This window comes from Dendrobates tinctorius, unplaced genomic scaffold, assembly GCF_039654945.1.
Source record: "Dendrobates tinctorius isolate UK_male_01 unplaced genomic scaffold, ASM3965494v1 ptg000249l, whole genome shotgun sequence".
NCBI classification, from domain to species: domain Eukaryota; kingdom Metazoa; phylum Chordata; class Amphibia; order Anura; family Dendrobatidae; genus Dendrobates; species Dendrobates tinctorius.
In genome coordinates this window covers 4,751,407-4,823,495 of record NW_027361916.1, presented here as the reverse complement: position 1 = coordinate 4,823,495, position 72,089 = coordinate 4,751,407, and the positions used below count along the sequence as shown (strand labels likewise).

The 72,089-nt window shown below is 44.4% G+C and overlaps 1 protein-coding gene and 1 pseudogene across 1 annotated transcript; one reads left to right on the top strand and one right to left on the bottom strand.

Moving 5' to 3' along the window:
- LOC141063341 (uncharacterized) overlaps nucleotides 1–2,002 on the top strand; it is a 14,103-nt pseudogene extending 12,101 nt beyond the window's left edge.
- Nucleotides 2,003–43,246: 41,244 nt separating this feature from the next.
- On the bottom strand, nucleotides 43,247–70,431 carry LOC141063340 (uncharacterized). Its single transcript, XM_073557387.1, has 2 exons — nucleotides 69,792–70,431; nucleotides 43,247–46,571 (listed from the first exon to the last, which is right to left on the bottom strand). Exons 1-2 carry the CDS (start codon nucleotides 70,429–70,431, stop codon nucleotides 45,043–45,045), a joined length of 2,169 nt encoding a protein of 722 aa, XP_073413488.1. The 3' UTR covers nucleotides 43,247–45,042.
- Between the last annotated feature and the right edge of the window lie 1,658 nt (nucleotides 70,432–72,089).

Here is a 72,089-nt window from a genome sequence, read left to right as displayed (position 1 = left end):
AAAATGAGAAATCGCTGGTCAACTTTTAACCCTTATAACTTCGTAACAAAAAAAAATTTTGGTTCCAAAATTGTGCTGATGTAAAGTAAACATGTGGGAAATGTTACTTATTAAGTTTCTTGTGTGCCATATCGCTGTGATTTCAGGGCATAAAAATTCAAATTTGGAAAATTGCGAAATTTTCGCCAAATTTCCATTTTTTTAACAAATAAACGCAAGTTGTTTGAATGAAATTTTACCACTAACATGAAGAACAATATGTCACGAGAAAACAATGTCCGAATCACCGGGATCCATGGAAACGTTTCAGAGTTATTACCTCATAAAGGGACAGTGGTCAGAATTGTAAAAATTGGCCCGGTCATGAAAGTGCAAACCACCCTTGGGGGTGAATGGGTTAAAGTTTTTACATAGCTTGCCATTTTTATGGACAGTTTAAGTAGAAATGTTCAAAAATATAAAACTCAATGATATTTTATTAAAAAAATTGTTTTTTATCTTAGCAGTTGACTGTACCAGGAGATCAGAGGGACAGCTGACATCTTCAGTTTTTAAATCAGATGATCTTGAGATCCTACAAGATACAACTGAAGTGATTGATATTACTCCAGATATAGCATCATCCATTCACAGCAATGATCTGTCATCTGATCCTATGAAACAGGTCCCATCTTCTGATTCATTACTGACTAATAAGAGAAATCAAAGTCACAAAAGAGGCAATAAAAAACAAACTGCTCCTAAAGGAAAGAAGTCATTTTCATGTTCTGAATGTGAGAAATGTTTTAACCAGAAATCACAATTGGTTAATCACCATAGAACTCACACAGGGGAGAAGCCTTTTACCTGTTCAGAATGTGGGAAATGTTTTAACCAGAAATCACAATTGGTTAATCACCATAGAACTCACATGGGGGAGAAGCCTTTTTCCTGTTCAGAATGTGGGAAATGTTTTAACCAGAAATCACAATTGGTTAATCACCATAGAACTCACACAGGGGAGAAGCCTTTTTCCTGTTCAGAATGTGGAAAATGTTTTAACCGGAAAGAGCATCTTATTAGTCACCAAATAACCCACACAGGGGAGAAGCCTTTTTCCTGTTCAGAATGTGGGAAATGTTTTAACAATAAATCAGTTTGTATTAAGCACCAGAGAATCCACACAGGGGAGAAGCCTTTTTCCTGTTCAGAATGTGGGAAATGTTTTAACAATAAATCAGATTGTGTTAATCACCAGAGAATCCACACAGGGGAGAAGCCTTTTTCATGTTTAGAATGTGGGAAATGTTTTGCACACAAATCAAATTTTGTTACCCACCAGAGAACTCACACAGGGGAGAAGCCTTTTTCATGTTCAGAATGTGGGAAATGTTTTAGAAATAAATCAGATTCTGTAAAGCACCTTAGAACTCACACAGGGGAGAAGCCTTTTTCCTGTTCAGAATGTGGGAAATGTTTTAACAGGAAATCACAACTGGTTAATCACCATAGAACTCACACAGGGGAGAAGCCTTTTTCCTGTTCAGAATGTGGGAAATGTTTTAACCGGAAAGAGCATCTTATTAGTCACCAAATAACCCACACAGGGGAGAAGCCTTTTTTCATGTTTAGAATGTGGGAAATGTTTTAACAATAAATCAGTTTGTATTAATCACCAGAGAACTCACACAGGGGAGAAGCCTTTTTCATGTTCAGAATGTGGGAAATGTTTTAACAATAAATCAGTTTGTATTAATCACCATAGAACTCACACAGGGGAGAAGCCTTTTTCATGTTCAGAATGTGGGAAATGTTTTAGAAATAAATCAGATTCTGTAAAGCACCAGAGAACTCACACAGGGGAGAAGCCTTTTTCCTGTTCAGAATGTGGGAAATATTTTAACCAGAAAGCGCTTCTTGATCGCCATCAGAGTAGTCACACAGAGGAGAAGCCATTTTCATTTTCTTAATGTGTGAAATATTTTACTTGGAAATCAACTGTTAATAAACATCAGAGACATCACATAGTGGGAAGCCTTTTTATGTTCATAGTGTTGGAATAGTTTTAACCAAAATTGAATCTTCTTAAATTGGTTGTCTCTTGTCATTCCTCATGTTTGCTGATAAAAGGATAAAACTAAACCTTATTAATTCCAAATGTAAAACTATACCCATAATTCACCCCCTGAAGGTTAGAAAGTGACTAATAGAAAAAACATATACCCCATGTCTCAGTATATAGGGTGTTAGGGCTGGCGGAATGCAACAAATAATAAAAGATGGTAATGAGGTGCGTTTGCAGCCCGGGGTCATCCGTGCAGAGATGGTAGACTGCTGCTCGGTAATGGCAGACAGAAACTGGCGGTATAGCGAACACACACGGGTTAACTTCACCCGGTGAATAGGAGGTGAACCCTGTAGCTTCACAGGGCCGCGATACTGCAGAGTGAACACTAGTGTTTTGGTCACAGGACCCTGCCCCAAGGACACGGGGTTAGAGTCCCTCTAGACCCACCAGTGTTCGGCGCCAACACTGCAACACCAGGGAGAGACCCTTACTGAACACTGTGCCCTGTTAACAGCCACAGGGCACAGCTGATAGATCAATACCGCACGAAGTACGTACAGCGCAGCTCTGGCGAACGCCACTAACCAGCCTAAGCTTTGGTCTGGAAAGCACATTAGTGGCGCACAGCGCCGCTCAGGCTGATGTCGCTGAACGTGCGGTACCGTAGTGCCTAATGTAGTGTGGCGCAGAGTGGCGCTAACATGTGATTGGAGCTTGGAGCACTGCGGCGCTAGGCAGTGCCACTACCCGGCGCTGACTCAAACTCTAAACCCTAACAGCATACGTATCAGAGGGAAGGGGTTTCATAATGAGTCAGTCAGCGTTTCACAAGCATCCATCATCACACATACCATTACAAATTACAGACTATACTAGCCTTTTATAGCAGCGTCCTTCCGGGACCTTCCTGATGGTCCAATTCGAGCTGGAGAAGAACCTGAGCGTGTGACCCCCGACCTCCAATGAGAGGACGTCCCACGGGCATGCTCAGAAGGCTGCAAAAAGGACTTAGCCTCTGGAGCTGGTTGCTGCTGGCTAGTGCGGATTGCCAAAGCTGACCCAGAGGTGGCAGCAGCAACCAACCTGACAGCACTAGCCTGAGCAAGACGCTGAGAATGACGTCTCTAATGAGCAGCCTCCTCTGCGGCTGGGACTGAATGGGAGACCACAGAAGGCAAAGCTCGAGATTCCCCCTGTGCAGGGGCAGGAATCCGACACCTAACATTGGGTGAGGTGACGTTTACACACTCACTCTCCAAGCCTCTCATTTCTACGGGTTTCATCGTTCTCACCAAAGGCAACTCATCAGGAGACTATTTAATATTGCCCTATATTCAAACGAGACTAGACAAAAAAAAACTAAAATCATGTATCATGGTATCCGAAACAGTCAGAAAACTAGCCCCATATTGGCAGATCCCAGACCTCAGACTATATACTGTGTAAGTTTATAAGCCCCTCCAGTGTCAGGAATAGATAGTATGAATATGAATTTACCAAATGGCTGCAATGAAACAAAGAGTGAAAAATGTAAAGGGGTCTGAATACTTTCCATACCCACTGTATCAGTAAAAATACCTCCTCTTTATTAGGTAAAGTATAAAAGAATTGCTCCATTTTCCGATACCCATCACGTCTCCATTTTTCATGATCTTGGGTTGGGTGAAGGCTTATTTTTTGTGTGCCGAGCTGATGCTATTAATGGAGACCATTTTGGTGCAGATACGATCTTTTGGTCTTTCCTTTATTGCTTTTTAATGCAATGTTGTGGCCAAAAAAAGTAATTCTGGCGTTTTGACATTTTTCTCGTTACGCCATTTAGTGATCGGGTTAATTCTTTTTTATAGTGATAGATCTGGCGATTCTGAACGCGGCTATAACAAATATGTGTGTGTTTGATTTTTTATTGTTTTATTTTGAAAGGGGCAAAAGGGGGGTGATTTGAACTTTTTTATATTTTTTTAATAGTTTTAAAAACAGATTTTTCTACTTTTGGGATTGTGAAGACATACAGCATTGTATCTTAATTAACCAGATGACTATTTTTTAGCAAATGAAGAATAATAGAATGTTATCTGTATGTTGGCTTTAAATGTAAGTGTTGATTTCTAGTTGGTCAAGAAAACAGACTTTTGTTTGTGTAAGCCGGTAATATTGACTTTTATTGTGCGCTTATCCTTGATCACTGGTGATCTTTGCTGATATGCTAATTATTCATTGTGTTATGGAGCCAGTTTGTTGACTTCTAAAGCAGAGAGGGAAAAACTATGCAAATAGTTTAAATAATCATTGCTATAATAATCTTATCTCCATTCTTACCCTTTATGTAAATACTGAATGAGGGACACTTGTTAAGTCTAAAAATAGGTGACATGCCTCTGTATAAAGAGACAGAGAAACAGCCAGAGAGATTCTGCCAAGACATCCATACATCCAAAGGACAAGAGACAGGACAACAGCCATTTTACATCATCAAAAGGGACACAGGTCTTTGATTCTATAGGAAACAACCTGGGGGTTTTCAGCCTCAGTTGGAAGAATACAAATCTGCTCCATTGACCATCACTGAACCATGACTGAACCATGGATACGTTTGGAGGCAGGTTGTGATCCTCGGATCAACTGGCCTTGTACCTTGTATGGACTCAATGGACTGTCATCTTCCTACACTTATTGTTACCTCCTCTCTGTGTGCATGCCACAGGTGGAGTAGTCGACCCTGGAAGATGAAGCCAGGTTGTGATCCTCGGATCAACTGGCCTTGTATGGACTGTCATCTTCCTAAGCTTGTCATTACCTCCTCTCTGTGTGTGGGCCACAGCTGGGGTAGTGACCCTGGAAGATCTGTAGTCACAGAAGCTATTATCCCGGCGGGTCAGTGGAAGGGTGAGACTCTGACTGTTGTATTTGTTAGCATACAAAGAGATGAACTGCACCACAGGGAAATCACGGCCGCTTCATGTGCTCGGTGCGATACTGCTCAGTTAGCCATGATGAGCTCATGTAACCGGACACTTCGGGTGCACACCAAGTAAAGAAAGTGTGGACTCGCAGAAGCGCAAAATGGCCGTCATCACTCGCATACTCTATCTCCCATTCTCCCTGAGGACATGCTGTGAACGGCTTGATCAATAAAGAACAGACTTTTTACACTGGTGAGTGCCACCTCATCTTTTCTTTGTGTTCTATGTGTTATTTGCCTGTTTTGTTGTACAGTAAAGCATGGCCACACTGTTTTACCCTCACCCTGTGTTGTCTGAGTAGCGTTTTGCCCATGTTAATAGGAGAGCGGGAGTTCAGCGGGATGATCACTGGTCCATGTGGTTTTGGCTAACGGGCGGCGCTCACAGCATTCCGGCAGTGACAAGCATAGAGGTCTGCTGGAGACCTCTGGTTGTCATGCCAACCCATCGGTGACCCATGATCATGTGATGGGGTCACCGATGGGCGGGATTTCCAGTGCTTGCTGGAAGTGAGCATTAAATGCCGCTGTCAGAGGCTGTTCGGGGCAAATGGCAGCTGTTCAAAACAGCTGACATGTGCCGGAAAAGATGTAAGCTCAGCACCGGAGCCCACATCAAAGGGAGGAAGTACATTTACACCCAATGTCAGAAAGGGGTTAAAGGGGATTGTTTTTACAGAGATAGAAGTGGTAATCAATCATGTATACATACAAATAATTACAGAAATACACAGCTTCTAATGGTAAATAGTATAGAGTTACCACAAGAAAATATAATTTGTGTAAACCATGTGTAGATATAAAAATTCAGGCAAATGTCAGATGTTAAACTGGGTCTGAGCAGAAAAAGTAAATTAATGTGCATGCAAAATGTAATTGCATATGAACACATGACCTTTACACAGAGAAAACCAAAAACAAAACACAAAACAAATATCCTGGAATAAAAAAGTAAAAAAATATATATTGCAAAAATTGCATGAAGGTAGTAATAATAAGGGTATTTAGTTAACATAATTTTGATCAAAATAATGTAGAAGCCATCCCGCCACGTGACGGCAACCCTTGTGGGACAGTCCTAACTCTTGTATTTAAAACCTTTCCACTTGTCAAGTGACGTAAATGTGAACAAGGACAGAGGGACTGAACCACCAGTAATAGTATTGGCCAGACAGGATGGATTTTCCAACTCAGAAGCAGGGCGGTCACACCCTTATATGCACAGAATGCACAATGAACCAAATGAGAAACTGGGTCTGTGTTCATATGCAATTACATTTTGCAGTCAGCACCCATACTGCTCAGGAACCAGTACCAGGCTCTCACGCAGGAGAACGATGAAGAAATACATCAGGATAAGACTTTGCCCACAAACAGCAACCTTGTACTCCTTCAGAATCCTCCTGGATGGAGAAAGAAAAATGTTGTGAAGAAGAAACGGAGAGTGGTGGTCATGGGGGATTCCCTTTTGAGAGTAAGAATACAAGGACTTACTTACTGTTTGGGTAAGAATACAAAGACAGAACCATGGAAAGGACACCATTGTAGGCATTTACTACAGGCCGCCTGTGCAAGCTGAAGATATGGATGAACTCTTTATGCATCAAATGGCCAAGTTCTCCAAAAATATGACATAGTTTTCATGGGAGATTTCAACTATCCAGACATTTGTTGGGAATCTCTCTCAGGCAAAACTAACAGGTCAAGGAAATTCTTATCCTCTCTTGCTAACAACTTTGTCTTCCAAAAGGTAAGGGAGAAAACAAGGGGAACTGCTACCTTGGATCTAATCCTTATAGACAGGGAGGAAATGGTTGAGGAGGTAAAAGTGGCTGGGACCCTAGGAGTTAGCGACCATGCTATTTTAGAATTTTGGATAACTAGAGGAGGAAGACCTGTGAAGACGCAGACGTCAAGGTTAGATTTCAGAAAGGCAGATTTTAAGGGATTCAGAAAGAGAATTGGAGGGATCCAATGGCTGGATATCCTTAAGGACAAAAATGTCCAGGAAGGATGGGAAATCTTGAAAAATGAAATTCTCAAAGCACAATTGTTAACAATTCCAAAAAGAGGGAAGAATAGGAAGCATTTAAGGAAACCAGGATGGATGAACACAGAACTTAAGCACATGCTAAAAAGGAAGAATGAAATGTTTATAAAAAGGAAAGAGGGAGGCATATCTAAAGAAGAATATAATGCTGTCTGCAGAACCTGCAGGGCACAAATCAGATTATTAAAGCTGACAATGAATTGAGGCTTGCAAGAGACATCAAAAGCAATAATAAAGGATTTTGGGGATATGTCAAAAGTAAAGGAAAAGTCAAAGATGCTATAGGATTTTTACCGGATGAAAATGATGAAATGGTAAGACAGGATGTTGAGAAGGCCGAACTTTTAAATTCCTATTTTGCATCTGTTTTCTCTCAGAAAGGAAATGTAACATCAACTGTTCTTCACTGTCCTATTAAGGGAATAGAGGAATCCAGGATATCTATAAACAGAAAGATAGTGAGGAAACACTTAGCTAACTTAAATGAATTCAAGTCTCCAGGTCCTGATGAACTACACCCTAGAGTACTGAAGGAGATAGCAGAAGAAATTTTTGAACCCCTCTCCATAATATTTGAAAATACTTGGAGTACAGGAGAAGTCCCAGAAGACTGGAGAAGAGCAAATGTTCCTATCTTCAAAAAGGGAAGAAGGTGGACCCAGGCAACTATAGGCCGGTGAGTCTGACGTCTATACCAGGAAAGATCTTTGAACAAATTATTAAACAACATGTATGTCAATACCTGGATAAGAATGAAGTGATTAAACAGAGTCAGCATGGGTTTGTAACTAATAAGTCATGTCAGACTAACTTAATTTCCTTCTATGACAGAATCACTGATTGGGTGGATCAGGGAAATGCTGTAGATATAGTATATCTTGACTTCAGCAAAGCATTTGACAAAGTATCTCACACAATCCTTATTGAAAACAATGACTTGGTATGGAATGGACAAGGCAACTGTTAGGTGGATTCATAACTGGCTTAGTGATTGCACCCAAAGAGTAGTCGTAAATGGCTGCACATCCAGTTGGAAGAATGTCTAAAGTGGGGTACCACAGGGCTCTGTCCTGGGCCCTGTATTGTTCAACATCTTTTTCAACAATTTAGATGAAAGAATTGAGGGTAAACTGATTAAATTTGCTGATGACACAAAGCTAGGAGGGATAACTAATAATAGAGAAGAGTGAGAAAGGATTCAAAAAGATATAAATAAACTGGAGCAGTGGGCAGCAACTAGTGGAATGGTTTTTAACAGGGAAAAATGCAAAGTACTACATCTGGGCAATAAAAATGAGAAAAGCATATACAGAATGGGAGGAATAGGGCTAAGCAACAGCACATGTGAAAAAGACTTGGGTATACTAATAGGTCAACGGTGTGATGCAGCAGCAAAAAAGGCAAATGCAATTCTAGGATGTATTAACAGAAGCATACAGTCTAGATCACGTGAAGTCATTATTGCCCTCGACTCCTCTTTGGTCATACCTCATCTGGAATACTGTGTCTAGTTTTGGGTGCCACATTTTAAAAAAGACATCAACAAACTGGAGCAAGTTCAGAAAAGAGCGACCAGAATGGTGACCGGTCTGCAAAACCTGTCTTATGAGGAAAGGTTGCAGGATTTGGGAATGTTTAGCCTATCATCCCGAGACGAACGGGTTGGTAGAGAGATCCAACCAGACCATGGTCACATACCTATGAAATTTTGTCTCGGCCAGGCAAGATGACTGGGAATCCCTGCTACCGTGGGCGGAGTTGCTTTGAACAATGCTGTGGCCGATTCCACCGGCTAGACCCCATTCCTACTTAATTATGGCCAGCTTCCGCGCGTCCCTGTCCCTATGCCCGTGTTGTCCACCTATTCCAGGGTGGCAGACTGGGTGGTGGAGGCTCGTGACATTTGGGAATGCACTCAGGATGCCATCCGGGCCTCCAAGGAGAGAATGAGGGTCTCCGCCGACATGCACCGGCATCCTGCTCCGACCTTTGCTCCGGGCGACTTAGTATGCTGGTCAGCAGCGAGCTACTCCAGGGACTAAGTCCTCTTTTCGGTCCACTAAGCATGCCCGTGGGACGATCTCTCATTGGAGATCGGAGGTCACATGCTTAGGTCCAGCTCCTGCTCTGATTCGACCATCAGGAAGGTCCCGGAAGGTCGTGGCTATAAAAGCCTTGCCGCCCCGCTATGTGCTATGATAGAGATTAATTCTTATTGTTATAATGGTGTGTGTGATGATGGCTGTATGAGACAGGTGAATGACTCATTATGACTCCCCTCCCTCGGTTGTGTATGAGTTAGGGTCACAGAGTTAGAGTCAGCACCTAGTACTGATACTGCCTAGCGCCACAGTGCATTCAGCTCTCTCATCCGTTAGCGCCAGTGGGCGTCAGTCAGCACAGGCATCACAGTACCGCATGTGTAGCAGCGTCCGTCTGTACGGCGCCGTGCAGATAGTGTGCTTTCCAGCACCAAGCTCAGGCTGGTTAGTGGCGACCACAAGTGCAGAGGCAGTACATGCTCAGAGCGGCAGTCTAATGTGTCTTCGCCCTGTGACGGTTAACAGGGCACAGTGTTCGAGGGGGAACCTTCCCTGGCTCCGCAGTAGCGGTTCCAGGCTAATGGGTCTAGAGGGGCACGCTCCTCGTGTCTCGGAAGCAGTGTCCTTTGCCCTCACCCTAGCGCTCCTCTAGCCATAGTACACATAGTACTGACACTATTAGTCACTGACATCTATAACTCTAATGGTTCTGCAATGGTTTATTGTATGTGAACTATGTCTCCTCTCCTGTCGGGTTCTGTCATGATGTTACAGAATTATCGGCGATTCTGCCATCTATATCTGTATGAACTATAAAGACCTATAATATTTCAGGCCATGGATCGGTCAAATGTCCATTTTTCGGTAAAATCTCACCACACGGACACTTTGATGTGAGGAGATCGCATCCTCGCTCTGCACACGGAGGACACACGGATCACTGAACAGGGAACATCTCTGCCATTCTCGGCCCTGAAACACGGACCGATTTCTTATACGTTATGTGTGACCCCGGCCTCAGTCGGACTCTGGAAGGAGGAAATAACCGAGATTTGGGCATTTTAGCTCCTGGTGTGGAGTCGATAGCACAATCATATGCCGCCATATAGTAGACGGCCGGTAACTGGTGAGAATTCCCTCATGTGTGGGGTCTGTTTCCCTCCAGAGAAATCACACGTCACATTCCACACATAACACTGTGTAGAGAAGGCGGCACGGGGTAATTGTGCCAGTAGTGAGGGGCGAATAATGGCGGGAATGTCACTGACTGAGGAGAAGGCTCCATGGAGGTCTGCACTCCGGAGATCATGTGACCCCTGACTCCTCCCCTCCTGTGACCTCATCACAGGTCCTGTGCACAGAGCAGCCATATATGTGGAGTGCGGCTCTGCAGGTGGAGGTATGTGGAGATTCCCCCCATTACTGAGCACGGGGGACATTAACCCCTTCTGCACTGAGACTCTTTATAAGAATCATCACGTTTCTGTGCTGTTTCCTGTAATAGATACATACGACCCCACTATGGAGGACAGGCAGTGAGGAGACGGAGTGTTCCCATAGTACAGGGCCCCTTTCTTGGCCCCACACAGTGTAATGCCCCCATTATGCCCCTGTAAGCAGAGTTCTGCCCCACAACCAGCTGCCTCGGGCACTTTACCATGGCCAGTACCTCAGATTCCTCCCCGCACCCCTTTCCTTTGCTTGGCACCAAATCTGTGTCATGCTGCCGCCATCTGCCCCTGTCACACCTCTCTATATAGTATAATACACTCCCCATAGGCAGCCTCTATAGTGTAATGCACCCCCATAGGCAGCCTCTATAGTGTAATGCCCCCATTATGCCCCTGTAAGCAGAGTTCTGCCCCACAACCAGCTGCCTCGGGCACTTTACCATGGCCGGTACCTCAGATTCCTCCCCGCACCCCTTTCCTTTGCTTGGCACCAAATCTGTGTCATGCTGCCGCCATCTGCCCCTGTCACACCTCTCTATATAGTATAATGCACCCCCATAGGCAGACTCTATAGTGTAATGCACCCCCATAGGCAGCCTCTATAGTATAATGCGCCCCCATAGCAAGACTATATAGTATAATGCACCCTCATAGGCAGCCTTTATAGTGTAATGCTTCCCCATAGGAAGACTATATAGTATAATGCATCCCCATAGGCAGTCTCTATAGTATAATGCACCCCCACAGGCAGCCTCTATAATGTAATGCACCCCCATAGGAAGACTATATAGTCTAATGCACCCCCATAGGCAGTCTCTATAGTATAATGCACCCCTACAGGCAGCCTCTATAATGTAATGCATCCCCATAGGCAGCCTCTATAATGTAATGCACCCCCATAGGAAGACTCTATAGTATCATGCACCCCCATAGGCAGCCTCTATAATGTAATGCACTCCCCATAGGAAGACTATATAGTATAATGCACCCCCATAGGCAGCCTCTATAATGTAATGCATCCCCATAGGCAGCCTCTATAATGTAATGCATCCCCATAGGAAGACTATATAGTATAATGCACCCCCATAGGAAGCCTTTATAGCGTAATGCACCCCCATAGGCAGCCTCTATAGTATAATGCACCCCCATAGGCAGCCTCTATAGTGTAATGCACCCCCATCGGAAGACTATATAGTATAATGCACCCCCATAGGCAGTCTCTATAGTATAATGCACCCCCACAGGCAGCCTCTATAATGTAATGCATCCCCATAGGCAGACTCTATAATGTAATGCACCCCCATAGGAAGACTCTATAGTATCATGCACCCCCATAGGCAGCCTCTATAATGTAATGCACTCCCCATAGGCAGCCTCTATAATGTAATGCATTCCCATAGGCAGCCTCTATAATGTAATGCATCCCCATAGGAAGCCTCTATAGCGTAATGCACCCCCATAGGAAGACTATATAGTATAATGCATCCCCATAGGCAGCCTCTATAGTGTAATGCACCCCCATAGACAGCCTCTATAATGTAATGCATCCCCATAGGAAGCCTCTATAGCGTAATGCACCCCCATAGGAAGACTATATAGTATAATGCACCCCCATAGGCAGCCTCTATAGCATAATGCTTCCCCATAGGCAGAGTCTATATGGAAAGCTGTAAATCTGCCCCTATTGCCTCTGCAAGGCATAAAAATGACCTCTCATTATACTCACCAATGGCGCTCACCAAGGCATAGCTGGTCTTGACTTAAGATCGCCATTCTCCATAACTGCATCATCTGGATGACACGTCCTTAGTCATCCACACAGTGTCACCCATTGTGCTCCTGTGCAGGCGCACTTTTCTCTGGGCTGCTGAAAGCAGAGCTAAGTACTGTAGTGCGTATGTGCTGGGAAAGGCTAAAGTGCGCTGATGACCTGGATGTAAAGCCGGCGCATGCGCACTACAATACTATGCTCTGACTTCAGTAGGGCAAAGATAAGTGCACCTGCACAGAAGTGCGCTAGAGGACACTGAATGCATGATGTAGGACGCATCTTCCACACGAAGCGGGACAGCGATCACAAGAAGAGGGTGAGCACCGGATTAGGACTAGAGACGCCCAGACCGCGCCGTCTGTGAGTATAATGAAAGCTCTTTTTTGTGCCTTGCATAGAGGATTGGGGACGTATAGAGAGCATTCTAGAACACTGTATGTGAGGGCGATGCTGGCTGGACCTTATATGGGGGCAGCATGCTGAAAGTCTCCCTTTAATCTGTAAGACCTGTAGCCACCGCCTTTTAGCCACATTTAAAAAGCCATCCTGCAAGATTCCAGCCGCTCGCAAACTTAAGAAAATAATCATTCTCCTTCTCGTAAGCTAATCGGCAGCGTCCAGTCGGATGAGTGTCTATGGTCCCTGCTCAGCGCCTCCTCTGACCCCACAATTGCCATCCTCCTGCCTTTACTGACGTGGCTGATGCCTCCTATGTCATCCGGTCTGTTGCGCTGCGCAGCTCCTGTTCCCTCCTGTGCAGGTGCGAGAACTGGACAGACAGTGGATGACACAGGAGACGTCAGCCATGTCAATCAAGGCAGGAGAGACGGTGAATCAGGCCCATAGTGAGCAACAAAAACCGCTGTGCACATGCTGCGGAAAATTCAGCGCGGAAACACAGCGGTTTATTTTCTGCAGCATGTCAATTCTTTGTGCGGATTCCGCAGCGTTTTTACACCTATTCCATTATAGGAATCTGCAGGTGTAAAAACGCGAGAAAATCCGCACTAAATCCGCAGGAAACCCGCAGGTAAAACACAGGTCGTCTTACCTGTGGATTCTGCAGAGTCCGTGCAGAAAAATCCACAATGGAAGAAGCAGCGTGTGCACATACCCTTAGTCTCTGTCCAGCTTGCAGGATAAACAAGACATAAAAGTTTAAAGGGGTTGTCCACTACTTTAAATTAACCCCCAATGTATCCCCCCGGGGCCCCTAATGAATTTTGTAAATACCTCATGTTGCCTATACTGCCTGTGTGCGGCATTATCGCTGGTCGCTCACAGGCAGCACGTAACCCAGCGCTGACGTCACAAGTGAGGCGTGACTCAGCGCTGGGTCCCCGCAGTGGCTGCTGGGTTGTGGGCGGGGTTACCCCCGGGGTCACACCCAGCATCCACTGCACGCTTTCTCAATGAATGGGTGCCTAGTGGATGCCGGGTGTGACGCGGGGGGATAATTGTGCCCACAGCCTGGCAGCCAGTGTGGAAGGAGGAAGATGGACCCCCGGCTGCTGCCAGCACTTGTCGGGACGTCAACAGAAGCAAGAGCCGGCTGCAGCCAGGGGTCATGTGCTGCCTGTGAGCGGCCAGCGATAGCGACGCTCACAGGCAGTATAGGCAACATGAGGTATTTACAAAATTCATAAGGGGCGCCAGGGGGATACATTGGGGGGTTAATTTAAAGTAGTGGACAAACCCTTTAAGAACCTTAATTGCTTTATATATCTGTATGTATATATTCGACCAACAGATTAGACATATCAAATAGTAAATGACATGTGCCAAGATACTCATCAGTCCTCATGCTGTGTCCAGTGTGTCCCTGGTCCTCGGTGCTGCTCCTAGCCTCCTTGGCTGTCAGGTTCCTTCCAGGCAGAAGCAGAAGAGTGCAGACAGTGAGCTCAGCTCACAGTCAGAGGCAGAGCAAGCCCCGCTGCGTCCAGGCTTTTGGGGCTGATGACTTCTCTGCAGCAGGGAGCTTTGAAGGAGAGCGCGCTCATCCTGGATTGGGTGAGTGACCTTCCTTCCCCCTCTCCTCCACAGACTGCAGAAGAGCGGTCACATGACTCACTCTCTGCACTCTAATACATGTGCAGTACAAACGCCAGCCCTGACAGTAGCGTAGCTCCGGGTGGGCCCCCTCAGAACACAGGGCCTGGGGCAACCACCCCCTCTGCACCCCCGGTAGCTACGCTACTGCGTGTAAAAAATATCTCCTGCAGTATTGCTAATGCCAATTCCAGTGTCGGTATTGAGACCAGAATTAGCGTTATGGAGGATGAGTCTATGAGGAACGTGTTCAGCTGCCGACTCCGAGGAGGAAACTGATTGTTGTCTGTGGCCTAAATATATAGGTTTTATTAGTAGATGTCAGGGAAGAAAACTAAACCCTGTAAGATAATAAATCTCCTCATATGTTTCCTTTATTATCTCCAGTAATTGTATTATTACACAGGATTCTTATGATGTTACATCGCATCATCTTCTTCTCATTCAGGTCTCTACAATATCGGATCCTCTCAGTGAAGATCTTCTACAGAAGAGAATTTTCCTGATTTACCCATCAAGGATGGATATGGGCAGAGACAAGATGGCGGAGAGGATGTTACACCTCACCCTAGAGATCCTCTTCCGTCTCACTGGAGAGGTGAGAGATTCTGATGACGTCACATTACATCATTCTTATCTATGGGAATAACAGATGGACAGAACTGGAGAGGTGAGGACTCTGGGAATGTCTGTAGTGAGATTTATTAATGTGTCTCTCCATAACCAGGATTACACAGTGGTGAAGAAGACCTCTAGTGATCGCTGTCAGGACCCTGTGTCTGAGGGATGGGGAAGACCCCTGAGCCCAATCACGGGGCCTCCACCTCACCCCCTGATCCATGAGGACATCAATGACCAGAAGATCCTAGAACTCATCTACAAGATGATTGAGCTGCTGACTGGAGAGGTGACACTGCTGGGAATGCTGGGAAATTATACAGTAACACTATGAAGGGATCGGGGGATGACGGTATCATTGTATGTGTCAGGTTCCTATAAGGTGTCAGGATGTCGCTGTCTATTTCTCCATGGAGGAATGGGAGTATTTAGAAGGACACAGACATCTGTACAAGAACGTCATAATGGAGGTTCCCCAGCCCCTCACATCACCAGGTAATAGACAGGACTAAATACACACGGCCTATAATTATCTGTATGTAGAGAATGAATTCAGTTCCTGTATGTGTTTCCTCCAGATCTATCCAGAAAGAGGACAACACCAGAGAGATGTCCCCGTCCTCTTCTTCCACAGGACTGTAACCAAGAAGATCCCAATGTTCCTCAGGATCATCAGGTAGATGGAGAGAAGGTGTCAGGAGAGCTCCCCTATGATGTGTAGACGGCTGTGAAGGTCTTGTGCTCAGTCTTATTTTATCCACCAGTATTATATGTTTTATACTTGTGTAATGAGAACGGTGGAGATGGCAGGATTAGAGCTGATCATAGATGGGACTTCTCCATCTGTCTCTGACTTTTACAATATTTGTTTCAGGGTGAAGATCTGACCCATATTAATACTACAGAGACATATGTGAGGGGTGATGAGTGGTGTAACGAGGAGATTCCTACATATGACTACCCAGGTGAGTAGTAACCACTGAATGCAGAGAAGTCGCAGATTCTTCTTAGTCACCGGCTGTGGCTGCTTTGTCGGTGGTGTAGTCCGGCCGTAATACCATGATCACCATTTTGCATCTAGACCAAAACATTCTCCTCCACCCAAAATGGTTGAAATGATATCTGGCATTGAAAGCCCTTTTCTATTGGACTTACAACCTGGTAGATCCACCTACCCCCTGGAATTAGGAGATGCTGACCGTTACCTGCCCAGATCTGTAACTATAAAGCCAAATGACAGCGTACATAGAATCTGCTGACAAGATAGAAAATCACTTGAAGAAAAATATTATGCTGGGCCTGTAAGAGAAAGCGGAGGGTAATGATGCTGTTGGCTTCCTAGATCCCTGAGATCTTATTGGATGACTCTTCTCTCCCTTCTGTGCTGCTGAATGTCTCATGGTCCCTACAAGACCAGGTCTAGTCTTTCTGGCCAAACTTCCCTTTTATGAGCGACAACAGTAAATGTGCAGTGAGGCCAAGTGTGAATTTCTGTACAATAACAGCAGAGTTTCCCTTTTTCCTGAGTTTTTAAGTTTGTATTAAAACTACCGTATTTTTCGGACTGTGTGAAGCACTGTATTCCTTCAAAAATGTGGAGGAAAATGGGGGGTGCGTCTTATAGTCCAGATGTACCTGCTTTGGATGTGGTGGGGGGTGGGGGAACGGCATCCGCGGAGCAGCGGGTCACAGGAGGCTGAAGCTGGTGGCTGCGGCTAACTCCTGTTCCCGCTGGTAAAGAGAAATGAATATTCACTGCATTCCATGCCCATGGGCTTGGAGGGCAATGAATATTCATTTCTCTTTAATAATAGTGTCTTGATTAGCCCCCATCCTTATAATTGGCCCCCATCCCGGTATTCATGGCCCCATCAGAAAACAAAAAAAAAAAAAACCTTTACACTTACCTACCCCGCGTTCCCTCGCAGCATCCTGCTCCGGTGCCAGCAACTATATGCTTGTAAGCAGCGCATGGCAGGGACGTCATGTGCTGCTCACAAGCAGAGCACAGCTGCCAGGACTGTGCATGCAAAGATCAGTGAGTATTCATTTCTCTTCAGTAGCGCACAGTGTCAGCCACCGGCTTACTGCTGCTACCGGCGGTCACGTGTGCCGCTACTTAAGAGAAATGAATATTCATGAATACGCATGGTCCTCAGCGCTGCTTACAAGCATATAGCAGTTGCTGGCACCAGAGCAGGAGGCTGTGAAGGGAGCGTCGGGTAGGTAAGTGTAGTGATTTGGGTTTTTTATTGTTTTCTGATGGGGCCATGCATACCAGGATAGGGATGGGGGTGGGGGCTTCTTATAAGGATGGGGCCATGCATACCAGGACGAGATGGGGCCATGCATACCAGGACGAGATGGTGCCATGCATACCAGGATAGGGACGAGGGGGCCATGTTTATCAGAATGGGGATAAGGGGACCATATATACCTGGATAGGGGATATTCAGTAGAGAATTGACCACATTTTTTGCTTCAATTTTTTTCCTAATTTTCTCAACTGCCCCTATCATTGTTAATATGGAGGGAATCCAATTTAAAAAAAATATGAAATCAGAAAAACAAAGTGCTGCATTGTGGAAATGTAAAGAGTGTTATAACCATAGTGCTCTAGTGCCAAAGGTGCTATACAGAAACCAGTGCAAAATCGCTGTGTGATAAAGTGCTAATAGTGCAAACACATCATGGGGCATATAACTACAATGGACCTGTAATAAGTATCCGGTACAAAGTGCTGCAGTGCAAAAGTAAAGAAGGATGAAGTGCATGGGCTTGTATCACCGAGATAAACAGTGTGCTGCCAGGGTCCCATGTGCCTGATACTTATTACAGGCCTGCTGCTGCCCAGGGTGTCTGCTGCTGCCCGTCGCCGCTGCCCAGGGTGTCCGAGGCCACCACTGCCTGGGATTTCGGCTGCTGCTGTCCGCCGCCACTGCCCGGGATGTCCGCCGCTGCGGGGGCCTCTGTCAACATTTCTTGAAAGACCAGAGCCCCCTGGAAGTTCCATAGTTTCAGCCTGTGCATGTGGACTCCAGTAAAATGGCCGCCTACGCAGATGGAAATCTCAGCATGGAGATCTCGGAGATGAGATCTCAGCACTGAAATCTCATCTCCCGAGATTTTCGTCTGCGCTTGCGCCGCCTCCCGGCGGCCATGTTACTGGAGTCCAACGCACAGGAGGAAACCACAGAACTGCCGGGGGGTTCTGGCCATTCACAAAATGTCGGCAGAGCCCCTCGCAGCAGCGGACATCACGGGCGGAAGCGAACACCCCAGGCAGCAGCAGCGGACATCCCAGGCAGCAGCAGCGGGCAACAGCAGCGCGGCGGCAACGGACACCCCCTCATCCCAGCCTGCAGCTACTTACAGGTAAGTGGTTACCGGTATATCCGCATTGTAAGATGCACCCCCATTTCCCCCACAAATTTGGGGGGAAAAAAGTGTGTCTCGCAAAGTGAAAAATACGATAACTTGGCACTCAACTTAAGGCGTCCATGTATAGTAGAAATGTTTTTATTTGTGCAGTCCGTAAAATAACGTTTCGGCCTACATGTCCTTCCTCAGTCTGACTGCTTAAAATTATTGTGGTAAATATGGAGAACAAACGTGGATCCCCACTGTTGTAAGAAGCACAATGGTGAGCTATTCAGCTCCCAACGTTACGGCCTACATGGCCTTCCTCAGTCTGCGATAAATGATAAATAAAAGCATACAATGACTATGTCCTGCTTACAATGTATGGAAAATCAAAGATGTAGTATAATTTACAAAAAAGATAATGAAATACATTTACATAGTAAGAGATAATTGTACAGAAAAAAATAAAATAATATGTATGGAGAACCAGATGGGAAGACTGAAAGGAAAGAAAAAAATGGATAATGAACCTAATAAATAATAATAATAATTTTATTTCTATAGTGCCGACATATTCCGCAGCACTTTACATTTCGGAGGGGATTTGTACAGACTATAGACATTACAGCATAACAATAATCACATAGATTATAACAAATACCAAGAGGAGTGAGGGCCCTGCTCGCAAGCTTACAGTCTATGAGGAAAGAGGTAGACACGAAAGGTGGGTGGTAACAATTGCCCTGATTGTATGGACCAGCCATAATGTTAAGTGTGTAACAGTACAGACACAGAGGGCTAATGGATGCATAAAGCTTGTGGGAACATGATACGGGGAATCTGGTTATGGTAAAACTTTTGGCTGTGCCACACAGGGATAGATTAGGTTAATGTGTTGAGGTGGTAGGCCAGTGTGAATAAATGCATTTTCAGGGCACGTTTAAAATTGTAGGGATTGGGGACTAATCGTATTGACCTGGGAAGTGCATTCCAAAGAATTGATGCAGCACATGTATAGTCTTGGAGACGGGAGTGGAAGAATCTGATTATTGAGGATGCTAACCTCAGGTCATCAGCAGAACGGAGGGCGCGGGTAGGGTGGTAGGCTGAGACGATAGAAGAGATGTAGGGTGGTGCTGACCATGGAGAGCTTTGTGGGTGAGTGTACTAAGTTTGTACTGGATTCTGGAGTGAATGGGTAACCGGTGTACTGACTGGCACAAAGTAGAGGCATCGGTGTAACGATTGGCGAGGAATATGATCCTGGCTGCAGCATTCACGACAGATTGGAGGGGGGAGAGTTTGGTAAGAGGGAGACCGATTAGAAGAGAGTTACAATAGTTCAGACGAGAATGAATAAGAGAAACAGTAAGAGTTTTCACGGAGTCGAAGGAAAGAAAAAGGTTGAATTCTAGAAATGTTTTTGAGGTGCAGATAACAAGAGCGAGCCAGTGATCGGATGTGGGGGGCGAATGAAAGCTCGGAGTCAAGTATGACCCCAAGACAGCGGGCATGTTGCTGGGGAGTAATAGTGGAATCACAAACAGAAATGGCAATGTCGGGTATAGGTGCATTAGTGGAGGGAGGAAACACAAGGAGTTCAGTCTTTGACAGGTTCAGTTTCAGATATAGTGAGGACATGATGTTAGACACAGTGTTTAGACAATCGCTGGTGTTTTCTAAAAAGGCAGGCATGATGTCAGGAAAGGAAGCATATAATTGGGTGTCATCAGCATAGAGATGGTAATGAAAACCAAATCTACTGATTGTTTGACCAATAGGGGCAGTGTACAAGGAGAAGAGGAGGAGGCCTAGAACCAATCCTTGAGGAAGGGAAGATGAGAGGAGGAGGAACCAGCAAAAGATACAGAAAAGGAGCAATCAGAGAGATAGGAGGAGAACCAGGAGAGAACGGTGTCCTTGAGGCCAATGGAACGGAGGATAGTGAGGAGGAGCTGATGATCCACAGTGTCGAACGCTGCAGAGAGATCCAAGAGAATTAGCATGGAGGAATGACCATTAGATTTAGCTGTTAGTAGACCATTAGAGACTTTAGTGAGGGCAGTTTCAGTAGAGTGTAAAGAGCGGAAACTGGATTGGAGAGGGTCGAGAAGAGAGTTATCAGAGAGATAGTGGATAAGACGGGAGTGGACCAGGCGTTCCAGGAGTTTAGAGATGAAGGGAAGATTAGAGACAGGTCTATAGTTAGCGGCACAGTTTTGGTCGAGGGATGGTTTTTTAAGTAATGGCTGTATGATGGCATGCTTAAATGAGGAAGGAAAGATACCGGAAGAGAGAGAGAGGTTAAATATTTTAGTTAGGTGAGAGGTGACAGCAGGGGAAAGGGACTGGAGATGTGATGGAATTGGGTCACTGATGCAAGTGGTTGGGCGAGAAGATGCAAGGAGCCTGCTTACTTCGTCTTTGACTGTTTCAAAATCAGAGAGTGAGCTAGATGCAGTGGGGGAGGGAGGACAGTGCATGGTATGAGGTGATTGGGAGATAATTTCCTGTCGGATATGGTCAATTTTTTCTTTGAAGTAATTGGCCAGATCGTCAGCTCAAAGCTCTGTGGTTGGGGCCTGCACTCTTGGGTTGAGTAGAGAATGAAAAGTCTCAAAGAGACGTTTAGGGTTATTGGACAGTGAGGTGATGAGGGTGTTGAAATAGGTTTGTTTGGAGAGGTGAAGGGCAGTGTTGTATGTTCTAAGCATAAAATTATAATGGATGAAATCTTCTGGTAGATTGGATTTTCTCCAGACATTCGGCGCACCTGGAGCACCGCTGCAGGAAACGTGTTTGCAGGGTGCGCCAGGGTTGTTGACGTCTGTGTCCTGTTGTTCTGTATATAGGAGGTGAAATTTCATCCAGGGCACTTTGAAGTTTTTCATTGTAATGCTTCAATGCAGAATCAGGACATGAGAGGGAGGAGATAGGGGCCAATGATGACTGCAAGTTCTTCATAAGTTTCTGGGTGTTAATGGCCTGTATGTTTCTGTAAGTATGGACAGTGGGGGTGACCTGAGCGGGATGGCAGTTCTTGATAGAGAATGAAAGAAGGTTGTGGTCAGAGAGTGGGAGAGGGGAGTTTGCGAAATCATCCACTGCAGAAAGCCGAGAGAAGACCAAGTGTTCGGAGTTTCCGGCTTCATGCATTGGAGAGTTAGTATGCTCCAAGAGGCCGAAAGAGGAGCTTAGAGATAAAAGGTGAGAAGCAGATGGGGAGAGGGGAAGAGCAATGGGGATGTTGAAATCGCCCATGATGAGGGTGGGGATGTCACAGGAGAGAAAATGTGGAAGCCAGGTGGCAAAATGATCCAGGAACTGATGGGAGGGGCCGGGAGGACGATACACCACTGCCTCTCACATGGAGAAGGGAGTGTTGAGTCTGACGGCCTGGACCTCAAAGTAAGGGAAGACAAGTGAGGGTGCTTGAGGGATAACCTGAAAGGTACATTTTGGTGATAGGAGCAGACCAATGCCTACACCTGCTCCATTGTCTGATCTTGGGGTATGAGAAAAGTCTAGTCCCCCATATGAAAGAGCAGCAGCAGCAGTAGTGTCTGCTGGATTTAAGTTTCAGTAAGAACCAGAAGGTTAAGAGAATTAGAAAAGAAGAAGTCATGGATGAAGGAGAGTTTGTTACACAGAGAATTCCAAAGGGCACAATTAAGAGAGACAGAAGGCATGCAGGGAACATTAATAAGATTAGAGGGGTTTCTGAGTGTAGCAGTTGGGGAGTTTGACTTACTATAACATGAGGGGCTGGGGTTGGGAGAGATGTCCCCTGCGACTAGGAGGAGGATAGAAAGAGTGAGCAGATGGTTAAGTGATTTGTGAGAGCGTCTCTGATGTTGAATCGTGGGACTGACTGGATCTGTGCAATGTAGCAGTGTGAAGAGAGCATGAGTGCTATACAAAGGAAAGGACTGAGGGGCCGATATGGATGGAGTGTAAAGAGTTAGTGCCAGGTCGGTGGATGTGTATGAATGCAGCGGCCAGGATATAAATTATACAAATGCATATGGTATATATTTGTTGTAATCCAAATATACATGGATAAGATGTATATAAATGTCTTAACTGTCTCCTGCCCTGTCTAACTGCCATGTTATAACTGATTCATACTTTGATCAAATGTACTTTGATTAAATGTGCATAAATACCTCCCCCAAGCTATGTCTGAATATATAGGAGTCTGATGCTTAGATCTGGTTTTTTTGTTGTTTTTTTTTTGCTCTGCTCGTTAACAATCAAACTAATCTAGGACAGCAGGGCCCAGTAAATGTAGTGGTCAGATAAACCAGTGTCCTGGCCTACATGCATCATAAACCATGACTGCTTAAAATTATTGTGGTAAATATGGAGAACAAACGTGGATCCCCACTGGAATATAATATAAGCTCACGTAAGTATGATAAGTAAAAAATAGGATACACATAAAGGAGAAACTAGAGGTATAATAAATTACCTGTTGTAAGAAGCACAATGGTGAGCTATCCAGCTCCCTGTTATAGTAGAATGCTGTATATTAATTCAGGGTGGCATATGGCAGAACCTTGTGAGGCCAATAGTACTAAGATCAAAAAATAATTAGAGATCAGACCAGGAGGTGATTAGTTTGTGGTAATTAAAGTGGTATTATAAGGATACCTGATGTGTTAAGAGCGAGGCTTGTAGTAACGCTCCCTGTTGGGATTCTATACAGAAGACCATTATAAGGTGAGTATAGGGTTAAACACGTATATATAAAAAAGAGAATAGAGGAGCGTTTATACCTGTAATTATAGTAGATTCCGTACAATAGCTCTTTGTGAAGCTAAAGAGAAACGTATCAGAACGTTATAATTCCACTGATACATGTGTGAGACATAAAGGTTATATGGACATAGTAATCTATGAAATTCTTACCATGGGTGGTCAGTGGTGACGGGCGTCAGGCTGAACACGGTTTCCACCGCTTGTCACGTCGCAATGTGGAGTCTAAATGCCGGAGGCTAAATAGGAAAGGGGCGGGACTGGAATTACATGTGTCCTGAGTAGAGTTGAGCGATACCGTCCGATACTTCAAAGTATCGTATCGGATGGTATCGGCCGATCTTTAAAAAAAGTATCGGTATCGCCGATTCCGATACCGGAAGTCCCATTCAAGTCTATGGGACTTCCGGTATCGGAATAAGAAAAACCCTTTCCTGCCCTTGTACAGCCTCTCTGGGGTCTGTACGGGCCTTTCGGGGGGCTGTGCCGGCCTGCCAGGGGGTCTGTGCAGGCTCCGGTGGTCTGTGCCGGCCTGCCGGGGGGCTGTGCAGGCTCCGGGGGGCTGTGCCGGCCTGCCGGGGGGCTGTGCCGGCCTGCCGGGGGGCTGTGCCGGCCTGCCGGTGGTCTGTGCAGGCTCCGGGGGTCTGTGCAGGCATCGTCCGATGGGACTACAAGTCCCATCGGGCGATGCCTGCTACCATGACAGTGATTGACACATTAGCCAATGATGGGACAGTAGTAGTCCCATCATCCGGCTAATGTGTTAAATGTAAAAAAAAAAAAAAAATTACATGCTACATACATACAACATGCATACTACATACATGCTACATTCATACTACATACTACATACATGCTACATTCATACTACATAAATACTACATGCAACATACATACTACATATATACTACATGCATGCTACATACATACTGCATGCTACATACATACCACATATATACTACATACATACTACATGCATGCTACATGCATGCTACATGCTACATACATAACACATATATACTACATGCATGCTACATACATACTACATGCTACATACTACATGCATGCTACATACATACTACATGCTACATACTACATATATACTACATGCATGCTACATACATACTACATACATACTACATATATACTACATGCATGCTACATACTACATGCTACATACATACTACATATATACTACATTCATACTACATACTACATATATACTACATACATACTACATACATACTACATACATACTACATACATACTACATGCATGCTACATACATACTACATGCATACCACATATATACTACATACATACAATACATTCATACAATACATACATAGACATACAGTACATATAACATAGAGTAACATACTTACCAATACTTGTCACATTGTTCCCCGAAGCCATTGTCTATTCCGGGATAAATATTAACATAACAAACCACAAAAATACTCACCCACGATCCGAAGCAGTCCACGAGTGTGTCCCACGACGATCTTGGGTAGAGAACTGCAGCATCAGATGATGCTGCCGTTCTCTACGGGCTGCAGGAATCCAATGACGGAAGGTAGGTATCCTTCCGCACTGTATTCCTCCGCCACTTAAAAAAAAAAAAGTCCCTAGTCTCACTTTATGCCATTGCTGTGTGGGAATTTCCCACACAGCAATGGCATAAAGTGAGACTAGGGACTTTTTTTTTTTTAAGTGGCGGAGGAATACAGTGCGGAAGGATACCTACCTTCCGTCATTGGATTCCTGCAGCCCGTAGAGAACGGCAGCATCATCTGATGCTGCAGTTCTCTACCCAAGATCGTCGTGGGACACACTCGTGGACTGCTTCGGATCGTGGGTGAGTATTTTTGTGGTTTGTTATGTTAATATTTATCCCGGAATAGACAATGGCTTCGGGGAACAATGTGACAAGTATTGGTAAGTATGTTACTCTATGTTATATGTACTGTATGTCTATGTATGTATTGTATGAATGTATTGTATGTATGTAGTATATATGTGGTATGTATGTAGCATGTGGTATGTATGTAGCATGCATGTAGTATGTATGTAGCATGCATGTAGTATGTATGTAGCATGCAGTATGTATGTAGTATGTATGTAGTATATATGTAGTATGTATGTAGCATGCAGTATGTATGTAGCATGTATGTAGTATGTATGTAGTATGTATGTAGCATGCAGTATGTATGTAGCATGTATGTAGTATGTATGTAGTATATATGTAGTATGTATGTAGCATGCAGTATGTATGTAGCATGTATGTAGTATGTATGTAGTATATATGTAGTATGTATGTAGCATGCATGTAGTATGTATGTAGTATATATGTAGTATGTATGTAGCATGCAGTATGTATGTAGCATGTATGTAGTATGTATGTAGTATATATGTAGTATGTATGTAGCATGCATGTAGTATGTATGTAGTATGTATGTAGCATGCAGTATGTATGTAGCATGTATGTAGTATGTATGTAGTATATATGTAGTATGTATGTAGCATGCAGTATGTATGTAGCATGTATGTAGTATGTATGTAGTATATATGTAGTATGTATGTAGCATGCATGTAGTATGTATGTAGTATATATGTAGTATGTATGTAGCATGCAGTATGTATGTAGCATGTATGTAGCATGTATGTAGTATATATGTAGTATGTATGTAGCATGCATGTAGTATGTATGTAGTATGTATGTAGCATGCAGTATGTATGTAGCATGTATGTAGTATATATGTAGTATGTATGTAGCATGCATGTAGTATGTATGTAGTATGTATGTAGCATGCAGTATGTATGTAGCATGTATGTAGTATATATGTAGTATGTATGTAGCATGTATGTAGTATGTATGTAGTATGTATGTAGCATGCAGTATGTATGTAGCATGTATGTAGCATGCATGTAGTATGTATGTAGCATGCATGTAGTATGTATGTAGTATTTTTTTTTTTTTTTAACATTTAACACATTAGCCGGATGATGGGACTACTACTGTCCCATCATTGGCTAATGTGTCAATCACTGTCATGGTAGCAGGCATCGCCCGATGGGACTTGTAGTCCCATCGGACGATGCTTGCACAGACCCCCGGACATCAGCACAGCCCCCCGGCAGGCCGGCACAGCCCCCCGGCAGGCCGGTACAGACCCCCACAGGGTGCACAGACCACCGGCAGGCCGGCACAGCCCCCCGGCAGGCCGGTACATACCCCGGGCAGTCCACACAGCCCCCCGGCAGGCCGGCACAGCCCCCCGGCAGGCCGGCAGAGACCCCCGGAAGGCCCGAAATGACGGCGCATCATGATGCGCACACACCGCGCATCATGATGACGTCAGGCCGTCAATCAACTGAACTTCCGATTCCGATGCCGAATTCCGATATTGAAAAAATATCGGAAGTCGGTATCGGAATTCCGATACAGCAAGTATCGGCCGATACCCGATACTTGCGGTATCGGAATGCTCAACACTAGTCCTGAGCAACTAAAGCGGAAGTGATGTTGGCGTGTGTTCCAAGCACCGGAAGACCCATTGTTTGCGTTCCACAGACAGCAAGTAGTTCTGTGTGCACTACACGTTTCACAAGTGAGAGGGGAGTCGAAAATAAGCTTGTATCTATTAAAATAGCCAGGTTGTGCCCACTAACACTGCGTATTGTATTAAATGAAGCAGATGATAGATGTCAGTGTAAGGTGAGCATATTAGGTTATGGTGAAATGGTATGGAATTAAGAGGATAAGTGTCCTATTTGACCAATGGTACCACACTTGTTAATGTAAAACATTTATTTTTTGCCCGAGTGTGGACTGAAAAAAGTGTTGCCTGTTGTGAGTTCATTTTCCCCTTCACCGTCGACGTCTGATGAACTCCCTCTTCTGGTGAAGGAAGGTAGTGAGGCTGATTACCAAACACCTGATCTGGTAGATGATGACTGGATAACAGGAACTTCTGACTGGATATAAGGCAGCCGACGCCCTTCTGAGTCGCTGGTGATTTCTCTGCTGGATTCTTGGAGACCAGTCTGACTCCTGCTTCCCAAAGATAAGTTTTTGCTCTGCTTTTGAACTTATCAGTTTTGTTTTGTTTACCTTGTTTTTTGGAGTTCAGCCATCCCCGGTCGGGGGTGTGCTGAGTTCCATTTTTGTCTCTGATCAGTTTATCTCTTTGCTCTGTCTTCAGAATTTACCTGAGTGCTGATATAGTCATTTTGAAGTCCTAGCGACTTCAGGGCTTGTTTTTCCTATCAGACGGTTGGGACATTTTTTGGTAGGGTTTTTTACGGATTGCAGACAGCAGCTTTTCTATCCTGTCCTGTTTAGTTAGCTTGGGCCCCATCGTTTGCTCAACCTATCTTTCTATCTGTGTTAGTGTTTTCATCTTGCTTCACCGTCATTATATGTTGGGGGCTGCCTATTGCTTTGGGGTCTGCTCTGGGGCAGTTTAGATTTCCCCTTTCTTTCTTTAGGCCTATTTAGTTCTCCGGCTGTGATCGAGGGGTCTAGGGCATCGTAGGAACCCCCCACTGCTACTGTTAGTTGTGGATAGGATCAGGGGTCTGCAATCCGATAGCTACCAACCTCTCCGGTTTTCTGGACTTAGCTTGTATTTTTGTTTTTTCCTACTTCGGTGACTCATTCATAACAGCTGCCTTTCTGAACATTATCACATTGATGGCATTGAAGACATGGGTACGTGCCTTTTTGGGGGGTTTGCAGAAACTCTAATATAACTAAATGACAGAAAACCAGGATAGTAGAAATCCCCATAAAGTGATTCCATTTTATAAATTAATTCACTGAGGGTTATAATCCTTAGGAGGAGTGAATATTTTGACTCCACAGCCACTTTCCGGAAATTAACACGCAGTGGATGTTGGAGAGTGGAAATTACACATTTGCCATTTTATTACCCAGCACATAGTGCCCAGATTGTGCTCCAGGAGACACACACCGCAAATTAAGTGGGTTCTTCTCACTATAATATTGCTCAATACAGGGATCCTAAATGTTGTTTGCGCACACTGCAAGACTCCGAAGTGAGAGCGGATTTTGCTGGATTGGTTTATAGAAACCTTGTTGCTTTTCAACAGCCTTTGATCCACTAATAGTGTGGGAACCTCTGTTTTTCCATTGACAGATGATGGACCTGAGTGGGGACTTGTTTTTTGTGAGATGAGAATTGGTATTATTTTCGCCTACATAACATTGATTGGTTTCCTTTTTATTCGATATTTGGGAGGCAGAATGTACAAACAGTAGAACACAACACACTACTGGCTCATCCAACAAGGTTTACTATTAGACTGTGAACTGTCATTGTCTTGATAAAAAAAGTTTTTTACATAGCTTGCCATTTTTATGGACAGTTTAAGTAGAAATGTTCAAAAATATAAAACTGAAGGATATTTTATTAAAAATGTTTTTTATCTTAGCAGATGACTGTACCAGGAGATCAGAAGGACAGCTGACATCTTCAATTTTTAAATCTGATGATCTTGAGATCCTACAAGATACAACGGAAATGAATGCGATTACTCCAGATATACCATCATCCATTCACAGCAAAGATCTGTCATCTGATCCTATGAAACAGGTCCCATCTTCTGATTCATTACTGACTACTAAGGAAAATCAAAGTCACAAAAGAGACATTAAAAAACAAACTGCTCCTAAAGCAAAGAAGTCATTTTCATGTTCAGAATGTGGGAAATGTTTTAACAAGAAATCACATTTTGTTACACACCAGAGAATTCACACAGGAGCCAAATATTTTTCATGTTCAGAATGTGGGAAATGTTTTAGCAATAAATCAGATTGTGTTAGGCACCAGAGAACTCACACAGGAGAGAAGCTTTTTTCATGTTCAGAATGTGGGAAATGTTTTGCACGTAAATCACAATTGGTTACGCACAAGAGCACTCACACAGGGGAGAAGCCTTTTTCCTGTTCAGAATGTGGGAAATGTTTTGCACTTAAATCACATTTTGTTAAGCACCAGAGAATTCACACAGGGGAGAAGCCTTTTTCATGTTCAGAATGTGGGAAATGTTTTAGCAGGAAATCAAATTGTGTTAAGCACCAGAGAACTCACACAGGGGAGAAGCCTTTTTCATGTTCAGAATGTGGGAAATGTTTTAGCATGAAATCAAATTGTGTTAAGCACCAGAGAACTCACACAGGGGAGAAACCTTTTTCCTGTCCAGAATGTGGGAGATGTTTTAACAATAAATCAGATTGTGTTAATCACCAGAGAATCCACACAGGGGAGAAGCCTTTCTCATGTTCAGAATGTGGGAAATGTTTTGCACGTAAGTCACATTTATTCGGACTCCCATGACAGCACCACGAGAGAGGGGATCCGCCCTTTAGGAACAGGAAACCTACAGATACAAAAGGGCGGCACATCTCCCACGCATCAGTTGGTTTCCTGTTCCTGAGGGGATGGGATCCTACAAAAGACTGGATCCCAGGCCGGCCGATACAGGTAGCGAGGGGGTCTCCTACCTCGGCCTGGTGCAGAACTCCTGGAAGACGCCACGGTGGCCCAGGATGGGTGGCATGGCGGTGGCGTATGCAGCAGGGAGCGGCGTCCGGAGGAGGTCCGTCTCCAGGGTAAGGCCGCCGCCGGTGAGTATGTCCCCCCGGGGGCTCCCGGCTCCGGCGGCGCAAGTGCGGTGGTAACGGGGGCCGGCGTGGCTGCGGGGTGCTGGGGCCAGGGAGCACTGCATTCCGGAGCGCCAGGGCGACTTCCGGTCACGTCGGGGTCGCGGTGACGTCAGGGGGCGGACGGATGATGCGCTTCCGGGTTGGCGGCGCCACTGCGCAGGCGCGAGAAACCAAGATGGCGGCGCCCATCGTAAACGCCGATAAGCGTCGGCTCTCCGGCCAGGTGCGGCGCCAGCTGAGGAAAGGGAGCCCTATTAGGGGGGGAGGGGCGCGGCAGGAATACTGCTGTCCGGAGGAGGGGTATATAGGCAAGACCCTGGCAGGGTGCCTTGCCTTGGCCACATTATTGCGAGCAGTAATGGAGAGCGATCAGGAGCAGCAGCGGCAACAGCAACGGCAGCAGCAGCGACAAGCATCACTGCCGCCCCTGGATGACCTTAGGCAGGTCAAGCAGAAAAAGAAAGAGGCCCGTGACAGTAAGGAACGTGCGGGACGAAGTGACCAATCCAGTCATAAAAGCTCCTCTAGGCAGACAGGAGCATCGACTGAGAAGAATCCCCCTCATTCTCCGGTACTTGATTGTGGCACTGGTAAGTGATCTTCGTGAAAGTTCACTCAGTGACGGGACCCCCCTTCTGTGTTTTATTCTAGGGGAAGAAGGCTACAAGTAAAACTAAACACAGGGAGTGCGCACTCTGTGCATGCCCATTACCTGATTCATGCCCAAAAAATTGTGCCCCCCCTGTATTCAGCAGACAGTGGCGGAAGAGTCGCCCGCGGTAGCGGCGAGTTTAAGGGACATAGTCAGGGCAGAGATGAAAGAAACCCTAAAGTCTTTGTCCCAGCCGGAAAGTCTAAAAGGCGGGGTCCCGGTGGAGTCCGATTCCTCGACAGAATGGAGGAGAAGTAGAGACTCCCAGGCTTCATCTCCCTTGTCTTCCTCAGGAGAAGAGGACTCTGGGCGATTTTGTCTGCCACTTGACCGAGTAGACAAGCTGGTCAAAGCAGTCAGAGGGACAATGGAAGTAGAGGAGCCTAAGCCCCAGTTATCCATGCAGGATGTCATGTTCGGGGGCTGGAGCAGAGAAAGCGTAGAGTCTTCCCATTAAATCAGAAGATCCAGGATCTGATCCACAGAGAGTGGAAAAAAACGGATAAAAGAGGGTTGCTACCACCAGCCCTCAAACGCAGATATCCCTTCGATGATCCGGCAGTGAATACTTGGGACAAGGCCCCCAAATTAGATGCAGCCATTTCGAAGGCATCGAAAAAATCCTCGCTACCCTTTGAGGACATGGGATCCCTTAAAGATCCCCTAGACAGGAAGGCAGATACCTTCCTTAAGAATACCTGGGAAATGGCTGCCGGGTCCTTAAGACCAGCAGTGGCATCAACATGCACGGCCAGGTCCATGATGGTCTGGTTGGACCAGTTGGAGTCGCAATTAAAACGGTACGTCGAGACAAACAATTCTTGGGGCCCTACCAACAATCCAAGAGGGAGCAGCCTTCCTAGCAGATGCCTCGGCGGATGCAGTAAGAATGGCCGCCAGGGCAGCAGGTCTCTCTAATGCGGCTCGTAGAGCCCTGTGGTTAAAGTGCTGGCAGGGAGACATTCAGTCCAGGGTGAAGCTCTGTACTATTCCGTATGAGGGTGAATATTTGTTCGGCGCAGTCCTGGACGAATTGCTTGAGAAGGCTGGGGACGACAAGAAAAAATTCCCAAATCTCTGGTCTGCGTCCTACGGACGTCCATTTGGTAGAAGGAGATTCGATCAGAGGAGAAGGCGCAATTCTTCGCCTATTAGAGACCGTCCCAGATGGGAAGATAGAAGGAGAAGAGGTACGGGCTACATGTTCAGACGCTCGTCGAGAGATCAAAAGAGACAGAATCAATGACTAGTAATTCCCATGGGGGATAGACTATCATCCTTCCTCCCGGCATGGTTACAGATTACAAATAGTGACTGGGTGCGCAAGGTAATATCCACCGGGCTTAGGTTGGAGTTTAACCAGGTCCCGCGGGATACCTTTAGACCAACTCCTTTAAGATCTTCACCCCTCGAACAAGCAGCTTTAGAAGCGGAAGTCTTGAGCCTATGCCAGAAAAACGTCCTGATAGAGGTTCCAGAATCTGAGAGAGGAAGAGGGTTCTACTCTCCCTTATTCCTAATCCAAAAACCTGACAAAACATTTAGAACGATTATTAATTTACGTTTCCTTAATGAGTTTTTGGTTAATCGTACTTTTAAGATGGAATCCATCAATACAACAATAAAAATATTGTTTAAAGGGTGTTTTATGGCAGTCATAGAATTGAAAGATGCGTACTATCATGTACCTATCCATACAGATTTCCAGCAGTTCCTGAGAGTGGCGGTTTCAGTAGACGGCACAGTCCGTCATTATCAGTATAGAGCCCTTCCCTTTGGTCTCTCTGCAGCGCCCCGGGTATTTACAAAGGTAGTGGCCGAAGTTATGGCTCATTTACGGGAAGTTGACATCTTGATCGTTCCATATTTAGATGATTTTTTGATTGTGGGAAAATCGGTGGGCCATTGTATATCCCAGATAGAAAGAGCTAAGTCCAGGTTAGAAAACCTCGGATGGATATTAAACTACGAGAAATACCGACTCCAGCATTTAAAGATACAGAAGTTTCTAGGCTTACTATTACATTCAGAAACTCAGCAGTGTCTGTTGCCATTGGATAAATTGCAAAAGATACAGCAGCAGGTTCTTCGGGCGATTGATAATCCTTCTATGACCCTCAGACAGGCCATGTCCCTGTTAGGCTCTTTAACCTCATGCATCTCAGCAGTCAGGTGGGCACAATTCCATACTAGAGCCCTTCAGAAAGACGTCCTGGTCAATAGCAGGGCCTTGGAAGGCTCCTTACAGGGTCGAGTGTTGCTAAGCCCCTCAGCTGTTAGATCGCTTAGATGGTGGCTCGATGACGAGAACCTAGCCTCAGGGGTGCCCTGGATAACGCAGATAACCCGTATTATAACCACAGACACTAGTCCCTTTGGTTGGGGGGCCCATATGGGGGACATAGTGGTACAGGGACACTGGGATTCTGATGCTGAGATCTCATCCAACCAGAGAGAGCTATTGGCGATAGAGCGGGCAGTCAAAAAACTCATTATGTACCTACAGGGCCATCACGTGAGGATACTCTCGGACAACCAGGTAGCAGTAGCATATGTCAACCACCAAGGTGGAACCCGCTCCGACGCCCTGATGCGGATAACAGAACATCTCCTTCACATAGCAGAGGAAAGTTTTGTATCTTTAACGGCGCTCCACATCAGAGGAAAGGACAACGTGAAGGCAGACTTTCTAAGCCGCAAGGCTCTAAAGCAAGGAGAATGGGCTTTGAACAGGGATATTTACCACCAGATTGTCCGCAGATGGGGTCAGCCAGAGGTAGACCTCTTTGCCACCAGAGAAAACAGGAAAGAAAAATCGTTCTGCTCTCTGAATCCCAGGGAAAATCCACTGGCAGTGGATGCCCTCCTGATAAGATGGAACTTTTCTCTGGCATACGCCTTCCCGTCATTAAATCTTCTACCTCTGGTAGTAAGGAAGATCAGGGAAGATCGGGCAAGAGTCATATTAATTGCCCCCTTTTGGCCCAGGAGGACCTGGTTCGCATGGTTGAGGACCATGTCGGTATGCGATCCCTGGGTACTGCCGAACCTTCCAGATCTCCTCTACCAGGGGCAGTCAGCCACCCGCATGTAGCGGGACTCCATTTGACGGCGTGGTGTTTGAGAGGACACTATTAAAGGATAGAGGGTTCTCCAAGAATTTAATTGATACCCTCCTAAAAAGCATGAAACAAACTACCACTAACATCTATGCTAGGACCTGGAAGCGATTCCTGTCCACCTTTCAGTTTGATGTCAGAGACGGAATTCCCACGAAACATATTCTGGAATTTCTCCAGAAGGGTCTCGAATTGGGTCTCTCCACAAGTACATTAAAAGTACATGTTTCAGCCTTAGGAGCCTTGTTTGCATGTGACATTGCCAATAACTATTGGGTAGCAAGGTTCATTAAAGCGGCGGCTAGATCGAGACCCATACACAAGGACAGATGTGTGCCTTGGGACTTAAACTTAGTCCTTACAGCCATGACAGAAAGTCCGTTTGAACCTTTGGATTCTGCCTCACTAAAGATTATATCTCTTAAGGCAGCATTTCTGGTAGCGATAACATCCGCACGTAGAGTGAGCGACATACAGGCACTTTCCAGATTGCCCCCTTACACAGAGTTCTTACAGGATAGAGTAATCCTAAGGCCAGATCCAGCATACCTTCCCAAGGTAGCATCACAATTTCACAGGACACAAGAGATAGTTCTGCCTTCCTTCCTCCCTAATCCGACCAACCCTAAGGAGCAAAAACTTCAGGCATTAGATATTAGGAGATGCTTACTTAAATATTTAGCAGCCACGGATCCTTGGAAGAAGGAGAATGCATTATTCCTATCCTTCCAAGGTCCCAGGAAAGGTTGTAGGGTATCGAAACGCACATTAGCAAGGTTGCCTACACAGCAGGTGGAGGTCCGGCTCCGCAGAACCTGAGGGCGCATTCCACTCGTGCCATGGCATCATCTTGGGCAGAAAGATCTGGAGTGTCAATTGATCAGATATGTAAGGCGGCCACCTGGTCATCTCCTTCCACCTTTTTTAACCACTATCGGTTAGACATGGGTGCCTCCTCAGATCTCACCTTTGGGCTAAGGGTGCTGCAGGCTGTAGTCCCTCCCTAAGTTAGTTTACATCTCTGTAATTCTCTCGTGGTGCTGTCATGGGAGTCCGAATAAAGTATTAAGTTACGTACCGGTAACGGTATTTTTCGGAAGCCCATGACAGCACCCTTAGTTCCCTCCCTTGTTCACATATAGGGGTGCACTCCTTTAGAAGATTGTCCACAATTTACTGTATATGGGAGATGGTATAAAAATATTTCTGATAAATAGGGTAGATAGGTTGTATATATTATATGTTGTGTACTAACCATGGTAGCCTCTCAAGCTCTGTAATCCAACTGATGCGTGGGAGAGGTGCCGCCCTTTTGTATCTGTAGGTTTCCTGTTCCTAAAGGGCGGATCCCCTCTCTCGTGGTGCTGTCATGGGCTTCCGAAAAATACCGTTACCGGTACGTAACTTAATACTTTTGTTACCCACCAAAGAACTCACACAGGAGAGAAGCCTTTTTCCTGTTCAGAATGTGGGAAATGTTTCACCAATAAATCAAATTGTGTTAAGCACCAGAGAACTCACACAGGAGAGAAGCCTTTTTCATGTTTAGAATGTGGGAAATGTTTTAGCAATAAATCAGGCTGTGTTAAGCACAAGAGAACTCACACAGGGGAGAAGCCTTTTTCATGTTTAGAATGTGGGAAATGTTTTAGCAAGAAATCATATTGTGTTAAGCACCAGAAAACTCACCCAGGGGAGAAGCCTTTTTCCTGTTAATGTGGGAAATATTTTAACCAGAAAGCGCTTCTTGATCTCCATCAGAGCTGTTACACAGAGAAGCTGCCTTTTTCATTTTCTTAATGTGGGAAATAATTTACTTGGAAATTAACAGTTAATAAACATCAGAGACGTCACATAGGGGAGAAGCCTTTTTATGTTCATAATGTTGGAATAATTTTAACCAAAATTAAATCTTCTTAAATGGGTTGTCTCTTGTCATTCCTCATGTTTGCTGACAAAAGGATAAAACTAAACTTTATGAATTCCAAATGTAAAACAATACCCATAATTCACCCCCTGAAGGTTAGTTGGAAAGTGATTAATAGAAAAAACATGTACCCCACATCTCAGTATATAGGGTGAGGTGATGTTTACACACTCTCCAAGCGTCTCATTTCTACGGGTTTCATCATCCTCACCAAAGGCGAGACTATTCAGGAGACTATTTAATATTGACCTACTGTATATTCAAGCGAGACTAGACAAAAAAACTAAAATCATGTATCGTGTTATCCGAAACAGTCAGAAAACTAGCCACATATTGGCAGATCCCAGACCTCAAACTATATACTTCGGTTGTTTATAAGCCACTCCAGTGTCAAGAACAGATAGTATGAATTTGAATTTACCAAATGGCTGCAATGAAACAAACAGTGAAAAATTTAAAGGGGTCTGAATACTTTCCATACCCACTGTATCAGTAAAAATAACTCCTCTCTATTAGGTAAAGTGTAAAAGAATTGCACCATTTTCCGATACCCGTCACGTCTCCATTTTTCATGATCTTGGGTTGGGTTTGGGATTATTTTTTGTGTGCCGAGCTGAGGTTTTTAATGGAAACCATTTTGGTGCAGATAGGATCTTTTGATCGCCCTTTATTGCATTTTAATGTAATGTTGCAGCGACCAAAAAAAGTAATTCTGCCGTTTTGACATTTTTTCTCGTTACGCCATTTAGCGATCAGGTTAATTCTTTTTTTATATTGATAGATCGGGAGATTCTGAACGCGGCTATAACAAATATGTGTATGTTTGATTTTTTTTTGTTTTATTTTGAAAGGAGCGAAAGAGGGGTGACTTGAACTTTTACATTTTTTTATATTTTTAAAAACTTTTTTTTACTTTTGGCATTGTGAAGACATACAGCATTGTATGTTAATTAACCAGACAACTATTTTTTTTAGCAACGAAGAATAATAGAATGTTTTCTGTATGGTGGCTTTCAAAGTTAAGTGTTGATATCTAGTTGGTCAAGAAAACAGACTTTTGTTCGTGTAAGCCTGGAATATTGACTTTTATTGTGTGCTTATTCTTAAATCACTACTGATGTTTGCTGATATGCTAATTATGCATTGGGTTATGGAGCCAGTTTGTTGACTTCTAAAGCAGAGAGGGAAAAACTATGTAAATAGTTTAAATAATCAAATAATGCTATAATAATCTCATCTGCCTGAGTCCAGAAAACCGGAGAGGTTGGTAGCTAGCGGATTGCAGACCCCGGATCCTGTTCACATCAACTAACAGTAGCCGTGGAGCGTGCCTACGGTGGTCCTAGACACCTCGTCACAGCCGGAGAGCTAAATAAGCCTAAAGAAAGAAAGGGGAAATCTAAACTGCCCCAGAGCAGACCCCAAAGCAATAGACAGCCCCCAACATGTATTGTTGGTGAAAAAAGATGAAAACACAAACACAGACAGAAAGATAGGCAGAGCAAACGATGGGGCCCAACTAACTAGATAGGACAGGACAGAAAAGATGCTGGCTGCAATCCGCAAAAGCCCTACCAAAAATGTCCCAACACGTCTGATAGGAAAAACGGCCCTGAAGTTGCTAGACTTCAAAATCCCTATATCAGCACTCCGATATATTCTGAGGACAGAGCAAAAGAAATTAAACCGATCAGGGACAAAAATGGAAATTCAGCATAGCCTCAGCCGGGGCTGGCTGAACAAAAAACTAAGTAAATCAGACAAAATCTCATGGAACAATAGCAGAGCAAAACTTAGCTTTAGAAGGCAGGAACTGGACTGGAGGCCAGACCTCAGAGCAGGAGAAATCACCAGCAACCCTACAGGGCGTCGGCTGCCTTATATCCACTCAGAGATTCCAGATGTCCAATCGCAAGCCACCTGTTCAGGTGACAGGTCTCTCCCATCCAAATCAGTTTCACCACCTCCTTTCATCAGCAGAGGGAGTTCATCGGACACCAAAGGTGAACGAGAAAATGAGCTCATAACAATACTCCCTCTTCTTCACATTCTAGAATGCTGCTTGGCTGGCCCCCTGTTTCCAAGCCAAGAGATTCAGAGAAGAGAAGTAGAGATGTCTCCTATCCAGGGCTCTCTGACTGCCTGGGCAATTTGGCAGGTGGTGAAGAGACAGATGGTTGCTCTTCAGTGCCTGGCCCTGAGAGGATGTGGAAGTAATTGAAGTCGATGCGTTAGCTGCCATCCATCCGACAACGGCTTCAATTTGTTCATCCCGCAGCAGTGGGGTACGGCGAGGTCCTACAAAGCTGCGCATAAAGGAATGTTCCCTGGTAAAACTGGGGGATGCTGAGTCACTGGTGCCCGCAGCAGGCACAGAATCCCCACGTCCTCTCCCTGCTGAAACTCCACGCCCACGTGCCTTACTCCCTGCCTTCTTCATCTTGGTAGACTGATAAAGAAAGGCAGAAAAATACAAGGGAGGGGCTTAGTGTGCTTATTCCTGAACAGCTGCTAACAGGTATAAGAAACACTAATATTATAAAGTGTGCGGACTACACTTTAATATGAGCTAATGTGGCCTAAACAACTGTCAAGTGGAGTGTTTAGTGAACTTTATTTACGTGTTTTTTTTTTCAAAAAGGATGTGACCAAAGATGTGAAAGCGATAGTATCACAAACTTTTTGGAGCTATTACAATGCAGGAAGGTAACCTACAATGCAATAGATGAGGCTCCAAAAAATAGGCTAATACTAATCTGGCTGGGGCCGCAGGGCACAAGCCAGCAAAAAGGCTCCTCTATCTACTCCTATATAGTGTTTGCAACCAATCTAGCTGGATACGGATGGAAGCACACTAATAGGAGAAATTCAGGAAAAATAAGCAGCACTACAGCAAAAAAGGACTATGTATGAGGCAGTGACGCACACTAAGCGGACTACAACCAGAGGTGACTGCAGAACACACTACAGCGTGAGCTGCACTCACACAGAGACCTCACAGACAGCCGTGAACAGTGCAGAGAACTGGGCACTAGCACTGAAAGGCTCCGCTGTCTACTCCTATATAGTGTTTGCAACCAATGTAGATGGATATGGATGGAAGCACACTAATAGGAGAAATCAGGAAAAATGAGCAGCAATAAAACAAAAAAAGGACTATGTATGAGGCAGTGACGCACGCTGAGCGGACTACAACCAGAGGTGGCTGCAGAACACACTGCAGCGTGAGCTGCACTCACACACACAGACCTTGCAGACAGCTGTGAACAGCACTGCAAGGCAAAAGAAAGCTTCACACAGCTGTTGCTAAAGTAGCCTGGGTAAAGCACAGTATAGCAAATCGCTATCTCTAACTGTCCCTCAGAACAGCAGCGTCCTGTCCCTAACTGAATTCACAGCAGAGTGAACCCAAAATGGCGGCAGCTTTTATAGTGCATCATGACATCATTTCAGCAGCCAATCACAGCCATGCCATTAGTTAACATGCCTACATACCTAACAGGATGTGCCCACACTTCTTAGGATTCCTCATTGGCTGAATCAAATCAAACTGCCTCATAGCATTATGGGAACTTCCGATTCCGGTATTCGATATGCAAAAAGTATCGGAACTCAGTATCGGAATTTCGTTACCGTGAATATCGGCCGATGCCCGATATTTGCAGTATCGGAATGCTCAACACTAGTCATCAGTGAAAAAATAAAAAAGTTATAGCTCGCAGAATAAAGCGATGCAAAAATAATTATTTTTTATTTAAAATTGTTTTCATTGCATAAAAGCGCCAAAAACATAAAAAAGACATAAATGAGGTATCGCTGTAATCGTACTGACCCGAAGAATAAAACCGCTTTATCAATTTTACTGCACGTGGAACGGTGTAAAAGCACCCCCCAAAAAAAATTCTTGAAATGCTGGTTTTTGTTTTTGTTCATTCTGCATCCCAAAAATCGGAATAAAAAGCGATCAAAAATGTCACGTGCCTGAAAATGGTACCAATAAAAACGTCAACTCGTCCCGCAAAAATTAAGACCTCACATGACTCAATGGGTCAAATTATGGAAAAGTTATAGGTCTCAAAATGTGGTGATGCAAAAACTATTTTTACAATAAAAAGCATCTTTTAGCGTGCGACAGCTGCCAAACATAAAAACCGCCATAAATAGTAAATCAAACCCCCCGTTATCACCCCCTTAGTTAGGGAAAAATAATAAAATAAAAAAAGTATTTAACTACTAATATTAGTGTGCGCTTGGAACACTCAAAGAAGAGGGAAATCTAAATTGGGTGGTTGTAAAAAAAAACAAACCTCTTATAAGTGCTCTTTATGTAGCTGGATAATAGCGAGAAAATAGCAATTAGTAATAGTCAATTGTAAGACCTCAGAAGAAGTGCTTAAGGGAAAAAGAATATTTATAGATGCTGGTGGCAATCTTAGTTCCAACCTGAACAATCATTAAAAACTAAAAAGGCATGAGTGAGGGTAAAAACCTGAAATCATTGAACAGGTTATATACTGCAGGGTAATTCTCCTTAATAGCAGCTTAAAAAAAAAAAAAAAAATCAAAGTCAAATTGCAGCCTGTGAACGGCTGTGCAGAGTAGCCTCAATAGTAAATGCACAAGTCAGAGAGCGGTACCTGTAAAGATAATGCGATGCGAAGTCCTCACTCCAGTAAGCGGTGCAGGTTAAAATAGCGCTTTTTGCTCCAGCTCTTGGAAAAAGAGGGGGGGGGTTTGTACACTGGGGTATAGACGAGTTACAGGGCCTGCCCCGGCCGGTGGCAGCCTCCTGTCAGTGTACCTCCAGCTGTGGAGCAGACGTGAGCGGCCTCTCGTGCTCCCGGCGTCTCAGGGAGGAAGAAGACAGTTAGTCTTTGAAACATGTTGGAAAGTCCATTGGTCCCCGCCGCAACCACCAGCAAGTGAAACCGACGTGGTCATGTGTTGACTCACATCACAAAGGTCCTGTACACCTGGAGCAGCTCACAGACGCCGGGAGCACGAGAGGCCGCTTACGTCTGCTCCACAGCTGGAGGTACATACGCACATGACACCCGCAGACCATTCCATCAAAGTCTGCATTCCAAAATGTCACTACTTCCCTTCCGAGCCCCGACGTGTGCCCATACAGTAGTTTTCTCCCACATATGGGGTATCAGCATACTCAGAACAAATTGGACAACAACTTTTGGGGTCCAATTTCTCCTGGTACCCTTGGGAAAATAAAAAAATTGGGGACTGAAAGATCATGTTTGTGGAAAAAATATGATTTTTTTATTTTCACGCCCGGGTGTTATAAACTTCTGTGAAGCACTGGGGGGTTCAAAGTGCTCACCACACATCTAGATAAGTTCCTTATGGGGTCTGGTTTCCAAAATGGGGTCATTTGTCAGGGGTTTCCACTGTTTAGGCACATCAGGGGCTTTCCAAACGCGGCATGGCGTCCAATCCCAATCCCAGCCAAAAAGTCAAATGGCGCTGATTCCTTTCCGAGCTCTGCCATGCGCCCAAATAGTGGTTTACTCCCACATATGGGATATCAGCGTACTCAGGACAAATTGCACAATAACTTCTGGGGTCCTGTTACCCTTGGAAAAATAAAAATTAAGGGTGAAAAGATCATTTTTGTGGAAAAAATGTGATTTTTTAATTGTACGGCTGTACATTATAAATTTCTGTGAAGCCCTTGTGAGTTCAAAGTTCTCACCACACATCTAGATAAGTTCCTTGGGGGTCTAGTTTCCAAAATGGGGGTCATTTGTGGGGGGTTTCCACTGTTTAGGTACATCAGGGGCTCTCCAAACGTGACATGGCGTCCAATCAATTCCAGCCAATTTTGCAATGAAAAAGTCAAACAGCGCTCCTTCCCTTCTGAGCTCTGCCATGCGCCGAAACAGTGGTTCCTCCCCACATATCAGGTATCAGCGTACTCAGGACAAATTGCACAATAACTTTTACATCTAATTTCTCCTGTTACCCTTGGTAAAATAAAAAAAATTGGACCTGAAGTAATTTTTTTTGTGAAAAAAAGTTAAATGTTCATTTTTTTTTAAACATTCAAAAAATTGCTGTGAAGCACCTGAAGGGTTAATAAACTTCTTGAATATGGTTTTGAGCACCTTGAGGGGGGCAGTTTTTAGAATGGTGTCACTTTTGGGTATTTTCTATCATATAGATCCCTCAAAGTGACTTCAAATGTGATGTGGTCCGTAAAAATAAAATGGTGTTGCAAAAATGAGAAATCGCTGGTCAACTTTTAACCCTTATAACTTCCTAACAAAAAAAAATTTTGGTTCCAAAATTGTGCTGATGTAAAGTAAACATATGGGAAATGTTACATATTAAGCTTTTGTGTGCTGTATCTCTGTGATTTAAGGGCATAAAAATTCAAAGTTGGAAAATAGCGACATTTTCAAAATTTTCACCAAATTTCCATTTTTTTCACAAATAAACGCAAGTTATATGAATGAAATTTTACCACTAACATGAAGTACAATATGTCACGAGAAAACAATGTCAGAATCACCGGGATCCATGGAAGCATTTCAGAGTTATTACCTCATAAAGGGACAGTGGTCAGGATGGTAAAAATTGGCCCAATCATGAAAGTGCAAACCACCCTTGGGGGTAAAGGGGTTAATCTGGGAGTGGTCTGTAATCTTTTTCCCATATGTGAAGGTAGCCATACTTTGAATATCTTATTTTTTTGTTCATCATTAAGATTGAATTTGTCTGTGTTTGATTCAAAAATGTCCGCATTATAAAAGGCGTCTATCTGTTCGTTGTAATTTGGAATGTCTTTTACAATTTTCATTAACTGATCGTGTATTTTCAGATTAATGCGTGCTGCTCTGTCATGTAATTTTTTCCGTTGTAATTCTACTGCCTCTAATTCCTCTACTGAAACATCTGGATCTTGTGTGTCTGGTACAAATGATGAGGCAGCAGCACTGTCCTCCTGTTTACCTGCTGATCTTGTGTTAGCAGAAACCCTTTTTATGTCTTGTCGTAATTTGGACAATAACTCTGTCCGAGTATTAATCTGATCCTCCAATTGTTCAATATGTTCTGACAATATCAAGAAAAAACAAAAATGGAAAGCGCACATAGGGTGTATTGTCTTGAAGAACCACAATAGCAAGCAAGCCCAATCAGTTAGACTCACCTGCTGAAGTTGTGTGAGTCACAACAAACTGGGAATCACTCATAAAGGTCCGGTCGTCGCTGGTATCCCGCTGGTAGTAAATGAAACAAATCCAAAGTGGAAAAAAGAGCCGTGCTGAATAAACCGTGCTGACCAGAAAAAAGCGCACCTTCGGCAGTCCATATAATAAAAAACTTCTTTAATAAGCCTACGCGTTTCGTGGCAAAACCAGCCACTTCAAGCGTCTTTTCCTCTCCTGGGTTGATCCAATGGATGATCTTCTGTGTCTTTACTGAAATCCTCAGCCCTCCGTCTGGATGGGACCCATGCAGCTTTCCATGGTCGAAGACACGGATCCTCTCTCGTAGTCTGTAGATTCTGTCTGATCCTTGTGACGTGAAATAGTGGAATTCCTGAGGCTTTGTACAGCAGATGTTTTTAGCAGAGTTCTCCCCTTGTACAAACGAAGGAGTATAAATATAGCACAAAGATCAGCCTGGCCTTGGCTCGCCAAAATGAAGAAAAAATATCTCTTTCTTATTTTTTTCCTTAAGTAAGAGCAGGGTGAGGATAAAAAGGAAAACAATGTTGAATTGTGTGGATAAAATTAAATCTTGTTTAATGTTCATTCAAAAAGTGATTACAAAAATGAAGAAAAGTGAGTTCATAGCACACAGAAATAAGTATTAGATTAAAAGAAGAGAAAACAAGCATTCATTGTTCTTACGTATGGTCTTGAGGCATGATGTGGTCCGTGTTGGAGATTCTCCAGATATGGGAGATCTCCCTGTACAGGAGTTAGGTCGGCTTTTATACTATTTTGACCCATAGACTTGCATTAGTGTCTATTTTTCCTGTCTCATAACCACATATGGTTATCTGCCGCTATGTTCGTAGCTTCTACCATATTAGAACGCTAGTATCTTATGGAATATGCATATTAGGTATTCATGCATTACGCTTGAAAAACTTAAGCTTATGGCCTTTGACCTTTGGAAACATTTACAACCTCCAAATAGCCACATATTGACAGTTCTGACAAATGCCCTATAGTTCTGACAAGCAGGGAGCAGATGTATGAGCCAAAGTCCTCAGAATAACGCACTCACCCACTAAACAGAGCTGGCTAGCTAGACTCTGCATCCATATTTTTTATTATTGAAATCCTGATATTTTACAGGTGACAACTATCAGCTCTTAATAAAGTGTTACCACTGACTGGTTTACGGAAAATAGTGCTATGTATGCACTTCCTATCACAATCACCTAAAAGGGTCAGATCCAAAAAATCCATTTTATTGTTTGAAAACGAAAAAGTAAACCACAAATTGATGGAGTTTTTCTTAAGATATTGCACAAAGAGTGGCACGGTCGCCACATCACCCCTCCATGTGAGTAGGAGATCGTCCACATAGCGGCCGTACCACTCAATGCAGCCTGCAAAAACATTTGATTCTGAAAAAATAAAAAACTCCTCCCAACAAGCAACAAACAAAATTGCTAGGGATGGTGAGAATCGCGATCCCATCGGGGCTCCAGTTACTTGAAAATAGAATTCAGAATTAAACATAAAGAAATTATACTTTACAAGATATGCTGTGCCTCTAATAATAAATTCCTTCAGTGAATCACTGTAGGAGCTATACTTATTTAGATGGTATGTAATTGCTGTTATAGCCTGTTCATGAGGAATACATGAGGATAAATTCATTATGTCACAAGACACAAAACAATTACACTCTGACCATTCAAAAGTTTTTAGTTGATTTAACACTGAAGTACTATTCTTTAAATAGCCAGGTGTGCGGGAAACTAGGGTTTGTAGATGTCTGTCAATCCAAACACTTAAACTTTTTGTTAAGTGATCCTATACTCGATATAATTGGACATAATGGAGGGGGAAAAATTTGTTTGTGCATTTTCGGGAGACTGTAAAACACCAGGGTGACAGGAAAATATTCAAAAAAGTTTTAGTTTTTTATTAATTACCCCTAAATTTTCTTCCTCCATTACTAAAGATTCCAATACATTTTTACAAACACTAGTAGGGTAATTTGCTACTTTCCTATAAGTATCAACATCATTAAGAATGTCCATAGCCAAATTGCTATATAATCACCCTATCTATTGAAACGTGGGGTACATGTTTTTTCTATTAGTCATCTTCTGACTGACCTTCAGGGGGTGAATTATGGGTATAGTTTTATATTTTGAGTTAATAAAGTTTAGTTTTATCCTTTTGTCAGCAAACATGAGGAATCACAAGAGACAACCTTTTCAAGAAAATCCAATTTTGGTTAAAACGATTCCAACATTATGAACATAAAAAAGACTTCTCCCCTATGTGATGTCTCTGATGTTTATTAACAGTTTATTTCAAGGTAAAATATTTCCCACATTAAAAAAATGAAAAAGGCTTCTCCTCTGTGTGACTGCTCTGATGGTGATCAAGAAGCGCCTTCCGGTTAAAATATTTCCCACATTTTGAACAAGAAAAAAGCTTCTCACCTGTGTGGGATCTCTGGTGCCTATCAAGATTTTTTTTCCATTTAAAACATTTCCCACATTTTGAACATGAAAAAGGCTTCTCCCCTGTGTGGGTTCTTTGGTGGCTATCAAGAACCGATTTCCGGTTAAAACATTTCCCACATTCTGAACAGGAAAAAGGTTTCTCCCCAGTGTGGGTTCTCTGGTGTCTATCACGAACTGATTTCCGGGTAAAACATTTCCCACATTCTGAACAGGAAAAAGGCTTCTCCCCTGTGTGAACTCTCTGATGGTTAACAAAATGTGATTTATGTGCAAAACATTTCTGACATTCTGTACATGAAAAAGATTTCTCTGTGTGAGTTCTCTGGTGGCTGTCAAGAACCGATTTCCGGTTAAAACATTTCCCACATTCTGAACAGGAAAAAGGCTTCTCCCCTGTGTGAGTTCTCTGGTGCTTAACAAGAAACGATTTACATTTGAAACATTTCCCACATTCTGAACAGGAAAAAGGCTTCTTCGCTGTGTGGGTTCTTTGGTGCTTAACCAGAATCAATTTCCGGTTAAAACATTTCCCACATTCTGAACAGGAAAAAGGCTTCTCCCCTGTGTGAGTTCTCTGGTGGGTAACAAAATTTGATTTCTGTGCAAAACATTTATCACATTCTGAACATGAAAAAGGTTTTGTTCCTGTGTGAATTCTCTGGTGAATAACAAGGTCTGATTTCTGTTTAAAATATTTCCCACATTTTAAACATGAAAAAGGCTTCAAGATTTCACCTGTGTGAGTTCTTTGGTGTTTAACAAGATTTCCTTTCTGGATAAAACCTTTCCCGCATTCTGAACATGAAAAAGGCTTCTCCCCTGTGTGAGTTCTCTGGTGGTTAACAAAATGTGATTTTTGTGCAAAACATTTCTCACATTCTGGACATGAAAAAGATTTCTCCTCTGTATGAGTTCTCTGGTGGCTATCAAGAACTGATTTCCGGTTAAAACATTTCCCACATTCTGAACAGGAAAAAGGCTTTTCCCCTGTGTGAGTTCTCTGGTGCCTAACAAGAAACGATTTCCATTTAAAACATTTCCCACATTCTGAACAGGAAAAAGGCTTCTCCCCCGAGTGAGTTCTTTGGTGTATAACAAGATTACATTTCTGGATAAAATATTTCCCACATTCTGAACATGAAAATGACTTCTTTGCTTTAGGAGCAGTTTGTTTTTTAATGCCTCTTTTGTGACTTTGATTTTCCTTAGTAGTCGGTAATGAATCAGAAGATGGGACTTGTTTCATAGGATCAGATGACAGATCTTTGCTGTGAATGGATGATGGTATATCTGGAGTAATAGCAATCACTTCAGTTGTATCTTGTAGGATCTCAAGATCATCAGATTTAAAATTTGAAGATGTCAGCTGTCCCTCTGATCTCCTGTCCCTCTTATCTGCTAAGATAAAAAATAATTATTTTTTAATAAAATATCCTTGAGTTTTATATTTTTGAACATTTCTATTTAAACTGTCCATAAAAATGGCAAGCTATGTAAAAAACTTTACTTGTTTACCAAGACAATGACAGTTCACAGTCTAATAGAAAACCTTGTTGGATGAACCAATAGTGTCTGGTGTTCAACTGTTTGTTCATTCTGCCTCCCAAATATCCAATAAAAAGAAACCAATCAACGTTATGAAGGCAAAAATAATAACAATTCTCATCTCACAAAAAACAAGTCCCCACTCAGGTCCATCATCTGTCAGTGGAAAAACAGAGGTTCCCACACTATTAGTGGCTCAAAGGCTTTTGAAAAGCAACAAGGTTTCCATAAACCAGTCCAGCAAAATCCGCTCTCACTTCTGAGTCTTGCAGTGTGCGCAAACAACATTTAGGCTGCGTTCACACGTGGCGTTTTTTTCGCGTTTCCGTGGCGGTTTTAACCGCGTGATTTTGCTGCGAAAACAAGAAAAATAAGCATCACATGCATTCCTATGGGATTCCGCAATGCTGTGCTAATGCTGCGGTTTTTACCGCGGCAGAATCACTTTGCGGTAAAAAACGCAGCATGCTCATTAATTTTGCGGAATCGCGGCGATCACGCACCCATAGGAATGCATTGTTCTGCTTACTTTCCGCATGTGGCTGTGCACACCATGCGAAAAGTAAGCAGAACAATTGCGGATGGTACCCATGGTCCGGAGGAGAGGAGACTGTCCTCCGGGCTTTGGATACCATATCCCTGTAAAAAATAGAACTTAAAATAAAAAATATTGTTATTCTCACCTTCCGACATCCCACGCTGCCTTCCCGTCTCTCTCCACGCTCCCGTTCCCAGTAAGCCTTTGCGAAAATGCCCATGATGGCGTCCGTTCTCGTGGGATCGCGAAGTCTCGCGGTCATTCGCGCGACATCATCGCGAAGACTGCGAGACGTCGCGATCCCGCGAGAACGTACGTCATCACGGGCATTTTCGCAAAGGATTACTGGGAATGGGAGCGTGGAGAGAGGCGGCAAGGCTGCGCGGGACGTCGGAAGGTAAGAATAACACCATTTTTAATTTTTTTAAATATTTTTTAAATTTTATCTTTTACTACTGAAGCCGCATAGGCGGCCTCAGTAGCAAAAAGTTGGTCACACTTGTCAAACACTATGTTTGACAAGTGTGACCAACCTGTCAATCAGTTCTCCAAGCAATGCTACAGATCGCTTGGAAAACGCTAGCATTTTGCAAGCTAATTACGCTTGCAAAATGCTAGTTTTTCCGCGGGAATTTAAAATGCGATTTTCCCGCGGATTGGAATTCCGGAACTCTCGCGGTAATTTCCGCGAGAGTTCCGCCACGTGTGAACCCAGCCTTAGAATCCCTGTATTTAGCAATATTATAGTGAGAAGAATCCACTTAATTTGCGGTGTGTGTCTCCTGGAGCATAATCTGGGCACTATGTGCTGGGTAATAAAATGACAAATGTGTAATTTTCACTCTCCAACATCCACTGCGTGTTAATTTCTGGAAAGAGGCTGTGGAGTCACAATATTCAGTCCTCCTAAGGATTATAACCCTCAGTGAATTAATTTATAAAATGTAATCACTTTATGGGGATTTCGACTATTCTGGTTTTCTGTCATTTAGTTATACAGTTGTGGCCAAAAGTATTGACACCCCTGCAATTCTGTCAGATAATACTCAGTTTCTTCCTGAAAATGATTGCAAACACAAATTCTTTGGTATTATTATCTTAATTTAATTTGTCTTAAATGAAAAAACACAAAAATAATTGTCCTAAAGCCAAATTGGATATAATTCCACACCAAACATAAAAAAGAGCGTGGACAAAAGTATTGGCACTGTTCGGAAAATCATGTGATGCTTCTCTAATTTGTGTAATTAACAGCACCTGTAACTTACCTGTGGCACCTAACAGGCGTTGGCAATAACTAAATCACACTTGCAGCCAGTTGACATGGATTAAAGTTGACTCAACCTCTGTCCTGTGACCTTGTGTGTACCACATTGAGCATGGAGAAAAGAAAGAAGACCAAAGAACTGTCTGAGGACTTGAGAAACCAAATTGTGAAGAAGCATGAGCAATCTCAAGGCTACAAGACCATCTCCAAAGACCTGAATGTTCCTGTGTCTACCGTGTGCAGTGTCATCAAGACGTTTAAAACCCATGGCACTGTGGCTAACCTCCCTAGATGTGGACGGAAAAGAAAAATTGACAAGAGATTTCAACGCAAGATTGTGCGGTTGTTGGATAAAGAACCTCGACTAACATCCAAACAAGTTCAAGCTGCCCTGCAGTCCGAGGGTACAACAGTGTCAACCCGTTCTATCTATCGGCGTCTGAATGAAAAGGGACTGTATGGTAGGAGACGAGACCCAGGAAGACCCCACTTCTTACCCCGAGACATGAAAAAGCCAGGCTGGAGTTTGCCAAAACTTACCTGAAAAAGCCTAAAACGTTTTGGAAGAATGTTCTCTGGTCAGATGAGACAAAAGTAGAGCTTTTTGAGCAAAGGCATCAACATAGAATTTACAGGAGAAAAAAAGAGGCATTCAAAGAAAAGAACACGGTCCCTACAGTCAAACATGGCGGAGGTTCCCTGATGTTTTGGGGTTGCTTTGCTGCCTCTGGCACTGGACTGCTTGACCGTGTGCATGGCATTATGTAGTCTGAAGACTACCAACAAATTTTGCAGCATAATGTAGGGCCCAGTGTGAGAAAGCTGGGTCTCCCTCAGAGGTCATGGGTCTTTCAGCAGGACAATGACCCAAAACACACTTCAAAAAGCGCTAGAAAATGGTTTGAGAGAAAGCACTGGAGACTTCTAAGGTGGCCAGCAATGAGTCCAGACCTGAATCCCATAGAACACCTATGGAGAGATATAAAAATGGCAGTTTGGAGAAGGCACCCTTCAAATATCAGGGACCTGGAGCAGTTTGCCAAAGAAGAATGGTCTAAAATTCCAGCAGAGCTTTGTAAGAATCTCATTGATGGTTACCAGAAGCGGTTGGTCGCAGTTATTTTGGCTAAAGGTTGTGCAGCCAAGTATAAGTCTGAGGGTGCCAATACTTTTGTCTGGCCCATTTTTGGAGCTTTGTGTGAAATGATCAATGTTTTGCTTTTTGCTTCATTCTCTTTTGTGTTTTTTCATTTAAGACAAATTAAATGAAGATAATAATACCAAAGAATTTGTGTTTGCAATAATTTTCAGGAAGAAACTGAGTATTATCTGACAGAATTGCAGGGGTGTCAATACTTTTGGCCACAACTGTATTAGGGCTTCTGCATATGGTGAGTCCAATCTCATCTGGGATCTGTTCCTGCTGTCCAGCTGGAGTAATCTGATCCCTACTTCAGCCAATTGGAAAGTACCACACCCTACTAAAGCGCAAAGCACATGGCCGGAATCTGCCAGATACAGCGCTGTTCTCCTCTGGTTCAGTCCTCTGTGCTCAGCTTGCGGCTTGTGTATTTATTACCTGTTGTAACCGTGGCCCGTTTACTGACTACTCTTGTGTCTTCTGATTCTGTATTCTGTACTTCCTGACCCAGCTACCTGACTATTCTTCTTGCCATCTGACACCACAGAAGCACCTGATATGAGATAGATGCTACTGTGCAGGCGCCGTCATCGCTGGTGACATTTTGCTGGATGTAATTTTTTTTCTAAGCCTCACAATAGTCACAATATTATAGGCATTATCAACAATAATATCAATGCTATTATATGCATTATGTAATAATGGGGGCAGGTCAGTGAGGGATCAGCGACCTGTCATAAGCCAATAGAAATGAATATATAATCAGAGCACCACAAAAGCCCCGCCCACAGCCCCACCCACAGCCCCGCCCCAGAACACAAGAATCTCATTAACTGAAAACTACAAATAAAGATTAAACAACCACAAGACGGATTTCATCACCAGGTATCATTGTAATCAGTATAACGGCGCTGACCTGACAGTGTCTGTAGGTTACTGAGCACAATCCTGCTGACAGGTTCCCTTTAACTTTAGCCCTTAGGCATTTGGAAGAGGCGATGGAGAGATTTTTGTTAAGACTATCAGGGAGTTACAGACTTACATAAGTGAGACAAGCCGATGCCACCACAAACTATCATACAGAATGAAGAGGCAGAAAAAGACAGAGTAAAAACTTATTTTACATCCCCAACAACAATGTACAGTAAATATGAGGGGAGAACACTAAACCAGAGTTGCATTCATTTCTGGTGAACTATTTGAGCTACTGTGAGTCCTGACCAAAAGAGTAGAGAAACTATTAGTTCTCCTCATTTGAGGAAAGATTGTGCAGTAATCTGAATTCTGTAGGATGGAAAACATAATGGAATTTATGATGTGCAGTGAATCCATGAAACCAGGGCTGGAGCCAACACATCTCCTGCAGGCGGGAATAAATGTATATTACAGCCCTCAGCCACGCACAGCTTAGAGATCTATCATGGCACAGGTGGAATGTTTGTCCCGTAGATTATCACAATCCTCCTTGAAGTTAGTTGGTTTTAAAACAAATTGAAAAGTCAGGATAAAGGGAAACTCTGCTGTTATTGGACAGAAATTCACACTTGGCCTCACTGCACATTTACTGTTGATCATAAAAGGGAAGTTTGGCCAGAAAGACTGGACCTGGTCTTGTAGGGAGTGTGGGGAAGGTGACTTGACAGACAGACTTGACTGAAGGAAGAAGGGACGGTTTGTACACTATAGACGGATATTGGCAATTACAGAAGGGAAACAGCTGGGGAAGATAGAAAAGGAGTGCAATACCTAGATTTGACCACAAGATGGCAGGGGGAGCGTAGTTCAGGACTGGACAGCAGCTTAGGGCTTTAGAAACCACTTAGTCATGAGGGCGGGGAGATAAGAACCCAGGAGGGAAATTCCTGAGGAAGGGGATAAATAGGACAGGACAGGGTTCCAGGCTAGGCTAGTCCCGGGAGGAGCTCAGGAGGAGAAGACTCAGTATGGAGGACTGACGATGGTGGAGAGCTCGACCAGGGGACTGACAGGAAGAGACAGTCAGGAGGGTGGCCCTGACACAAAGAACCGCAGGACAGACAAGGCCCCAGGGGTACAGATTGGACGACGACTTCGGACTGGTGAAGCGCTGGCGGTAGATAGGCCTAGGGCAGCCCCAGCGAAAGATCTGCGAGGAACGTCACTACGACAGAAGGTGAAGGTACCCGGGCCTGAATACAGAGAGCTGTAAAGGAGCTGCGGTGTATGGCTACATTCATCAGGACGGCCAATAAACTCGGACCTGTTGCAACCAAAATCTGCCTCCGTCTGGTGTCTGTGTCATCTGGTCACGGTAAGCAGTGGACCACCCCCCAATCCAGGCCATTACAACATTTGGCGTAGTCGGCAGGATCGCCGCTGCCAATACTCTACCTTCAGCGGCAGACCTGTGGCAGAAATACCTAAAAGGACTTGAATTGCTCACCTGTGGATTACAAATTTGAGATTTCGTTCCGGATCATTGCCTGTCGTCAGAACCGGGGCGGTACAAAAACCGGACAAAATGGCTGTGATATTCCAGTATCAGGAAGAGGCGCAGGTGTTTGCAGCTGTACTGGACAATCTGGGGTAACATCAAATCTGCCCCCTCATGCTGGACCCAGGAAGATGGGTAGAGAAGCCGACCACCGCCCCACCCAAGAGCGGGAGTGGCCCAGGTTGGAAGACCGGCTGCGGCTGTTTGGCGCCATTCGACTGCTGTACACCGGACGAGATGCGACGTTGCAGCTGCCGCGGTCTTGGACGCCTGGAGTGGCGGTGGCGTCAAATCTCGTCGGGAGACCTGCCCCTGGGAGCCACTGACAGCACCCCAGACATCGGTTGAAGAGGAGCAACTGCGGGCCCTGCTGGAGCAGCCGCCGAAGACATCGCCTGGGAGCCTCCCCGCGGGACCGACGAGCCTGGAGGCTAGCCCTGCCGGATGGCGGGGTGAAGATCGGAGGCTGCAGGAGGAGCTGCGGGGTGGCCTGCCGGAGGCCACGGCGACGGGGAAGGTGAGAGAGGGCTCTGCGGCCTCTGCTGGGCCGAGCGACGCCTCTGCCCGTGTCCCCGGAACCCACCTGTGGCCATCCCTGCCACGTTCCACCGAGAGTTGGTGGCCTATCCACCGAAGCCTGCCGCCACTCCGGCTCCGTCTGCGACTCCGGTTGCGGCCTGCCCCGCGGCCGCGTCCACTTCACTCCCGGAGCTGGCTGCGGCCCACTTGTTGGGCTCTGTGGCCTATCCACCGTGACCCACGGCTGCCCCTGCCTGCCACCCGGCACCAGCAGATGCTGGGCCACCGTAATCTGTGGCCGTCTCTGCCCCGCTCTCGAACCCAGCCGCGTCCCACCCACCGGACTCCACGGCCTACCACGGACCCGCCATATGGGTTGCAGAGGTCATAGAGAAGAAGGCTTGAGAGTGGGAAATCTGGAGCCTGCTCCACGAAAAAGGAGGTGGGCATGGCGGCTTCCCGATCCACCGGGCGGCTCGTGTATACCAACCTGGAGAAGGGATACGGGTTCATTCGAGACATCGCAACCGGCCAAAAGGTATATCTTAACGTGACTTCCATCCGTCACGGCCGGGCTTTGCGGGAGGGGGACTTGGTGTCATACTATAAAGAGTACTGTCCCCGCGGCTATTATGCGGTAGCCGTGATCGTCGAACCCGAAGGCCACAAGCCCCTGTAAAAAAAGGGACCCCCAAAGACACTCCCAGCACCCGGGAGCTCCACGACTGTGGAGCCCCCTACTATCGGCATAACACCGGCTATCAGGAGATGGCCCCGACTACCGGGAATTCGATGCACCGTTGTGCAGTCCTAGAGGACAGTTTCGTGTTCCAGAGAAGGAAAATGTTTTCATGTTTTGTTGTTTATTGTTTTCTCCTGAACTAGCAGGGATGCAGGGGAGAAAGTGCTAACGTTAAAGGAAGGGAGAGTATTCCTGTTCTGTTTTAAAATGTTGTGTTGAAAGAAAAAAAGGAAACAAAGAAAAGGGGTTACTCCCGTTGAGTAACTCAGGCTGGTTTCACACTTGTGCTTTTTTTTTTCCCTATATTTTACATTGGGTGCGCTTAAGTGCGCATACACATGCGTTTGTACGCGTTTGTATGCGCATGCATTTTTTTGTAGTGTGCGCTCAGGTGCACAAAATGCATCCTGTTGCATTTTTTGTGCGTCTGACTTGCCCCCAAAAAACGCATGCGCACGCAATGCGTTTTTTTACAGCAAAACACCCATTGTAGACTATAGGTGCGCATACGTGCGCATTGCAATGCGCAGGTATGAGCAAAAAAACGCATGCGTTTTTTTTAAAAAAACGCACCAAAACCCGCGAAAAAACGCACACAACGCATGGTGCGTTTTTCCATGCATTTGTGTGGGCAAAAAAACGCGCAGCAAAAAAACGCAAGTGTGAAAGTAGCCTCATACTGTTATTAACCCCTTTCCTTCATTGGACGTAATATTCCGTCCATGTGGCCTGGGCCCTAAGTACCATGGACGGAATATTACGTCATGCCCTTTAATGCGACATCGCGACTTAAGTCGCGGTGATCGCATTAAAATGCAGACGCCATCTAACCTCAGGATAGATGGCCTCAGCATCCCGGGCAGTCTCCACCCTGGCCTGCCCCTGTGATTGGCTGTTCAATTCAGAACAGCCAATCACAGCGATTCTCTTTGTTTCAGCCAATCAGATTGGCTGAAACAGGAACCTAGGCTAGGATCGAGTACCGATGTACTCAATCCTAGGACCGGTGCCTGGAAACACCAGGCACCGGAGAAAAGCACCCAGAGTGGCGCGATCGCCGATCTAATCGATCGCGCCAATCGCAGCGCACAGCGATGCAATAGCGCCGCTGTGCCCTGCCGGAACCAGCCCGGATCGGTGCTGTAATAGCACCGATCCTAGGCCAGAGACTAGGAAAGGCCGAGCAGGGCCTGCAGGAAGTGGTTGGCGCGATCGATTAGCCACAGGGCACAGCTGCGGTCACGCTGTAACCGCTCTGTGCCCTGCTGATGACCTGGCCATGACCTGCCTAGGAACGGAGCTGTGAGCTCCAATCCTAGGCAGTTACCATGGTCACCAGGCAGAGCAGGGATTGGTGGGATCGATGTAATCATTCGATCCCACCAATGACAGGTCACAGCAGCGACGTGACCGCTGTGACCTGCCCCTGACCTGCCTCTGACCTGTCCGACCTGTCTGCAGGGGTCCTCACTCTAGCTGAGGATTCCTGCAGAGAGGTTGGATGCAGCAAGAGCTCCTGTGCTGGGTATTGTGGTGCCACAGCTTGTAGCATCACAATCCCTGCAGAAGAAAGAAGAAAGAAAACTACAACTGTAAGTGTTAATTGATCCCTTATCCCCTGCCCAATCTATCTTCACCCCCCCAATCTATCTTCATCCCCCCATACCCCCTCCTGGATGCAGTTAAAATGACGCAGTTTTGGGGCCGGGTCCTCCACATGGGTATCCTGAAGAAGCCTGAAATTCAGAAATATTGGACTGTTGATATTTTATACAACACTCCAGTGTTCCGAATGGTCATGGTCCGGATGCGTTTTCAGGCCATCCACAAGTTTCTGCATTATAACGATAATGCACAGTGTCCCGCACGAGATGACCCCAACTTTGACCGTCTGTTCAAAGTTCGGCCTGTCATCGAACACTTCAACAAAAAGTTTGCTGAAGTGTACGTGCCCCAAAGGAACATCTGCGTGGATGAGTCCTTGGTCCATTTTAAGGGCAGGCTCAGATTCCGTCAATACCTGCCCAGTAAGAGGGCCAGGTACGGAATCAAACTCTATAAGCTGTGTGAGAGTACCTCAGGGTACACCCAAAGGTTTAGAGTGTACAAAGGAAAGGACACCAGGATTGAACCCCCTGAGTGTCCTCCTGACCTGGGAATGAGTGGGAAAATTGTGTGGGATTTGGTGCACCCACTGCTGGATAAAGGTTATCACCTCTACACTGATAACTTTTATACCAGTGTCCCACTCTACAAAGCCCTCTTTGCGTGAGGTACCGCAGTTTGCGGTACTGTCCGCAAAAATCAGAGAGGCCTCCCGAAGACACTACTTGGGCAGATGCTCCGAAAAGGTGAGAGCAGGGCCCAATGTAGCGACCACCTGCTGGTGGTCAAGTACAAGGACAAGAGGGATGTCCATCTCTTGACCACCATACACAGTGATGGCAGCGCCCTCAGCACTGTACGGGGTACCTCTACACAGGTCCGCAAACCTGAATGTGTGCTGGGGTACAATAAAAACATGGGGGGCGTTGATCGCTCCGATCAACTCCTCCAACCGTACAATGCTTTGAGAAAGGCCAAGCCGTGGTACAAAAAGCTGGCCGTGCACATCGTCCAATTGGCAATGCTCAACGCATTCCTATTGTCACAATGTGCATGCCCCAGTGATACGTCGTACCTTGAGTTCCAGGAGGTAGTGGTTAAGGCCCTGATGTTGGGCACTCTGGAAGGAGAGGGCCCCAGTACTTCTGGAACTGAAGGTGCTCGTATTGTACCAGGTCAGCATTTCCCGGGGGAGGTCCCGCAAACTGGAAAAAGAGGTAAATCGCAAAAAAGGTGCTGAGTGTGTTACAAAAACGGAATACGCAAGGACACCATTTATCAATGCGTCACCTGCCCCGAAAAACCTGGCCTGTGTATGAAGGATTGCTTCAAAAAGTACCACACCTCAATGAACTACTAAATTACTTTACCGGAAACATTAGATTAGTTGGTGCACATCTAGATAAGTTCCTTGGGGGTCTAGTTTCCAAAAAAGTGTCACTTGTGGTTTTTTTTTACTGTTTAATTATAGAAGGATAGGGAAAATGAAGGGAGGTCAGCTCACCAGTCTCGGTTGCGATCCATAATGCTCCTGCGCACGGAGTCACCTTGATCAGGGGTGTTGACTGAAGCAAAATAAAGGATGGAATCTCCAGCGCTGGACTTCAGTTAAAAATACATCATTTATTGTAAATTCTTAAAATCGAACAGAAAAAAGTGTGGATAAGGACATACAGGCAGATGGGGTCTCTGGTGGTCTCCAACCAACGCGTTTCGACCTAGAGGGTCTTACTCATGGTTCACACTAGACCAATACTGACGACTACAAATAGTACAAAAACTAGTAAATCACAGGTGTTGGACAAAAGAATTAATGAAAATAGGGAGTATCCCTACCAGTTAACTCTTGCAAACACTCAGCCTAATGTGGAGCTGAAACAAAAACTAGTCGGAAAAACAGGAAAAAAAAAAAAAAAAAAAAAAAACTAATAAAAAGATATCATAAGAATATAATAACAATCACAAAAATTATCAGAATAACCAGAATAGAATAGGACTAAGTAGAATGTAAATATACAGAAGAAAATATCAATCTAATTGCAATATTAAATCAAGTCGTTTGTTCAGACCTAATGGTACTCTTGTATTTAATTTAAAAATCCAAAAGGATTCACGATTAGAGTTGAGCGATACCGTCCGATACTTCAAAGTATCGTATCGGATGGTATCGGCCGATCTTTAAAAAAAGTATCGGTATCGCCGATTCCGATACCGGAAGTCCCATTCAAGTCTATGGGACTTCCGGTATCGGAATAAGAAAAACCCTTTCCTGCCCTTGTACAGCCTCTCTGGGGTCTGTACGGGCCTTTCGGGGGGCTGTGCCGGCCTGCCAGGGGGTCTGTGCAGGCTCCGGTGGTCTGTGCCGGCCTGCCGGGGGGCTGTGCAGGCTCCGGGGGGCTGTGCCGGCCTGCCGGGGGGCTGTGCCGGCCTGCCGGGGGGCTGTGCAGGCTCCGGGGGGCTGTGCCGGCCTGCCGGGGGGCTGTGCCGGCCTGCCGGTGGTCTGTGCAGGCTCCGGGGGTCTGTGCAGGCATCGTCCGATGGGACTACAAGTCCCATCGGGCGATGCCTGCTACCATGACAGTGATTGACACATTAGCCAATGATGGGACAGTAGTAGTCCCATCATCCGGCTAATGTGTTAAATGTAAAAAAAAAAAAAAAAAATTACATGCTACATACATACAACATGCATACTACATACATGCTACATTCATACTACATACTACATACATGCTACATTCATACTACATAAATACTACATGCAACATACATACTACATATATACTACATGCATGCTACATACATACTGCATGCTACATACATACCACATATATACTACATACATACTACATGCATGCTACATGCTACATACATAACACATATATACTACATGCATGCTACATACTACATGCTACATACTACATATATACTACATGCATGCTACATACTACATGCTACATACATACTACATGCATGCTACATACATACTACATACATACTACATATATACTACATGCATGCTACATACATACTACATGCTACATACTACATGCATGCTACATACATACTACATGCTACATACTACATATATACTACATGCATGCTACATACATACTACATACATACTACATATATACTACATGCATGCTACATACTACATGCTACATACATACTACATATATACTACATTCATACTACATATATACTACATACATACTACATACATACTACATACATACTACATGCATGCTACATACATACTACATGCATGCTACATACATACCACATACATACTACATGCTACATACATACTACATGCTACATACTACATGCATGCTACATACATACTACATGCTACATACTACATATATACTACATGCATGCTACATACATACTACATACATACTACATATATACTACATGCATGCTACATACTACATGCTACATACATACTACATATATACTACATTCATACTACATACTACATATATACTACATACATACTACATACATACTACATACATACTACATGCATGCTACATGCATGCTACATGCATGCTACATACATACCACATACATACTACATGCTACATACATACCACATATATACTACATACATACAATACATTCATACAATACATACATAGACATACAGTACATATAACATAGAGTAACATACTTACCAATACTTGTCACATTGTTCCCCGAAGCCATTGTCTATTCCGGGATAAATATTAACATAACAAACCACAAAAATACTCACCCACGATCCGAAGCAGTCCACGAGTGTGTCCCACGACGATCTTGGGTAGAGAACTGCAGCATCAGATGATGCTGCCGTTCTCTACGGGCTGCAGGAATCCAATGACGGAAGGTAGGTATCCTTCCGCACTGTATTCCTCCGCCACTTAAAAAAAAAAAAGTCCCTAGTCTCACTTTATGCCATTGCTGTGTGGGAAATTCCCACACAGCAATGGCATAAAGTGAGACTAGGGACTTTTTTTTTTTTAAGTGGCGGAGGAATACAGTGCGGAAGGATACCTACCTTCCGTCATTGGATTCCTGCAGCCCGTAGAGAACGGCAGCATCATCTGATGCTGCAGTTCTCTACCCAAGATCGTCGTGGGACACACTCGTGGACTGCTTCGGATCGTGGGTGAGTATTTTTGTGGTTTGTTATGTTAATATTTATCCCGGAATAGACAATGGCTTCGGGGAACAATGTGACAAGTATTGGTAAGTATGTTACTCTATGTTATATGTACTGTATGTCTATGTATGTATTGTATGAATGTATTGTATGTATGTAGTATATATGTGGTATGTATGTAGCATGTAGTATGTATGTGGTATGTATGTAGCATGCATGTAGTATGTATGTAGCATGCATGTAGCATGCATGTAGCATGCATGTAGTATGTATGTAGTATGTATGTAGTATGTATGTAGCATGTATGTAGCATGCAGTATGTATGTAGTATATATGTAGTATGTATGTAGTATATATGTAGTATGTAGTATGTATGTAGCATGCATGTAGTATATATGTAGTATGTATGTAGCATGCATGTAGTATGTATGTAGCATGTAGTATATATGTAGCATGCAGCATGTATGTAGTATGTATGTAGTATATATGTAGTATGCATGTAGTATGTATGTAGCATGCAGCATGTATGTAGCATGTATGTAGTATGTATGTAGTATATATGTAGTATGTATGTAGCATGTAGTATGTATGTAGTATGTATGTAGCATGCAGTATGTAGCATGTATGTAGTATGTATGTAGTATGTATGTATGTAGTATGTATGTAGCATGCAGTATGTATGTAGCATGTATGTAGTATATATGTAGTATGTATGTAGTATGTATGTAGTATGTATGTAGCATGCAGTATGTATGTAGCATGTATGTAGTATGTATGTAGTATATATGTAGCATGCATGTAGTATGTATGTAGCATGCATGTAGTATTTTTTTTTTTTTTTTTTTTTTTTTTAACATTTAACACATTAGCCGGATGATGGGACTACTACTGTCCCATCATTGGCTAATGTGTCAATCACTGTCATGGTAGCAGGCATCGCCCGATGGGACTTGTAGTCCCATCGGACGATGCTTGCACAGACCCCCGGACATCAGCACAGCCCCCCGGCAGGCCGGCACAGCCCCCCGGCAGGCCGGTACAGACCCCCACAGGGTGCACAGACCACCGGCAGGCCGGCACAGCCCCCCGGCAGGCCGGTACAGACCCCGGGCAGTCCACACAGCCCCCCGGCAGGCCGGCACAGCCCCCCGGCAGGCCGGCAGAGACCCCCGGAAGGCCCGAAATGACGGCGCATCATGATGCGCACACACCGCGCATCATGATGACGTCAGGCCGTCAATCAACTGAACTTCCGATTCCGATGCCGAATTCCGATATTGAAAAAATATCGGAAGTCGGTATCGGAATTCCGATACAGCAAGTATCGGCCGATACCCGATACTTGCGGTATCGGAATGCTCAACACTATTCACGATTTAATAATTTTCTCCTGAAATCACCTCCCCTAGTAGATCTATAGACTTTCTCTATTGCTATAATTTTGAGGCTATCAGTTTTACCTCCATGAACAGTTTTACAATGATAAGAAACTGCTGAAATATTATAATTGCTACTAGTAGCTTCTGACAAGTGTTTCCTAATTCTCTTTTTAAGAGGTCCTATTGTGCAGCCTACATATTGTAGGTTACAAAAAACGCATTCAATAACATATACTACTCCTTCTGAATTACAATTTATGTGAGACTGAATAGGGTATGATATGCCAGTAACACTAGAAGTAAATCTGCTGGTTTTAACCACATAGTTGCAGACTTTACAGGGATGATGTCCACATTTGGAAAAGCCTTTATATGACAACCAAGTATTATTTTTAGTTCTCCTATTACTGATAAAAAGACTGGGGGATAAGATATCGCTCAAAGCAGGAGCTTTCCTGGCTATGTATCGTATCTGGGTATTGTCCAGAATTTGACCAAGTTTATTATCATTGTGTAAAATAGGTAAATATTTTTTGACAATGTCCGTTATCTTATTGAATTGTGGACTGTACATGGTAGAAAAACTAACTATAGGACGGTCATGATTATTACAGGGGGCCCGTGTGCGATTCTTTTTCTTGTTAGCAGTAATTCCAGTGTGTACAAGGCTCAAAGGAGATTCATTCAGCAGGGTGTGTCTATCGATCCTGCTGACAATATTATCAGCTTTCCTTAGTATCCAATTAGCATATCCTCTGTCCTTAAGTCTAGAGAGGGTTTTGTTTGATTCTTTAGCAAATATTATAGGTGAACTACAATTTCTTTTTAACCTAATTAATTCTCCCACTGGAATGTTTTTAACCACGTGCTTGGGGTGACAAGAATAAGCTTGTAAAATTGAATTTGTATCTGTGGGTTTTCTGAAAGGAAAAACGCAGACCTTTTGGCTGTCAGGATTCACAGACAAAGTCACATCCAGATAATTAATAGAAAAATCCGACACTGTAAATGTAAATGAAAGATTAAAATCATTCATATTAATATAGCTAATGAAATCAGTAATCCCTGAGATGTCTCCCTTCCAAATCAAAATCAGGTCATCTATAAAGCGACCATATAGTTGTATATTTTGTGAAAAGGGATTATTGTTACATAAGATATATTTCTCTTCCCAAACAGCTACTGTAATATTAGCTAAAGCTGGGGAACATTTACCCCCCATACTTACTCCTTGTTTTTGTAAGAAAAAAATTCCATCAAATGAAAAATAATTATGTGAGAGAAGAAAGGAAACTGCATCCACAATGAAGGATTGAATTTCTATCACATATGTGCTATATTTGTCCAAAAAGAATGTGAGACTAGAGATGATCACATTGTGTGGTATGGACGGGTATAAACCCACCACATCACAAGTAATCCATGAATATTCTGGTGACCAATGATAATCATCCAGGGCAGAGATTAACATTTTGGTGTCTCTGATATATCCTGGAAGATCAATGACCAAAGGTTGTAGGTAATGATCAACCCACTCTGCCAATTTCTCTGAAAAAGACCCTATCCCCGAAATTATAGTTCTAAAGGGGGGGGGGAACAAATCCTTGTGGATTTTAGGAAACGCATGATAAATGGGAATCACAGGGTTCTTGATATTAACATAATCATAAATTTTCTGTGTTATGGCCCCTGTGACTAAACCATCGTTTAATAATTTTGACAAATCACACTGAAATTTAGACGTGGGATCACTAGAAATCTTGGAATAGGTAGCAGAATCATTCAAAATGCGCAGATTTTCTGAATAATACAGGCCAGCATTAAGCACGACTACTCCACCCCCTTTATCTGCCTGTCTCACCAGAATGTCAGCATTATCTTTTAACTCTTTCATAGCTGCTCTCTCTTGTGCTGTTAAATTGTCATATGTCATTTCTGTTATTTTATCAAGCTCCACTAAATCTTTCTCTATTAGTTCTTGGAATATATCTAGAATAGCAGGTCTGGACTGAACTGGATAAACCCTGGATTGGGCATTATAAAGAGATCATTTAAAGTCCTATTTTTTGGTAAGGAATGTGATTGTAAGTCTCTAAGAGTGGAATAGCCTATAAGATCTTTAAAAGAAAAATTTCCATAGGGAAAAATTAACTCAGGAATATTTGTAGATCCAGACAGTGACAAGGTCTCTGAAGAGGTGGACTGGTAGTCAAAATGACATTTCAAAGTTAAATTTCTGGCAAACTTATTCACATCTAGAAGAGTCTGATAAATATCAAATTTGTTGACTGGACTAAATCCCAAGCCTTTGCTCAAGAGAGTCATATGAGCTTCTGATAGGATATAGCTTGAAAGATTTATTACAGGGCATGTTGATATCTCCTCCTGTTTCTGAAGTGGTAGTTTCTTTTTATGTTTCCTCCCCGCTCTTCTCCGTCGTTTTTTGATCTCCTTACGATAATTCCATCATTACGGATATCCTCAGAATGATTAGTGTTGAAGGAAGCATCTAAGAACTCTTCTGACGTATTCAGATTAGAACTGGAAGACACTGTTGAATCATGAGACCTGGTGAAGCTGACCCTGCGATCTCTATGGTGAAAGCCTGAAAAACCATGCTGGTATCGTTTTTTACCTTCTTGAAAAGGACGGCTTTTCTTCCAGGAATAGACCTGGTTCAATTCAAAGTCGCGTTTGTCTCTTGTGAATTTACTGCGTTTTATATCTGCAATATATTCTTCCAGTTTGGAAAGATTTTTTTCCATTCTTGAATTAAATTTATCAAAGTCTTTCACATTATTGTGTTTGTTCAGAGAAGTCTGCATCTTAGTGATCTCTTCTTTAACACAAGTCATCTCCAGTTCCTCATATTTAATAATCAACTCCATTAATTTGAAAGAACTATGTGTAAGAATCTGCTCCCACTCTAATCTGAAAGTGTCTGAGTAGATGAAGGTAGGTCTTTTATTCAGTCTCAATCCCCTAGGGATAAGTTTTTTCGTCAGATAAGATTTTAGAGAGGTCATGTCCCACCATAATCTGGTTTCCTTATTTTTCCGATTTTCCAGTTTATTAAAAAGGTTTTCTAAAGACTCTACCTGAGAGACCCCACTGCTCACATTAGTAACATAGTCTGTAGAGTCAAAAATGGCTGCAAAGATATGCTGCCTATTTCTGTCCAAATCCATGTCCATAGAATTAGTGTTTACAAGCGTCCACAACAATTTGTGGATTTGTCAAAATTATTAAACGATGGTTTAGTCACAGGGGCCATAACACAGAAAATTTATGATTATGTTAATATCAAGAACCCTGTGATTCCCATTTATCATGCGTTTCCTAAAATCCACAAGGATTTGTTCCCCCCCCCTTTAGAACTATAATTTCGGGGATAGGGTCTTTTTCAGAGAAATTGGCAGAGTGGGTTGATCATTACCTACAACCTTTGGTCATTGATCTTCCAGGATATATCAGAGACACCAAAATGTTAATCTCTGCCCTGGATGATTATCATTGGTCACCAGAATATTCATGGATTACTTGTGATGTGGTGGGTTTATACCCGTCCATACCACACAATGTGATCATCTCTAGTCTCACATTCTTTTTGGACAAATATAGCACATATGTGATAGAAATTCAATCCTTCATTGTGGATGCAGTTTCCTTTCTTCTCTCACATAATTATTTTTCATTTGATGGAATTTTTTTCTTACAAAAACAAGGAGTAAGTATGGGGGGTAAATGTTCCCCAGCTTTAGCTAATATTACAGTAGCTGTTTGGGAAGAGAAATATATCTTATGTAACAATAATCCCTTTTCACAAAATATACAACTATATGGTCGCTTTATAGATGACCTGATTTTGATTTGGAAGGGAGACATCTCAGGGATTACTGATTTCATTAGCTATATTAATATGAATGATTTTAATCTTTCATTTACATTTACAGTGTCGGATTTTTCTATTAATTATCTGGATGTGACTTTGTCTGTGAATCCTGACAGCCAAAAGGTCTGCGTTTTTCCTTTCAGAAAACCCACAGATACAAATTCAATTTTACAAGCTTATTCTTGTCACCCCAAGCACGTGGTTAAAAACATTCCAGTGGGAGAATTAATTAGGTTAAAAAGAAATTGTAGTTCACCTATAATATTTGCTAAAGAATCAAACAAAACCCTTTCTAGACTTAAGGACAGAGGATATGCTAATTGGATACTAAGGAAAGCTGATAATATTGTCAGCAGGATCGATAGACACACCCTGCTGAATGAATCTCCTTTGAGCCTTGTACACACTGGAGTTACTGCTAACAAGAAAAAGAATCGCACACGGGCCCCCTGTAATAATCATGACCGTCCTATAGTTAGTTTTTCTACCATGTACAGTCCACAATTCAATAAGATAAAGGACATTGTCAAAAAATATTTACCTATTTTACACAATGATAATAAACTTGGTCAAATTCTGGACAATACCCAGATACGATACATAGCCAGGAAAGCTCCTGCTTTGAGCGATATCTTATCCCCCAGTCTTTTTATCAGCAATAGGAGAACTAAAAATAATACTTGGTTGTCATATAAAGGCTTCTCCAAATGTGGACATCATCCCTGTAAAGTCTGCAACTATGTGGTTAAAACCAGCAGATTCACTTCTAGTGTTACTGGCATATCATACCCTATTCAGTCTCACATAAATTGTAATTCAGAAGGAGTAATATATGTTATTGAATGCGTTTTTTGTAACCTACAATATGTAGGCTGTACAATAGGACCTCTTAAAAAGAGAATTAGGAAACACTTGTCAGAAGCTACTAGTAGCAATTATAATATTTCAGCAGTTTCTTATCATTGTAAAACTGTTCATGGAGGTAAAACTGATAGCCTCAAAATTATAGCAATAGAGAAAGTCTATAGATCTACTAGGGGAGGTGATTTCAGGAGAAAATTATTAAATCGTGAATCCTTTTGGATTTTTAAATTAAATACAAGAGTACCATTAGGTCTGAACAAACGACTTGATTTAATATTGCAATTAGATTGATATTTTCTTCTGTATATTTACATTCTACTTAGTCCTATTCTATTCTGGTTATTCTGATAATTTTTGTGATTGTTATTATATTCTTATGATATCTTTTTATTAGTTTTTTTTTTTTTTTTTTTTTTTTTTTTTTTTCCTGTTTTTCCGACTAGTTTTTGTTTCAGCTCCACATTAGGCTGAGTGTTTGCAAGAGTTAACTGGTAGGGATACTCCCTATTTTCATTAATTCTTTTGTCCAACACCTGTGATTTACTAGTTTTTGTACTATTTGTAGTCGTCAGTATTGGTCTAGTGTGAACCATGAGTAAGACCCTCTAGGTCGAAACGCGTTGGTTGGAGACCACCAGAGACCCCATCTGCCTGTATGTCCTTATCCACACTTTTTTCTGTTCGATTTTAAGAATTTACAGTAAATGATGTATTTTTAACTGAAGTCCAGCGCTGGAGATTCCATCCTTTATTTTGCTTTTTACTGTTTAGTCACATCAGGGGCTCTGCAAATGGAAAATGACGCCCGCAGACCATTCCATCTAAGTCTGCATTCCAAAACGTCACTCCCTTCCGATCCCCGACGTGTGCCTAAACAGTTTTTTCCCACATATGGGGTACCAGCGTACTCAGGACAAATTGGACAACAACTTTTGGGGTCCAATTTCTCCTGTTACGCTTGGGAAAATTAAAAATTGGGGACTAAACGATCATTTTTGTGGGCACAAAAACGGTAATTAGACCTACCGGTAATTGTGTTTCCAGGAATCCATCCTGACAGCACGATGGAGGACGTCCTTCTTATCCACATTGGGACAGGAAACCACGAGAGCTCAAAAGGACCCTCCCCTCGCCATCCTTCAGTGATTTCTCAAAGTAACACATCTGGATAGATGCAAGAAGGTTTTTATTCAACAAATTTCCACATACACATGTTACATCACAATAGTATGGATGAATATCTTAGGGAGGGAACTAACAGTGCTGTCAGGATGGATTCCTGGAAACACAATTACCGGTAGGTCTAATTACCATTTTCCAGGTCACCACCTGACAGCACGATGGAGTAGTACCAAAGAAGAATGATCCTAGGGTGGGACTACTGCATGGAGTACCTTTCTGCCAAATGCCAATTGTGCGGATACCACATCTAATTTATAGTGTCTAGAGATGGTACTCAGACTGGACCAGTATGCGGCCCTACAGATTTGTTCCGCCGAGGCTCCCCCCCTCTCTGCCCATGACGTGGCCATGGCCCTGGTTGAGTGGGCTTTAAGGTTCCCTGGGGGATTCTGCCCCTGTGTGCTATAGGCTAGACTAATTGTGGACTTAATCCATCTTGCGATTGTGGATTTAGCTGCTTTCCTCCCTTTATTCGGACCACTGTACTGAATGAAGAGATTATTATCCTTTCTCCAAGGTCTGGTTGCGTCTAGGTACCTGAGAACCGACTCCCTGACGTCTAGGCTATGGTAGGCGCTCTCTTTTTTATTCTTAGGGAACTGACAGAATGAAGGGAGTACTACCTCTTGATTCATGCTTGAATCTGAGACCACCTTTGGAAGGAAAGCCAGGTCAAGTCTTAAGATTAATCTATCGTCAAACACCTGAAGATACGGGTCCTGGATAGACAGGGCCTGAAGTTCTCCTAGCCTCTTTGCTGACGTGATCGCTACCAGAAATGCTGTTCTGATCGAGAGATTACCAATCCCTATGTCTGCCACTAGCTGGAATGGGTGCTTACATAGCGCATTGAGGACTAGGTTAAGGTCCCAGGGGGGAACCGACTTCCTTATTAAGGGCTTCAGCCTCTGAACCGCCCTGGAGAAACGGGCTACCCAGGGGTGTGCTGATAGGGAGCAGTCATAGAACACACTAAGGGCCGCGATCTGTACTCTTAGCGTTCTGGGTCTAAGACCCTTTTTGAACCCTGCCTGCAAGAAGTCCAGAATCTTTGGGATATTGGGGCAGTCAGTCTCAACTGTCGTCTCTCCACAGAAGCTGCAGAATCTTTTCCAGATCTTGTTGTATATTGCGGCGGTTACCGATTTTCTACTCGCCTGCAGGGTAGAGATGACGTTGTCTGATAGGCCTCTTGATCTTAAGACCTGCCGCTCAGGATCCAGGCCGACAATTGAAGTGCCTCTGGCTTCTGGTGCCAAACCGGGCCCTGGCGGAGGAGGTCCCTTCTTTCTGGAAGAAGAATGGGTTCTTCTTCTGCCATCTTCCTGAGCAAGGGGAACCAACTCCTCTTTGGCCAGAATGGCACTATTAGTATGACTCTGGCTTTGTCTTCGTTGATCTTCCTGCGAGTCCGCGGTATGAGAGCGAGAGGCGGGAAGGCGTATAACAGGCCCCTGCTCCATGATTGGGACAGAGCGTCGATTCCTGCCGAGTTCCCTAGAGGGTTCAGAGAGTAGAAGTTCCTGAGCTTTGTGTTCTGCTTGACTGCGAACAGGTCTATCTCCGGCGTTCCCCACCGGCTGCATAGGCTGTCGAATACCTCGCTGTTCAGCTCCCATTCCGTTGCAACTACTCTTCTCCTGCTGAGAAAGTCTGCCACCTGGTTTTTGTCGTCCTCTAGGTGCACTGCTGAGATCGAAATGGTGTTCTTTTCTGCCCATCTGAAGATCTGTTCGGCTAGGTGCTGTAGTCCTGGGTGTCTTGGACCGCCTCGGTGACGGAGGAAAGCTACTGTCGTGGTATTGTCTGATAGTACTTTGACATGCCTGTTTCTCACCAGTGACTGGGCCGACGATAATACTTTCCATACCGCATGAAGCTCCCTGAAGTTGGAGGACTCCTTGCTGTCCTCTCGACCCCATCGTCACTGGTAGTATCTTCCTTGGACATGTCCGCCCCAACCCTGCTGGCTTGCGTCTGTGGTAATTATGACCTCCGGGAATTGGATCTATGAGACACCGGTGCGTAGATTCTTTGGAACAGTCCACCAGAAAAGGGAATTTCTGACCCGGTGAGACAATCGGATCTTTCTGTCCAACGAGCTTTGTCTTCTGTCCCAGGAAGATAGAACTGCCCATTGTAGATCTCGAGAGTGGAACTGGCTCCACCTGACGCAGGGAATACAGGATGTCATCAGGCCTAGAATTTTCATGGCCTCCCTGATAGAGACCCGCTGTCTTGCGAACTGGCGAATCCTTTCCTTCATGCTGGTCTGTTTTCCCTCTGGAAGGTAAGACATTCTTTCTTCTGAGTCTAATATTACTCCCAGGAATTTTATTCTTGGCTTGGGCATTAGATCTGATTTTTGCCAGTTTATAATCCAGCCCAAGCTCTGCAGCATGGAAATCAAAGACTGACAGTCGAGCCTGAGCCGGGCCACTGAATCTGCTATGATGAGGAAATCGTCTAGGTAAGGGACCACCGTGATATTTCTGATTCTTAGGTAGGCCACTACCTCTGCCATCAGCTTCGTAAAGACCCTTGGGGCTGATGCTAGACCGAAGGGGAGGCAGCGGAACTGATAATGGTAGATCCTGCCCCCTTTCCTCACTGCAAACCTGAGATACTTTTGATGGTCTGGATGGATGGGGACATGGTAATATGCACTCTTTAAATCTAGAGTACACATTACCACCCCCTTCCCTAGGAGGGGAATTGTAGATTTTATTGATTCCATCTTGAATCTTTTGTATCTTAGCCACCTGTTTAGGGGTTTGAGATTTATTATAGTTCTGGATTCTCCTGACGGCTTCTTTATTGAGAAAAGGCTCGAGTAGTGCCCTCTGCCTTCCTCTCGCGCGGGTACTGGGATGACTGCAGCCGTTGTCAGGAGGTCCTGAATGTCCCGCCACATGGGGGAGGCAGAATGGAGGTGGGAGCTGGTTATCAGAAATCGGCCTGGAGGGAGGGAGTCGAACTCTATCCTGTACCCCTGCGAGATCACCTGTAGCACCCAGGGGCTGCTGGAAATTTGCTGCCACTCTCCTAGGAACCCGAGCAATCGCCCCCCTACTCTGGTGGCGTAATTTCCTTCGGGAGTTTGACCCGGAGAAGATGAAGTCCCTATTCCTGCCCCTGCTCTCTCCCCCTTTGGGGTAGCTCCATCTTCCAGTTTTCCCCTTCCCTCTGTAGTCCGTTCTTTGGTTAAAACGGGGCCTACGAAAGGGCTGATATTTTTTACGTTTCTCTTCTGGGAAACCTTTTTTCTCGTCAGAGGCTTTCTCGAAAATATCATCGAGCACAGGCCGAACACCTTGCCTCCCAAAAATGTGATTGAGCAGAGCTTATTTTTGGATTGTATATCCCCCGACCAGCTTTTTAGCCAGATGGCTCTCCTGGCCGCGTTAGTCAGGGACTGATTCCTGGCCGTAAATCTGACGGTCTCCGCTGAGGCATCAGCTAGAAACCCGGTGGCTAATTTTAACAGGGGAAGGGATTTTAGAATAGCCTCCCTTGGGGTTCTATCTGTAAGGTGCTCCTCTAAGTCATCTATCCACAGGTGCATTGAACGCACTACAGACGCTGCTGCTATATTAGCCCGTATGACCGCGGCCAAACGTTCCCAGGCTCTCTTTAAGAGGCCGTCTGCCTTCCGGTCCATGGGCTCATTCAGATTGGAAGAGTCCTCAAAGGGAATGACTGTCTTTTTAGACACCTTTGCAACTGGGATATCTATTTTTGGGATTTCCTCCCAGACCTTGACCTCCTCTCGGTCGAATGGTAGGCGCAGTTTAAAGTCTCTAGGGACCGTGAGTCTCTTCTCCGCCTCTTCCCATTCCTCCAGGATCATCGCTCGTATATGCGTATTTACTGGGAATACCATTGAGGTTTGCGATCGCAGCCGCCCAAACATCTCGTCCTGTACCGATAGAGTCTCTGGGGGTTCCTCAATCTGCATAGTGTGTCTTACTGCACCCAGCAGTTCGTCCGTATCCCCGGATGAAAAGAGATATCTCTTCCCCTTCTCTGTGGGTTCTCTCATCTCCTCCACTTCTAGTCCTGATTCGGACGGGTCCTCCTCCGACGAGGAGTCCGACTCCCTTGGCCTTTTACCGGATACCTGGGGGATCGGCTGCGGAGTTTGGGGGCATCTCAGGCCTGATACTGAAGCCTGTACCTCTTACCTTATAATGGATCTCATGTTAGCCATGATAGTGGCTTGCTCATCCCCCACTATGCGTTTGGTGCATGCGTCACATAAGGGCTTATGCCATGTGTCCTTTAGTTTTTTGGCACAGATTGGGCACTTTTTCTCCTTTTTCATAGACTCCTTCTTCTCTGCTGGGGTCCCCTAAAATACACAGAATATGTGTCCTGTGGGATCTGCCTACTTAGGGTCCTGCAGTAACCTTTGCTGAGGTACTCACGTGACCCTGGCCATCAGACCCCGTCTCGGTTCTCGCCTGATCCTCCATCTCTGTGCAGGAACGGCTGTGTGGGCCCACCTGCCGCTAGTCAGTGCACCTGAATTGGTGCGCGCGATGTCCGACCTGCTCCGATTCCTCCTGGAGGGGCGTCGCCTGTCGGCTTCCAGCTCCGGGAGCGCGCGGTTCAGTTTGAATCGCCGTGACTGAACCGCCACCCGGAAGTACTGCAGACACCCGGGCCCGTCCCCCGGAAGTGACGCGGCCCCAGGAAGCAATCCGGCCAGCCGGAGAGACCGGAAGTGACGTGGACCCCGCGACCCAGAAGTGGCGCCAGGGCCTGTGACGCTGCCGCCCGGAGCGGCGCGGTCCCCCCCAAGCCAGCCCCCTCACCTGTGGCTCCGATGCCTCGGTGGTCTGCAAAGATGCCCTGCGGCGGTGATATGGTGTCGGGACCGCTTACTAGATGCGGCTCTGTAGAGGCGGCCCGGCAGAGGGACATCAGAGGCGACGCCTGGAGTCGAGAGCCACCTCAGGGGAAGCGACTCCGGCTCCCAGGAGCAGCGCTATGCTGGGTCTGCTGAGGGTCCCTCAGGTGGGTGTCAGCCTGCAGAATTCTTGAGCCGGGAAGGGAAAGGCTGGGCCCCCCGATCCTCACCATCTGCTCGGAATGGTCGGATTTCTCCCGTCGTTCCTATCCGCAGTGGGACAGGAAAAATACTGAATGATGGCGAGGGGAGGGTCCTTTTGAGCTCTCGTGGTTTCCTGTCCCAATGTGGATAAGAAGGACCTCCTCCATCGTGCTGTCAGGTGGTGACCTGAAAATAGGATTTTTTATTTTCACGCCTGGGCAGTATAAACTTTAGTGAAACACTTGGGGGTTCAAGTTCTCACCACATATCTAGATAAGTTCCTTAGGGGGTCTAGTTTCCAAAATAGGGTCACTTGAGGGGGGTTTCTACTGTTTAACCATATCAGGGGCTCTTCAAATGGAACATGACGCCCGCAGACCATTCCATCAAAGTCTGCATTCCAAAGCGTCACTACTTCCCTTCTGAGCCCCAACGTGTGCCCAAACAGTAGTTTTCTACCACATATGGGGTACCAGCGTACTCAGGACAAATTGGACAACTTTTGAGGTCTAATTTCTCCTGTTACGCTCTGGAAAATTAAAAATTGGTGACTAAACAAT

What these genes read in the sequence shown, in the direction of transcription:
- LOC141063340 (XM_073557387.1), bottom strand. Translation starts at nt 70,431, where the DNA reads ATGCAGATTGAGGAACCCCCAGAGACTCTATCGGTACAGGACGAGATG. An exon ending in CTCAATCACATTTTTGGGAG is followed by an intron (nt 46,572 to 69,791) that starts GCAAGGTGTTCG and finishes TTATCTTAGCAG; the next exon opens with ATAAGAGGGACAGGAGATCA.